Source organism: Nicotiana tabacum, chromosome 2 (assembly GCF_000715075.1).
Source record: "Nicotiana tabacum cultivar K326 chromosome 2, ASM71507v2, whole genome shotgun sequence".
NCBI classification, from domain to species: Eukaryota; Viridiplantae; Streptophyta; class Magnoliopsida; order Solanales; family Solanaceae; genus Nicotiana; species Nicotiana tabacum.
In genome coordinates, this window is record NC_134081.1 from 32,246,978 (window position 1) to 32,319,066 (window position 72,089).

At 38.2% G+C, this 72,089-nt stretch overlaps 1 protein-coding gene and 1 pseudogene across 3 annotated transcripts; one reads left to right on the forward strand and one right to left on the reverse strand.

Moving 5' to 3' along the window:
• The first annotated feature begins 11,981 nt into the window (after window positions 1–11,981).
• On the forward strand, window positions 11,982–14,188 carry LOC107781252 (protein RETICULATA-RELATED 3, chloroplastic-like; annotated as a pseudogene).
• Window positions 14,189–17,780: 3,592 nt separating this feature from the next.
• LOC107781253 (putative LRR receptor-like serine/threonine-protein kinase At1g06840) lies at window positions 17,781–35,403 on the reverse strand. 3 transcript variants are annotated; one of them, XM_016601932.2, is made up of 22 exons: window positions 35,139–35,377; window positions 34,305–34,394; window positions 33,646–33,748; window positions 31,858–32,008; window positions 31,509–31,580; window positions 31,336–31,407; window positions 30,742–30,885; window positions 30,581–30,652; window positions 30,350–30,421; window positions 29,687–29,761; window positions 23,883–23,951; window positions 23,743–23,811; window positions 23,510–23,581; window positions 23,335–23,421; window positions 23,129–23,197; window positions 20,974–21,482; window positions 20,026–20,184; window positions 19,642–19,925; window positions 19,352–19,403; window positions 18,689–18,939; window positions 18,454–18,588; window positions 17,781–18,363 (listed from the first exon to the last, which is right to left on the reverse strand). In XM_016601932.2, the coding sequence occupies exons 3-22, from the start codon at window positions 33,737–33,739 to the stop codon at window positions 18,019–18,021; spliced, it is 2,853 nt and encodes a 950-aa protein (XP_016457418.2). In that variant the 5' UTR covers window positions 33,740–33,748; window positions 34,305–34,394; window positions 35,139–35,377; the 3' UTR covers window positions 17,781–18,018. The 3 variants fall into 3 exon arrangements, with proteins under 3 accessions (XP_016457418.2, XP_016457417.2, XP_075088474.1); XM_016601931.2 differs by lacking the exon at window positions 34,305–34,394 and having other exon boundaries at window positions 35,139–35,403; XM_075232373.1 differs by lacking the exon at window positions 34,305–34,394 and having other exon boundaries at window positions 31,854–32,008; window positions 35,139–35,338.
• Window positions 35,404–72,089: the final 36,686 nt, after the last annotated feature.

Here is a 72,089-nt window from a genome sequence, read left to right on the forward strand (position 1 = left end):
TAATTCAAATAAGCATGTAGCAATTATTACAGGAATTTAAGAATCAATATTTGGCAAAGAATAGGAGAGAAAGAATTATTATAACAATTAATTCATGTATTAAACCAAATTTAGGATTTTCAAATAATTATGCAAACAATTAATTTGACGACGTATAGGCACTCGTCACCTCGCCTATATGTCGTTCACATGCAATTCACATAATAATTAATTTAAGGATTCTATTCCCTCAAGTCAAGGTTAACCACCACTTATCTCGCTTTGCAAATTCCAATCAATTACTCAACCACAACTTTTCCTTTTAAATTCGTCTCCAAAAGCTTCAAATCTATTCATAAACAATTCAATATACTCAATACGAATCATATGAATTAATTCCATATGATTTTATTAATTTTCCGGATAAAAATCCAAAATTTATTAAAATATTCGACAGTGGGACCCACATCTCAAATCCCCACAAAAACTCACGAAATTCGAACACCCGTTCCGATACGAGTTCAACCAAACAAAAATTGTCCAATTCCGATGACAAATGGACCTTCAAATCTAAATTTCTCGTTTTTGGAAGATTTTAGAAAAATCTGATTTTTCTTTCATAAATTCACGGATTCATGATATAAACGAGTATGGAATCATAAAATATAATCAATATAGGATAAGTAACACTTACCCCAATGTTTCCCGTGAAAATCGCACAAATATTCGCCTTAACCAAGCTCAAAATGACCAAAATGAGTAAAAATATCGGACTCTTCGATATATACACTGCAAAATGTCGGACTCTTCGATATATACACTACCCAGGCATTTCCACACCTGCAGTGCATGGGCTCGCACATGCGAGCTCGCATCTGTGAGAAAAATCTCGCATCTGCGAAATGGGGCTGCCAGGCGAGGCCTAGCACCTGCGGAGGAAAAATGCGCACCTGCGCTGCCTTTGCTTCTGCGATCGTTTGGTCCGCTTCTGCGGACGCGCGCGTGCGTGCAGGTTTCCTTACCTGCGGACTTTTGCCCAGCCAAGCCCGGGCACATCTGCAATCGAAGGATCGCTTTTGCGAGCTCGCACCTACGAGAAAAATCCGCAGGTGCGATTACAGCAGAAGGAAAAATACAGATTTTGCTTAAGTCCAATTCTTGATCCGATTTCAATCTGTATCACTCTCGGGGTACTCGAAACCCCGTACGAATATACCAACAAGTCCAATAACATAATACGGACTTACTCGGGGTCTCGTATCACGTCAAACAACGCTGGAATTATAATTCACACCCCGATTCGAACTTTGAGTTTTAAACTTTTTAATTTGTAAATCTCGTGTCAAAGCATAATAAATGAATCCGGAATGACTTCAAATTTGACACACAAGTCATAAATGACATAACGGAGCTGTTCAAATTTCCAGAATCGGATTCCGGCTCCGATATCAAAAAGTCAACCCCGTGGTCAAACTTGGAAATCTTTAGCCTTTAAATTACTAGTTTCCGTTAATTGGTCATAACTTGAGCTAGGGACCTCCAAATTAAATTCCGGGCATACGCCCAAGTCCCAAATCATGATACGGAGCTATCGGAACTGTCAAAATACTGATCCGGGTCCGTTTGCTCAAAATGTTGACCAAAGTCAACTCAGTTGAGTTTTAAAACTCTATTTCATATTTTAATCCTTTTTTCACATAAAAACTTTCCGGAAAATTTTACGGACTACGAACGCAAGTCGAAGAATGATAAATGGTGCTTTTTGAGGTCTTAAAACACAAAATTACTTATTAAATTTAAAGATGACATTTTGGGTCATCATATTCTCCACCTCTAAAATAAACGTTCGTCCTCGAACGAAGTTAGAAAAAGTACCTGAGCTGGAGAAAAGGTGTGGATATTTACTCCGCATGTCCAACTCAAACTCCCAGGTAGATGCCTCTACCGGCTGACCTTTCCATTGCTCCAGAATGAAGGATAACTCTTAGACCTCAACTGTCGGACCTGCCAGGCTAGAATAGCCACCGGCTCCTCCTCGTAAGTCAAATCTTTGTCCAATTGGATTAAGCTGAAATCTAACATATGGGACGGATCACCATGATATTTTCGGAGCATAGACATATGAAACACCGGATGAACCACTGATAAATTAGGTGGTAATGCAAGCTTGTAGGCTACTTCACCCACCCTTTCAAGAATTTCAAAGGGTCCGATATATCTAGGGCTCAACTTGCCCTTCTTTCCGAACCTCATTACACCTTTCATAGGTGAAACCCGGAGCAATATTCTTTCTCCAACCATGAATGTAATATCACGAACTTTACGGTCGGCATAACTCTTTTGCCTAGACTGAGCTATGCGAAGTCGATCTTGAATAATCTTGACCTTATCCAAGGCATCCTGTACCAAATCGGTACCCAACAATCGAGCCTCTCCCGGTTCAAACTAACCAACTGGCGATCGGCATCGCCTTCTGTATAATGCCTCATATGGAGCCATTTGTATACTCGACTGGTAGCTATTATTATAAGCAAACTCCGCAAGTGGCAAGAAATGATCCCAAGAACCTCTAAAGTCTATAACACAAGCGCAGAGCATATCTTCCAATATCTGAATAGTGCGCTCTGACTGTCCGTCTGTCTGTGGATGAAATGTTGTACTCAACTCCACCCGCGTGCCTAACTCACGCTGTACAACCCTCCATAAATGTGAGGTAAACTACGTACCTCAATCTAAAATAATAGATACGGGCACATCAGGAAGGCGGACAATCTCACGAATGTAAATTTCAGCTAACCTCTCTGAAGAATAGGTAACTGCCACTGGAATGAAATGTGCTGACTTGGTTAACCTGTCCACAATGACCCAAACTGCGTCAAATTTTCTCAGAGTCCGTGGGAGCCCAACAACAAAATCCATAGTGATACGCTCCCACTTCCACTCAGGAATTTCTAACTTCTGAAGCAAACCACTAGGTCTCTGATGCTCGTACTTAACTTGCTGACAATTCAGACACCGAGCTACATATGCAACTATATACTTTTTCATTCTCCTCCACCAATAATGTTGCCGCAAATCTTGATACATTTTGGCGGTACCTGGATGAATAGAATACCTGGAACTGTGTGCTTCTTCAAGAATTAATTCACGAAGCCCATCCACATTAGGCACACAAATACGACCATGCATTCGCAGAACCCCATCTTCCCCCACAACAACCTGTTTGGCATCACCGTGCCGCACTGTGTCCTTAAGGACAAGTAAATGAGGATCATCATACTGCCTCTCTCTGATGCGCTCATATAAAGAAGACCGAGCGGCTGTGCAAGCTAGAACCCGACTAGGTTCTGAAACATCTAACCTCACGAACTGATTAGCCAAAGTCTGAACATCTGCAGCTAATGGCCTCTCACCAACCGGAATATACGCAAGACTGCCCATACTCACAGCCTTTCTACTCAAAGCATCGGCCACCACATTGGCCTTTCCGGGGTGATACAAAATGGTGATATCATAGTCTTTCAACAACTCCAACCATCTTCTCTGTCTCAAATTAAGATCTTTTTATTTGAACAGATACTGAAGGCTGCGATGATCAGTAAATACCTCACACGAGACACCGTAGAGGTAATGCCTCCAAATCTTCAGCGCATGAACAATAGCTGCTAATTCTAAGTCATGAACAGGATAATTCTTCTTGTGAAGTTTCAATTGCCGCGACGCATATGCAATTACCTTTCCATCTTGCATTAATACTGTACCAAGCCCAAAGTGAGATACGTCACAATATACCGTATACGATCCTGAACCTGTGGGTAATACCAATAGTGGCGCCGTAGTCAAAGCGGTCTTGAGCTTCTGAAAGCTCATCTCACACTTGTCTGACCATCTGAATGGGACACCTTTCTGGGTCAATTTGGTCAATGGACTTGCTATAGATGAAAACCCTTCCACGAACCGACGATAATAACCTGCTAAACCCAGGAAACTCTGGATCTCTGTAACTAAAGTAGGTTTAGGCCAATTCTGAACAGCCTCAATCTTCTTAGGATCCACCTTTATGCCTTCTGCCAATACCACATGCCCCAAAAAGGCAGCTGAGTCTAACCAAAACTCATATTTTGAAAACTTGGCATATAACTGATTATTCTTCAAAGTGTGAAGCACACTTCGAAGATGCTGCTCATGCTCCTCTCGACTGCTAGAGTAAATTAAGATATCATCAATGAATACAACCACAAAAGAGTCCAAATAAGGCTTGAACACCCGATTCATCAAATCCATAAATGCCGCTGGGATATTTGTCAACCCAAATGACATCACTAGGAATTCGTAATGCCCATACCGAGTTCGAAAAGGTGTTTTAGGGACATCAGAGGCCCTAATCTTCAACTGATGGTAACCAGACCTCAAATTGATCTTCGAAAATATCTTGGCACCCTGAAGCTGATCAAATAAGTCATCAATTCTTGGCAGCAGATATTTGTTTTTGATAGTAGCCTTGTTCAACTGTCGATAGTCTATACACATCCGCATAGAGCCATCTTTCTTCTTTACAAATAATACTGGTGCACCCCAGGGCGAGACACTAGGTCTAATGAATCCCTGATCAAGCAAGTCTTGTAACTGCTCTTTCAATTCTTTTAACTCTGGCGGGGACATACGGTATGGTGGAATAGAAATGGGCTGAGTGCCCGGAGCCAAATCAATACAGAAGTCAATATCTCTGTCGGGTGGTATCCCCGGCAAATCTGCAGGAAATACTTCTGGAAATTCACGAACAACTGGTACTGAGTCCATAGAAGGGACATCCGCACTGGGATCGCGAATATAAGCCAAATAGGCTAGACACCCTTTCTCTACCATGCGCCGAGCTTTCATATAATAAATAACCCTACTGGCAGAATGGCCAGGAGTTCCTTTCCACTTTAACCGAGGTAACCCCGGCATAGCTAGGGTCACTATCTAGGGTCACTGTCTTGGCATGACAATCCAATATAGCATGATAAGGAGACAGCCAATCCATACCCAAGATGACATCAAAATCTACCATATCAAGAAGTAGAAGATCCACACTAGTCTCAAGATTACCAATAGTAACCATACACGAACGATAGACATGATCTACTACAACAGAGTCTCCCACCGGTGTAAATACACACAGAAGCACTTAGAGAATCACAAGGCACAACCAAATATGAAGCAAAATAGGAGGACACATAGGAATAAGTAGATCCTGGATCAAATAGAACTGAAGCATCTCTATGGCAAACTGGAATAATACCTGTGATCACAGCATCAGATGACTCGGCCTCAGGCCTAGCTGAAAAAGCATAAAATCGGGGCTGGGCCCCACCACTCTGAACTGCGTCTCTAGGATGGCCTCTAACTGGCTGGCCTCTACCTCTAACGGTCTGACCTCCACCTATAATGGCCTGACCTCCACCTCTAATGGCCTAACCTCCCCCTCTAGCTGCCTGACCCCTACCTCTAGCTGGCTGAGCAGGCGATGAAGCAACCGGTGCCGGTATGATGGCATGAGAATCTTGTCGAGATCTGTTACTCGCCAATCTAGGGCAATACCTCCTGATGTGACCAATGTTTCCACACTCATAACACCCATCCTGATGTCGTGGCTGCTGAAGCTGAGGCTGACCCAAATGGGCCGGATAACCGTTATAGTAACTCTGGAATGGTGATGCACTGATAGGAGCTGAATGTGTACTGAATACTGGCTGTCCAGAGTAAGGCATAATAGGACCGTGACTCCCTGAAGCACCGGGAGATACATGAAGTGCTGAATGAAACGGTTTGGGAGAATGACCCCTACCAAAATTACCCTTGCCTCCAGACGAGGCACCACTTAAACCACCGAACTGACGAGGCCTCTTATCGGACCTCTGCCCTCTCTCTTGTGCAAGAACTATCTCGATCCTCCTTGTGACATTAGCAGTCACCTGAAAAGAAATCTCACTTCCGATTTCCTTGGCCATCTGAAGTCTGATAGGGTGAGTGAGTCCCTCAATAAACCTCCTCACTCTCTCTCCCTCCGTAGGTAGTAAAAGGAGAGCATGATGGGCCAAATCCACAAAACGGGACTCATACTGAGTAACAGTCATACTACCCTGCTGTAGACGCTCAAATTGCTAGCGAAATTCCTCTCTCAGTGTGATAGGGAGGAACTTCTCCAGAAATAGCTGAGAGAATTGCTCCCAGGTAAGTGCAGGTGATCCGACTGGTCGGGTCAATGTATAATCTCTCCACCACCTCTTGGCGGAACCCATCATCTGAAATACAGCAAAATCGACCCCATTGGTCTCAACTATACCCATGTTCCGCAGCACCTCATGGCAGCGTTCAAGATAATCTTGTGGGTCCTCAGAAGGTGTACTACTGTAGTGAACTAGAAAGAGCTTGGTAAACTTATCCAATCTCAATAAGGCCTCAAAAGACATAGCGAGCCTATCACCGATCTGTGCCGCAACAACTGGCTGAACTACCCTAACTGGCGGGGCTGCTGGAGCCTGATTCTGGGGAGCCATCTGCTCCGGAGTGGGAGTAGTGGGAGTTTGTTCTCCTCCCCCAGCTTGTGAGACGGTTGGTGCCACTGGAAATGTACCATTCTGGGCCACGCCCTCCATAAGACTTACTAAACGGACTAGAGCGTCCTGAAATACTAGAGTGGCTATGAATCCTTCCGGGACCTAAACTGGTCCAACTGGTACATTCTGAACTGGAACCTCCTCCTGAAGGTCCACCTGAGGTTCTACAACAGGTGCAGCTGCTCGAGCTCTGGACTGAGCTCTACCTCGGCCTCTAGCACGACCTCGCCCTCGACCTCTTCCCCTGGCCATAGTTGCCACCGGGGGTTCTGGTCCCTGTCCATCGGTAGAGGTATTACGTGTTCTCACCATCTGCGAGAGAATAAGAGTAGAATAGTTCAATCATCGATGATAGAATAAAATCGCACGACAGAATAAGACAGAAGTGATAATGTTCCTAAACTTCATAGCCTCTGAGAGATAAGTACAAATGTCTCCGTACCGATCCTTCAGACTCTACTAAGCTTGCTCGTGACTCGTGAGACCTATGTAACCTAGTGCTCTAATACCAACTGTCACGACCCAAAATTTCCTCATTCGGATCGTGATGGCGCCTAACATTTCACTTGCTAGGCAAGCCAACGTTAGAATAATATTAACAAATTTTTAAACCATTTTTAAATTATTAATAATCAAGGAAACAAAAGCGGAAGCAAAGTTTGAAAAATAGTGAAATAACCCATAAAAACAACGGTGTCTAAATACCATCTCAGAATTGGTATCACAAGTGCACGAGCTTCTAGAATAATTACAAATAAAGGTCTGAATAAAATAAAGCTGTCTGGAAATAAACACACAGCTAAAGTAAAATAGACGGGGACTTCAGAACTGCGGACGCCATGCAGTTATACCTCAAGTCTCCTCTGGTAGCTGAAATCCGAGCAAGTCTATGGTACGCCGCTGGGACCAACTCCAAAATCTGCACAAGAAGTGCAGAGTGTAGTATCAGTACAACCGACCCCATGTACTGGTAAGTGCTGAGCCTAACCTCGACGAAGTAGTGACGAGGCTAAGGCGGTTCACTTACATTAACCTGTACGCAATATTAATAACAACAACAAATAATAGAAAATAAATCAGGTAACCCATTTATAATAATTGAATCCAACTCAGCAGTCATAATCCATTATTATTTCAACCAATTCTGTTGCAGCGTGCAACCCGCTCTCAAAATATATTCCTTTTAATCAAGTCTATCATATATTTATTTCAATCAAGTATATATATAGACTTTTAAATAAGTCTGTTGCGGCGTGCAATCCGATCCCCCAGTATTGACTTTTAAATAAGTCTATTGCGGCGTGCGATCCGATCTCCCAATATTGACTTTTAAATAAGTCTATTGCGGCGTGCAATCCGATCCCCCAATATTGACTTTTAAATAAGTCTATTGCGGCGTGCAATCCGATCCCCCAATATAGATATATTTACTTTCATTTCCATTGCGTCGTGCAACCCGTTCCCCCAATATATATATAACTTTAAACAGCTCATAATGTAAATAAAAATTACTCCAATAAATACCACGTCCAATGAAAAACTATTAAGCATCAAGGCACACAATAATTATAATTTATTTATGAACAAACAATGGCAATAACAATTTATTTTGGAAATCAGGGAGAAAATAGACAGTTTAATATTTAATATGCTAAATGTCAAGTAGCAATTAGTGCACATAATTCAAATAAGCATGTAGCAATTATTACAGGAATTTAAGAATCAATATTTGGCAAAAAATAGGAGAGAAACAATTATTATAATAATTAATTCATGTATTAAAATAAATTTAGGATTTTCAAATAATTATGCAAACAATTAATTTAATGATGTTTAGGCACTCGTCACCTCGCCTATACGCCGTTCACATGCAATTCACATAACAATTAATTTAAGGGTTCTATTCCCTCAAGTCAAGGTTAAGCACGATACTTACCTCGCTTTGCAAATTCCAATCAATTACTCAACCACAACTTTTCCTTTTAAATTCGTCTCCAAAAGCTTCAAATCTATTCATAAACAATTCAATATACTCAATACGAATTATATGAATTAATTCCATATGAATTTACTAATTTTCCGGATAAAAATCCGAAATTTATTAAAATATTCGACAGTGGGACCCACGTCTCAAATCCCGAAAAATTACGAAAATCGAACACCTATTCCAATACGAGTTCAACCAAACAAAAATTGTCCAATTCCGATATCAAATGGACCTTCAAATCTAAATTTCTCGTTTTTGGAAGATTTTAGAAAAATCTGATTTTTCTTTCATAAATTCACGGATTCATGATATAAACGAGTATAGAATCATGAAATATAATCAATATAGGATAAGGAACACTTACCACAATGTTTTCCGTGAAAATCGCCCAAATATTCGCCTTAACCGAGCTCAAAATGACCAAAATGAGTAAAAATAACAGACTCTTCGATATATACATTGCCCAGGCATTTCCGCACCTGCGGTGCCTGGGCTCGCACATGCGAGCTCGCATCTGCGAAATGGGGCTGCCAGGCGAGGCCTCGCACCTACGGAGGAAAAATGCGCACTTGAGCTGCCTTCGCTTCTGCGATCATTTGGTCCGTTTCTGCGGACGCGCGGGTGCGTGCAGGTTTCCATACCTGCAGACTTTTGCCCAACCAAGCCCGGGCACATCTACGATCGAAGGCTCGCTTTTGCGAGCTCGCACCGGCTAGAAACATCCGCAGTTGCGATTACAGCAGAAGGAAAAATACAGATTTTGCTCAAGTCCAATTCTTGATCTGATTTCAATCCGTATCACTCTCGGGGTACTCTGGACCCCGTACGAATATACCAACAAGTCCAATAACATAATACGGACTTACTCGGGGTCTCGTATCACGTCAAACAACGCTGGAATTACAATTCACACCCCGATTCGAACTTTGAGTTTTAAACTTTTCAATTTGCAAATCTCGTGCCAAAGCATATTAAATGAATCCGGAATGACTTCAAATTTGGCACACAGGTCATAAATGACATAACGGAGCTGTTCAAATTTTCAGAATCGGATTCCGGCTCCGATATCAAAAAGTCAACCCCGTGGTCAAACTTGAAAATCTTTAGCCTTTAAATTACTAGTTTCCGTTAAATGGTCATAACTTGAGCTAGGGACCTCCAAATTAAATTTCGGGCATACGTCCAAGTCCCAAATCACGATACGGAGCTACCGAAATTGTTAAAATACTGATCCAGGTCTGTTTGCTCAAAATATTGACCAAAGTCAACTCAGTTGAGTTTTAAAGCTCTATTTCATATTTTAATCCATTTTTCACATAAAAACTTTTCAAAAAATTATACGGACTACGTACGCAAGTCGAGGAATGATAAATAGTACTTTATATATATATATATATATATATATATACTGGGGTGAGGCGGCATAGCCGCTTTGTGTTGGTATTAATATTGTTGATGCATTTCCACCCGCATACATTGTGGTGAGGCGGCATAGCCGTTTTGTTTAGGTTCTTGGTACTGTGGTTATACATACACCCGCATACATTGGGGTGAGGCGACAGGGCCACTTGAGTAGAGTTGTGGTCTTGTACTTACACCTCCACCCGCATACATCGGGTGAGGCGGTGGGGTCGCTTTATGTGAAGATGGTTACAGAGGATCTCATCCTAAATCCTATAAATGTTATTGATAGCTCTTAATAATCTTGCTCTGGTTTAAATGGTTATCTATATTATTTTGTTGCCGCCCTGATTCATCATATTCATATTGTATTTCTAAATTCTTAAATTGGTGTTTGGTTTTCATACTAGTACTATTCGACGATACTAACGTCCCTTTTGTCGGGGGCGCTGCATCTTTAAATGGATGCAGGTGGTTCCACAGCAGGAGGTATTGATCAGTGATAGCAGTACACCTTCTTCCCAGCTGACTTGGTGAGCCCCACTTCATTTCGGGGTCATGTATCTTTTGTTCTGTGTGTATTCTGTTTGAGGTATAGCCGGGGCCTTGTTGCCGACATTATCATTGTACTCTTCTTTATCTATAAAGGCTCCGTAGACATAGTGTGGGTTGTGTACTGGTGCTGGAAAAGACAAACTATGTTGTGTTGTGGTTGTATTACTTGGCCCATTTGAGACTGTAAAAATGATGAAAACTATTGGTAATGAATTGGTATTATAGACATGATCACGTTTTTGTCTAATTAATGAAAATATGTATAATCTTCATTCGTGGATGAGTTTGGATAGAAGAAAATCTAACAGGCTTACTCGGTCGGGTTCACTCGGTTGAGCGCCGGTCGCGCTCCTCGATTTTGGGGCGTGACACCTGCGTTAATAGTGAGCCGTGTTAAAAGTAGGAGCCCATGCGTTAAAAGTAAGCATGAGTTAAAATTGGAGCCCATAAGCATGTGTTAAAAATAGTTTTTATTTTTGTATATGCAGCAGCAGGATTTTTGAAAATATTATTGAACATTCATCTCCACATGTAGTATTCCGGATATTTTTTTTTTGGGATAAAAAGTCTTCATTATCGTCAAATTGGCTGCAACTTGATCTGAATCCGCCTTGAATCTGTCTTCAACCTCGTTGAACCATTAGCTCTAATACCACTTGTTGTCGAAAATAACAAGGCGTTATACGGAAGCTAACAAAATAAATCTTAGCCACGACAAATCTAATGACAAAGAGAATTATACTAAAAAGACATAATATACTATAAAATGATTTTGGTCAATTGACCTGCATATAAGGATATAATAAAATGATTTTGGTCAATTGACCTGCATATAAGGATGGATATATATATATATATATATATTTCTCTTTGTCCCCCTAAACAAGACTCTTTTAATGGCTACATTGTGTTCTAGTTGTGGGAAGAATGTCTTTAATTTATAGATGTCCAAAACTTTTCAGAGAATTATATTCCTTTCCGGAAAAGTAAAAGTAATTATGGTTATATTTTAACTTTCCTTTAAGAGAAAAGTAAAACTCAAATATGATAAGAAAATCAGTATAAAATAACCACCAAGGCTATGGGCCATAATCAAAGATAAATAAGCCAGTAATACTGATTTAAGTTTTATGTACGAAAGATGTAAACATAATTCACATAAGTATATTATTAAAATAATAACTATAAAAAAATTAATAAAATCTATTGAAAAATTGCAATATATAATAAATGATTTACTATAATATATTAAATTACATTAATAGCTTATTAAATTTTATTATACTAAAACTAATGTCATAGTCAAAAAAGGAAACTATGGGCATTTTGTTGGTGGGTTTTGCAACGTGTAACTCCGGTAACTTTTGATGATTTCGCCACGACGTCGGACGCTCTACCTTTTTTACGGATTTCCTTTCCTTTTCCTCTCCAGATTCTCGTTTGAAATCAAGATACTTTGGATTCACTCTCTATTAAAGTGTGATTATTTTCTTTATTAGTGTCCGTAAGAGGGTATGAATAGAATATACCTATGATGCTTTGAAAATATGGTAAATATCTTCCTACTCAAACGGGCAAAAAAAATCCTCTTCATACTCAAGGAAATAACTCGGCCCGACCCGCCACGCAACGGTCTGACCCTAGTCACCCTACCTATATTTAGGGTTTTAGATTCCTTTCAATCTTTGCTTTGCACTACTCTGTTTTTACTGCTTTTTTCCAGTTGAATATAGTGGGCTTCTACGGTTCTCTTTCCCCTCTGCTGATCTTAGCCTATATGAGTAGCAGCGGCTGCGAAAATTCATCTTTATCTCCCCAAAGAAACATTAGAAAGGTAATTCTTTTGCTTTTATTATTCCCTTTTTTTCATTTTAGTGGTCCATTTTTTGCAAATTGCTGAAACAAAATCCAAAATTTTCATCTAAAAAACTCAGAAAGGTAACCCCTTTAGCTTTTTTTTTTGTTTTTTTTGTGTGTTTTTTCTAGGTACCCCTTTTGATTTCTCTATTTCGTTTAAGTTATACGTCATGTGTTCTTGATGAAACTAAACCCGTTTTTTGTATTATATCTCTCCAAAAAACTTAGAAAGGTAACCCCTTTTTCTTTCTCATTATCTCTTTCGTTTCAGCTGTCCATTTTGTGTTTTTGCTGAAAACAGAACTGCCTCGTTTGTTATTTTTTACTGATCTCTATTATCTCCTAGTAGGTTGGTTTCTGGTAAAATATGTCGGCAGTGGCTCAACTTCGGTACTCTCTACTTCCCGTCTACTATCAGAATCAAAGTCGTTACTTTTCTGGTGCCACACCCAGATTTTCTGACAATACGTTTGCGAAAAATCTTAACTTTAACCCTTTAAGAACCAGCCATGTGGGTTCTAAACAATGGGGCTCTGATTTGCTTCAGGTTCCTTGTGCTGGGGGTGGTGACATTGGGATGGGACGAGGTAGTGGGGGTGGGAATAGTGGTAATGGGGATTGGAGTGGTGGGGGTGAATCAGATGATTCTAAGTCGTTGTGGGATAGTTTTGGACCGATTGGTGCTTTTGTTAATGGCTGGAGATCAAGAGTTGCTGCCGATTCTAATTCCCTTTTAAGGTTCTTATGGAGGAATTGGTTAGTGTGACTGCCTGTGTCATTGGAGACATGGCATCTCGTCCTAACTTTGGACTTAATAAATTGGATTTTGTATTTTCCACGCTTGTTGTTGATTCCATTTTGAATTTTGTGTTGATGTATCTTTTGGCGCCGACATCAGCTGTTTCTAGTCAAGCTCTGCCTTTTATTTTTGCTAGTTGTCCAACAAGCCACATGTTTGAGCCTGGTGCTTATGGTTTGATGAGTCGGGTTGGGACATTACTTTATAAAGGAACTCTGTTTGCTGCTGTTGGGTTTGTTGCTGGACTTATTGGAACTGCAATTTCTAATGGTTTAATCATGATAAGGAAGAAGATGGATCCTAATTTTGAAACACCAAATAAGCCTCCTCCAACACTTTTAAATGTTGGAACTTGGGCACTTCATATGGGTGTTAGAAGTAATTTAAGATACCAAACGCTTAATGGTGTTGAGTTCTTGCTAGCCAAAGCTCTCCCTCCTATGGTTTTTAAGACGTCGGTTGTAGTTTTGAGATGCTTGAACAATGTTGCTGGTGGAATGTCGTTTGTCATTTTGGCAAAGGTGACGGGGTCTCAGAGTGTAGAGGAAAAGGCAGTTACTGTGGAAGATGGAGTAGCGGCAGAGAAAGAGAGGTTGCTGAATCAGAGCGATTCTGCTTCAAAGTGATATGGCGCTATGTGAATATGTGTCTCCACTCTCCAGCAAAAGCTTAACCCCAAAACTACAAATCCCTCCTATTCAGCTTAGTCCGCTTTTTTCTCCCCCCTTACTATGAAGTATGATCATAAATAAAATGAATCTAGGTGTGTTTTTAGATCAAGAAATAGCTTTTCTGACCTGATGTACTCTTGCTTGGTGAGTCTATCCTGTCTAGCTTTGGTTTTCAGATTAATAGAACAGTTTATTTACTGATATTGATCTGAGGATTATTTTATGTCCGTTTGTATGGTAGAACATGATATTTATGTTCGTCTTTCAACTGGCATTATGCTCAAATCATGTAAAGGAAGTTACACTGTTTTGAAATAGTGCTTCAATTTTTTTTATACTATAATATATTCTATGAAGTACATTTTTTCTATATAAATACAACCGTGTAAGGAAGCAGCCAGTTGACTGCCCCCTCCCACCCGACCTTTCTTCACTGTGTGAATAATGTCTTGTCTGTAGGGGTATTCTGGGCAGGCCACCACTCCTGAATTGAAAAGAAGCTGGTCGGCCAAGGCTAAAACTACCAGACAGATACGAACTAGCTGGTTACGTAATTGAGTTTAGAAAGAGAAATCGACTTATGTGGGGATAGAAGTGCATGATAGAGAACGATGCTTCTGTAAGTTTACTTTTTTTAGTCTGTTACTTGAACGAAACTAGATCTTATAGAATCATATTGAATATTTGGTTATATATTCTGTACCTTGCTAAAAAAATCAATCCTTGTTTACCAATCACACATTGTCTAATCAAATCCAATTCTCTCTCGATATATTCCTAAAAAACCCGATTCGGGCTGATTCTTCCCCAAACTAACAAAGAGATCTTGGTGGAATTTTCAGTATGAAATTGAGCACAATTTTACCCCAAAAAACAGCCCACTTCTTTCTTGAGAAGAGATGGGAAAGATTCTCAATATCATTTGACTGAATAGATGACCCAACCTCTTGTTGCTTGAAGAAACCCTCCACTTTCAATTGGTATTTTTTCGCGAAAAGCGGACGTGAAATATGAAATCTAATTTTTCAATAAGATTTCGAATAGCGATCTCAAATTTAAGTTGATGTTAATTCGACTCTTCCTCAGAGAAATTTATGTTCAACAACGGAAAGAGGTGGGGTTTTGCTTTCTTACATGAGAATATTTAAAAGGGAGAAACGGAAAGAGGTGGGGTTTTGCTTTCTTACATGAGAATATTTAAAAGGGAGAAGCCTCGAAAGGCATACAAGCGCGCCTCTCGTAGACGAATACCGACTCAGTCCGCTCCTACTGCGTGGGAGTCTCAGCCATTCGGTGTCGGGTCGGCCCCTATGGCACTTTCCGCCTTGGGAGTGGTTCATCTATTAGGAGACCAGACTGATGACCACTGCGGTTGTTGTCCATAGGGAATGTGACGCCCCACAAGTTGACTAGTGCTGAGCCAGGAGATTTTCTACTTGCTGCCAACACACTTTCTTCGGAATTATCTGAACGGTCGATCCTCCCACGTTTGTTTTAGCAACTTATCTGTAGTTTTTTAACTTTTGGTTATTTGTTTGCTAAATAGGAAATGCTGAAACCAAGGAATATTGGTTCCGCCATTATATTTAAATTTTGTTAATTAAAACTCAGAATAGCAGGACAGCATATTTGCTACCGAGCAACAAATACAAAAAGCTAATTAAGATAATAGCTCCATAATGGTATACGGAATATGTCGAATGAATTTTCTACTCCAGATTTGATGGCAGCTGCATGTAAAATACATGTAATAAAATTAGCAAAAACTATTCTCACAAACATATAGAAGAACTCTAAAAATAATTGACGAAACATAAAGAGTAAATATATATCTCTACAAAATCTGCAAATAGAGCACACTAGATACATCTATTTCGACCTAAGCGAAAAAAAGTAGGGGATGACTTTACAGCTACTTCCATTACTGAAATACTTAATTCACAATTGAAATGCATGGACTTCCAAAGAAGAGTACTGATAGATCTTTTTGTTTCAGCATCTCATCAACCTTTACAAAACTATCAGATAATACAACGGTGTATCTAAATAAATAAGAGATGCAATAATTAAATATAATACACAGCTAACTTCTACTACCAACTTGCTGAACTATATATAGCAGTGATTAGGGCCATCGGATTTCTTATTTTTCCCACCCCTTGATAATGAAGATGATAACAATTCATTCATTTCATGACCGCCATCACTGTTCATTATCTTAACCAGATAAGCAAGATCAGTTGCTATCAAAAGTAAGACAGTGTCATGGCATTGAAACAGTTCATAAACAGTGTCATCAACTGTTTCACATGGTACTTTAAAAGCACTTAATTTTCAAGAAGAACTATTAAGTTCACATCTGCGATTAGTGCCAAGAAAAAGGTGCATGCACGTTACTCGAGTCAATGGCTAATGTCTTGTACAATATATTTGTTGTACAATAAAAAGAATAATATATGATTGAAGGTTAAAAATGCATTTTAGTATTTTAAGGGGCTTCTCACTTATATATGAATGATAAAGTCATTTTTGGTATTTGGTTGTCTTGCAAAAAGGAAAAATAATTTCACTCACTTTGGACTGAAGTTATTCTTTGTTACGATTACCTCAACTTTTAACTTCAAATCATTGCTTTAATCAACACTTATCGATCTTTAATACTCCCTCCGTTTCAATTTAGCAGAGGTAGTTTGACTCGGCACGAAATTTAAGAAAAAAAAGAAGGCTTTTAAAACTTGTGATCTTAAAAGTTTAAGGGGCAAAAGCTTTGTGGGACCATGACATTTGTGTGGTTATAAAAGCTTCTCATTAAAGGTAAAATTGGTAAAATAAAGAGTTTAAAGTTGAATTGTTTCCAATTGTAGAAGTGTGTCATTCTTTTTGGAACAGACTAATAAGAAAAGTGTGTCATATAAACTGAAACGAGTACTTAAAAATTTATTATTATTAATACGGAAAAGGGCTAAAAATGCCCCTAATGTATTGAAAATGACTCATATATACCCTCCGTTAACCTTTTGGTCCACAAATACCCTCAACGTTTTAATTTGGCTCAAATCTATCTTTTTATTTAAGGGACCATCTATTACAAAATCTGAGACTTTACAACTTATAAACATGCCACATGTATTTTTCAATAATAAAATTAAACCCACCAGTTTGTTTAAAAGTACCCAACCCGCCGCGCCTGATGCCTGACCCGTTTCTTTTGATCTAAACCTTGTACCCTATTCTTTTATCCTCGTTCCAACAAATAGGGTTCTGCAAGTCCGTTTTCTCTTTTGCAATCTTTTTCCTCTTCGTTCTTTCAACTTCATTAGAGAACAAAGTGCAAAGAATGAAAATTTTCTCTTATTGTCATGATCTATTTTCGTTGAATTTGTAGCTGCTAAAGTGATGTAATGGAGATTAGTATATATGTAAAACTGCATATTTAAAGTTGTGTATTTGATGAAAAATGGACGAAACCAGTTGATTTTGAACCAATTGGTTGTACCAGCCTTTGGTTTGAAGCGTGATAGTTTGACCCTAAATCGCCTATTTCGTCACTTCAACGGAAATAAATATGTTTTTGGTAAAATGTTACAAGAGTGGGGGGTTAAATTTTTTCTCTGGGGAATGGGTCTGGGGATAATCTGCCTGGCAATTGAGGAGCGGGCTGGGTACTATTAAACAAACGGAGTTTAATTTTATTATTAAGAAATACACATGGCATGTTTATAACGCGCCAGGTGATTGTTGTAAAGTCTCAAATTTTACAATAAATGGTCCGTTAAATATAATGGCAGATTTGAGTCAAAATAAAACGTTAAGGGTATTTATAGACCAAAAGGTTAACGAAGGGTATTTATGAGCCATTTCCAATAAGTTAGGAGTATTTTTGACCATTTTTCGTTTTTAATATTCGATAGATTTTTTCCCAGATAATATTTTTCGCTTTTCAACCAAATACGAAAATAAGTCATTTTCCTTACAATTTTTTACAGTGTACTTGAAATAGCAGGACCACATCAAGCATTTCTTTGGACTGTGCAAGGCACGTCATGTATAACATGTACACTAGGTTAACACGACAGATTCCCGAGGAATATACATAAATAGCTCAAGGGGATGTTGTACACTCTGTGCATAAAAGCTAAAATTTATGTGGTCAAAGATAAGCTTGAGTTAACGAGGTGTAATAGTAAGAGTAACACCACTAATAAGATCACCACCCGATGCATTGGATGATTCAAACAGGTCTCTGCTTCTAGTATTAGAAAATGAAGATGAAGATGTAGTTTCACCAAAACTGGCTTTATTATCCAAAGGATCAGCATCAGTATATGGCATCATGCGGAGTATGGTTTCTAGCGTCCTAACCACCTCCAGCATTGAGGGTCTGTCTTCTGGTTTGTCCTGGCAACACTTTAGGGCCAATGCCACAAACTTCTCCACCCATTCGGCAGGGTAAGATCCCATTCTGTTGTCCATAATGGAGAACACTGTTCCCGATTTATGAGCCATATTTACCTGGCATTAACAGTTAAAGGTGTCAGTCCAATGCTCTTATTGACAAATAATCAAGTATTAGTCCAATAGGTATTCAACTGATAGAAGTACCTCTCGAACAATGTTTTTCCCGTGTGAGATAGGATGCATGCCGGTTAAGATCTCCAGAAATACAACCCCAAGGCTGTAGACATCACTTTTATCTGTCATTTTACGGGTCAAGAAATATTCGGGATCAAGGTAACCCTGCATATACAGCCAGAATCTTGCAAGATAATCAGCCAGATCATTGCACAAATATTTCCTTAAAAAACTACAGCTGAATGATAAGCATAGTCGGACTTACAGGTGTCCCCTTCACCATTGTTGATACATGATTCGGCAGAACACCTTCATCATCCTGGACAGGTGCAAGTCGAGACAATCCAAAATCAGCAACTTTGGCAGAAAGTTTAGAGTCTAAAAGAATATTACTGGCTTTGATATCCCTGTGGAATATGGGTGGATCAGCTTCAGTATGGAGGTAAAGGATGCCCTTAGCTGCCCCTAGTGCGATCCGCAACCTTGCTCCAAACTTCAAATTTTGCTTAGATTTAGCTGTCAGATGATGAAAAATCACCTACTCAGATAGCGATAGAGAATATTCTTGACTAAAGTCAGATTTAAATTTAACACCGCAGCAAAAAGAAACTAAGAGCATTTCTTGTCGTGACTAGGGAAGGAAGATGGATCTATGTTTCTCTGACTATTGGACATTCTGTAGCATCTTTTCTAATATGCAACTTTGAGATCATAGTCACCACCTTGACATTAGTTTCTCAGTTGCAAACAATAAAAATACTGAAGCCTGTCTATTATCAATTCGCCATAGTACTAGTGACATTTAATGTGTAGGAAAATCTATAAACATTCACCACCTCCCTGGCTCTTCAATGCTAAACTAAAGAAATTGAGGAGGATTAACAAGATTAAAGCTGGAAAACAACCAGAAAAAGAAAAGGCTATCTACCAGAAAGCCAGTCTCGCAAAGTTCCATTGGGCATGAACTCATAAACCAGCATCTGCAAATGTATCAACAGAAGACTCAGAATTGCTCGACTCTATCACTCTTTGAGCTTAATATAAGACTTCCGCAGCTAATTACCGCAGCTAATTAAAGCATTCAGTCTGCTCATTTAGCAACTGAAGTAAGAAAGAATGCAAGAAGGTTTATAATGCTACAGTAAAGAAATATGACATGATGAATGGTGTGAATTATTGGTGACTAAAACAGTTATAATTCAAAGGGTTTTATCAAACCTGCTCTCCTTCTTCGTCACAGTACCCAAGCAACACAACTAGATTACGGTGATGTAACCTTGACAAAAGTTCTATTTCGGTCAAGAATTCCTTTTGCCCCTGCAGAGATCCTTCTTTTGCTCGCTTGATAGCAACAACTTTTTTGTCAGCTAAAACTCCCCTAAAGACAGAACCATATCCTCCTTCACCAACTTGAGTTGAGCTATCAAAGTTGTTAGTGGCCAAGGCCATTTCTCTGAAGGTGAAACTTTTAACCCCATCTATTTTTATAGATAGCTTTGTGGCTGCATGGAAAAACACATGCTCACTAATTTTACAGAAAGAGTGAAAAATTTAGCAGACTAGAATAAATTAAAATAAAGCTAACCTAATGAGAGAACTTACACAAACGTTTTCTTGACATGATGCTTTGATATTTAGCACGTCGTCTTGAGATTAATGTAGTGACAATTGTGGAAACAATGGCAGCAAATACACCTGCTGCTACAATGCAAGCTATTAGAACACCTTTGCTCTTTCGTTTACTTTGGATTTCGGGATTCACTGCAGTGATGCAAAGATCATATGAGAAAAGAAAAGCTCTTATAAAGGAAATAAAACAATTGAGGCATTATCTGGATTTCCCTGAAAAGGCGTCAGCCATAACATTGTGGCAACTAGAAAAAGTACAAAGTACAAACAACGCATAAGCAAGAAAAGCTATAGATAACGGTGTTAATATGTATCTATTCAGAAGTCCATTTTGTAAATCTTTTGCAATCAGGAACTGACTTCCATCCCAACTAAAACTGTTAGGGTTGAGATCCTCCAGATTTGAAGCTCCCAGCGGAGAGAAAGGACCAATCTAGCTGGGTTTGAACCCCTTGAATTTACAGTGTTCTAATCAAGTAACTAAGATCCTTCAATGTTCCTAAACTTAAAATATTTGAAGTTTTAAAAACCTTTGGGTATCAAACACTTCATTGTCTTTTCCACCCAATATATAGGAAGCTCCTTGAAGCTTATGGATCATAGTCTGAGATTCTTTTTGTCGCTTATCCAAACCTTGTCTTGTTATGAATCAAGATCCTTTTACTTGGAGACTAGAAGTGGCAATGGTAGTCAAATCTTTCAATCTTATCCACATGTGTAAGTCAATAATTCAATGGTCATGCAATTATAATGACACAGCATAAATCGCCACAAGTTGGATTAGAATACATTTAAGCTATGAATACTTATAGTATGAATAAGGTCCGCGTAAGTCAATAATTCAATGGTCATGCAATTATAATGACACAGCATAAATCGCCACAAGTTGGATTAGAATACATTTAAGCTATGAATGCTTACAGTATGAATAAGGTCCGAGCAGTGTGAAGTTCAGGAGCTCATATGGTCCAAATAGGTCACTTCCTGGGAATTCCCAAGATGCGAAAATCTCGCTAATACGAAGGACCTCACTTTCATTAAATGTACTGAACCCAACTACTGGGAAAAGCTTCAAATGCATCCTCAGACGAGGTCCCTTCTCCCAAAAATATGAATCAATCCACAATTGGTAAAGGTCCAAATCAAGGGAACTTGTCACATACGACTGGAATAGTTGCATATATGGATCAAAATAAGAAATACTAGGACTTTTCAACCGGTATCCAATTCTAAGAGGGGAGGCACAAAAGCATGATTGAGGTGATGCAGGAACATATTCGTAATAGTTGTCAGTAGGACATGCTTGAATAGGACAAACAACACTTGGATTTGTTGAGTTACTGTACTCATCATCTGCTCCAGAGTCAGGGCCACAGTATTGGTCAATGTTTCTTATACTTCTATTGCTGCAGATCGGATTGCCTTGGAACCTGGAAATTGTCTGCTAAAGTTAGGGAAAGATGGGAAAAAAATTAATTAGAACCAAGTACATAATCTAAGAGCATTGTAATTGACATGTTTCTTTGGAGCAGCACTGATAAATTTTCATTACTAGTATTAAAAGACCTCCTGAAATTGCAAGCAAAGAGTTCAGAAAGCAATTTGAAAGGCGACGTGCTGAAAGATGATCATAATACCCTGTTCTAGTCAGATATTTTTGAATAATTGGAATACAAGAATTAGTGTACCATTGAAAACATAAATTTCAAAAACAGTAACAAATATGTATAAGTAATTTTAGCAAAATAACTCCTCTGAGAAAATATAGAGGGTAAACGGTAGCCCGGTGCACAAAGCATCCCGCGTTCACGCAGGGTCCAGGGAAGGGACGCACCCAAGGGGGTGTGATGTAGGCAGCATATCCTAATGTAAGCACCATGGCTGATTCCACGGCTCGAACCCGTAACCTATAGGTCACACGAGACAACTTGACCGTTGCTCCAAGGCTCCTCTGAGAAAATGTGATTAAGAAAACTTCTGGCCTTTTTATTTGATCTATGTTCTCTTTTTGTTTGGCCTAATTTCCATTATCCACTTTCCTGGATGGAAAAGCTTCTACTTTTTCTTTTAAATGGGATGTTTTCCCTCTCGAAGAAATTTAATGAATACCAATTTATATCGCTTTTGTCTTGAAGTGATATACTGGAAAAATACTCCCTCAGTTTGCAATATTTAAGAATTATTTTGGACACATGAAAAAAGCATCATAAGGCATGTAGTAGACTCAAAATTTACAGAAACTTCGTCCTCTCTATATTTGTTCAGGTCTCCGTTAGTCAACTGTTAATTTTGATCTCCGCTTCTCAAAACTGTTGGACTATGAACCTTTCACAGACAACGGATAATTATGGGCCAATCCTCAGTATATAAGATGAAAGACTCATAAAACAAAACTGATCAGCTAAGCTTTATGAAAACTCCTTTCATGCTCGTGTTTCCCTCTATTCATATCTCTATGCCCATTTTTCATTCGTATTCTTTGGTAAAATATTGTCCTTTTTTAAGACTTACGCTGATCAGGAAATTAAATCCATATTTTAGGGTCATTTAGATCTTCACTATTTCATCTTATTTCACTACAACTAAATGGAAGTATGTGACTGATTGAAATTCTCTCTCTCTCTCTCTCTCTCTCTCTCTCTCTCTCTCTCTCTCTCTCTCTCTCTCTCTCTCTCTCTCTCTGTGTGTGTGTGTGTGTGTGTATTTTAATATGCTTTAAATTTGCAAATAACGAGCAAAATGAAAACCTCAAAGGTGCTCCCAAATCCTTGTCCTTTGCATTTTGGTTTCATTATATAAAGCACCATATAGGAAGTTGCTAAGAGCATGTGTATCAGTGTGTGGATAAAACATAACAGAAGTGATTTCATGCATCTTGTGCTTGCTTCGTCAAGTAATCCAAGTAATTGTTGGCAGACACACGAGGAAAATCTACTTCTCTTTTTTCGTTTGGAATATGCTTCTGTTCTTCTAAATTCATTTTACCCTTTTGTTAGTCCTATTGGATGTGGTCCATGTGGACATAAACCAACAGTCAGAAAATGTTTCATCCTCGAATTTGAAAGAAGAATCATACCTTAGAGTGACATTTACAGGAGGATCAAAGGCACCCGAAATGTTTGAAACTGAATTATTCCGCAGATCACTAGGTTTGCAAAATCAATGAAAGATTGGTTAGAAAGAATTCCTTGATAGAAATCCTCATTCAATGGTTTCACTCTGGAAGTAAATACTACTGTTAAAAATCAGAAATTGGTGTCATCTTTCTGCTTCACATCTTACATCACAAGTCTGGAAGTTGTAGCAAAGGTCCTGTTTTGCCAAATGTCAGTGGAAATGGAACCATTCAGAAAGTTGTTCTCAAGCGACCTGTGACAAATCCATCCCACCAATTCGTTAATGGTACATTTCCTTCAGCGAAACAGTTGATATTGCAAGACAAAGTGGAGATTCTCACAGTTTCTGCAGGGAAGGAAGAAGAGAAAAACTCTTGGGAACAGATCCATTAAGATGGTTATGCGCTAGAATACTGCATCATTAGTTTCAAGTGTACATTAGATTATGCTAAGAAGTAAAGGCCAGAAGATAAAAGGAACACGGAAATAGGCAATCCTGTTGCAAATGATGCAGAACCGAAAGAAAATATAGATATATGAAGATACTACCAAGATCAATGACCAAGAAGCTTACATAGTTGTCATATTGTTGGAAAGCTTATTCTGTGGTATAGATCCAGAAAGTTGATTCCAGCTGAGATCACTGTATACAGAAGTATACAACTGAAGCTTATCAAAAGAAGCAGAACAAAACAATAGAAAACTCACACTTACAGATAGCTTAGGTTTCCTATTCTGCTGAAATCTGACACGGATCCTTGCAAAAAGCAATTTCTGAGACTTCTGCAATATCAGAAGCAGCATTTAATCTTTACTGAGTGTGTGAGTGAGGATATTAACTTCATGTCTAGTTCTACTAACATGTTCCATCATGATACAATAAATTTTTCTTTCACACGTAACGTGGGAGTCCAAATGCTTGTGTTTCGACTTGTTCTTTTTTTATCTATCATTTTTTTGGCAAGTTATTCTTTTTTCATGTATCATGAGTTAATGATTTCTGTTATACCTTAATATTCTTTTATTCCACCATCTTCCAGCATGTAAACAAAAGCATAATAGAATAAGAACTCTGCTTGGACCGATGCATTTTAAAAAGATTTAAGGTGGAATGTAAACTGGAAACAAGCTATTACAGCATCTTAGTCTCCAGATATTTAGTAAAATAATTGAACCCCATCTTTATTTTCCTGATAGACTAAATAAGAAAGAGAAACCAGAAGCCAAATAAAAGGCCAAATGTTAACAAAAGAGAGAAAGAAGCATACAACAGATGAAGAAATGCACAGGTGGAAAGTTTGTAGCAACATCTCCTGAGAGTATTTTTTCTCTGACAAAGTAACAGTCAATCAAAATGTGTTTAGTTTTCTCATGGAACAATGAATTTGATATAATATGGAGAGCAGCTTGATTATCACACACAAGTTCCATCTGCTAATGTCACCAAATTTCAACTCCTTCAGCAACTGTTTGATCCAAATTAGCTCACACGTTGCCATAGCCATTGCTCGATATTCTGCTTCTGCACTAGACCGAGCAACCACATTCTGTTTCTTGCTCTTCCAAAACACCAAATTACCTCCTACTAAGACACAATATCTAGACGTAGAACGTCTATCACAAGGTGATCCTGCTCAATCAGCATATGAGTATCCAACGATCTGCTCATGGGCTCGATCCTCAAATAATAATCCTTTGCCTGGAGCTGATTTTATATATCGAAGAATGCAGACAACTGCATCCCAATGACTATCACAGGGAGAATCCATAAACTGACTCCCAACACTCACAGGAAAGGAAATGTCAGGTCTAGTCACTGTGAGGTAATTTAATTATCAACCAGCCGCCTATATCTTGCGAGATCGCTGAGCGGCTCCCCCTGTCCTGGCAGAAGTTTAGAATTCGGATCCATAGGAGTGTCAACAGGCCTATAATCTATCATTCCTGTTTTCTCAAAAATGTCTAAGGCATACTTCCGTTGTGAGATCACAGTACGTGAGCTAGACTGAACGATCTCAATACCCGAAAAGTACTTTAATCTGCCCAGATCCTTAGTCTGAAAGTGCTGAAAGAGATGATGCTTCAACTTAGTAATACCATCTTGATCATTGCCGGTAATAACAATATCGTTAACATAAACGATCAGATAAATACAGAGATTTGAAAGAGAATGCCGATAAAGCACAGAGTGATCAGCTTCACTACGAGTCATGTCATACTCCTGGATAAATGTGTTGAACTTACCAAACCATGCTCGAGGAGTTTGCTTTAGGCCATAAAGTGACCGGCGCAAGCGACATACAAGCCACTAGACACTCCCTGAGCAACAAAATCAGGTGGTTACTCCATATAAACTTCATTTTCAAGGTCACCATGAAGAAAAGCATTTATTAATGTCCAATTGATAGAGAGGCCAATGGCGAAAAACAACCATGGATAGGAAAAGGCAGACGGATGCTATTTTAGCTATGGGAGAGAAAGTATCACTATATTCGAGCTCAAATATCTGAGTATATCCTTTGGCAACAAGACGGGCCTTAAGTCTATCAACCTGGCCATCCGGACCAACTTTGAATGCATAAACCCAACGACAACTAACAGTAGATTTACCTGAAGGAAAAGGAATAAGCTCCCAAGTACCACTCGTATGTAAGCAGACATCTCGCCAACCATAGTCTGTCGCCATCCTAGCAGTAGGAGCAAGGTCAGGTGCAGGATGTGAATCAGCTGGGCAACAATAAGTCAAGAGTGGTATTCCTGTGGCTGGGGATGTAGGATGAGCAACACTAGATTTCTCAACGGTTGGTATGGGTAAGACGTCTGTGGTTGAGGATGTAGGAGGAGCTATAGGTGGTGGTGGGGTTGGAGCTAGAGTTGGGGCTATAGGTGATGGAGCCGTAGAGGAAGGTGAAGGGGAAATAGTGACTGAATCTCCAAAAGATGGAACTGGTAGCACCTCAAAAATGTCTAAGTGACCACCTAGGCCTGTGAAGTATGGCTGAGTTTCAAAGAAGATAATATCAGCAGTCATAAGGCACCGCTGGAGGTCAGGTGAGTAGCATTGATAACCCTTTTGCGCTCTCGAGTAACCTAGAAGTACACACTTAAGAGCACGTGGAGTTAACTTATCTTTTCCTGGAGTAAGGTTATGAACAAAACATGTGCTCCCAAAGACACGAGGCGGAAGAGAGAACAAAGGTGTGTGAGGAAACAACACAGAGAATGGAACTTGATTCTGGATAGCTGAGGATGACATACGATTAATAAGATAACAAGATGTAAGAACTGCATCCCCCCTCCAAAAAAAACCGCAACAGAACATGAGATTACATGAGTAGGGTACGAGCAGTCTCAATGAGATGCCTATTCTTCCTTTCTGCTACCCAATTTTCTTGAGATGTGTATGGACAAGATGTTTGATAAATGATCTCATGAGAGTTCATAAACTGCAAATGATCTTGAGATGTGTATGGACAAGATATTTGATGAAATGTGCGGATAGAATTCCAAATTGATTTTGAATTTCAGCGTGGAAGGTCTGAAAAATAAAAAACAACTCAGATCGATTTTTCATCAATAATATCCAAGTGCACCTGAATAATCATCAATGAAACTAACAAAGGAGCGTAATCCCAAGGTAGAATTGACCCGACTAGGACCCCAAACATCTGAATGGACTAAAGTGAAAGGTGACTCTGTTCGATTATCAGGGCGTCGAGGGAAATAGGAGTGAGTATGCTTACCGAGCTGACATGACTCACACTCTAGAGTGGACAAGCGAGACAAACCAGGTACCATTTTTTAAAGTTTTGATAAACTGGGATGTCCCAACCGTTTTTGTAATAAATCTGGTAAATCAGTAAATGAACAAGTTGCTGATGTGGGTTCATGTGATTTCGCAAGGATAAGGTAATAACATTTGATTCATGCCCGGTACCAATGATCCGTCCCGTACTGTGTTCTTGTATAAAAACAAGGCCATCAAGAAATAAACAGAATATTTAAGTGATTTGGTTAAGCGACTAATGGCTATGAGATTAAAAGGACTACCGGGAACATAAAAAACCGAATTCAAAGGTAAAGAAGGAAGTGGACTTACTTGACTTATTCCAGTTGCCACGGTTTGAGACCCATTGGCCATTGTGACCATTCGAAGAGATTGCGAATAGGAAATAGTAGTGAAGGCAGATTTATTACCAGAAATATGATAAGACGCTCCTGAATCAATAATCCAATTGCTGGGAGAAGAAGATTGAGAGACACAAGTAACACTATTACGTGTTTGGACAACAGTAGCAATCTCAGAAGATGTATGTTTACATGCTTTGTACTGAAAGAACTCTATATATTCCAATAAAGAAACCAATTGGATTAGATTCAACGGATTGTGAGTCAAAGGCTTCTGATACGAATGACATTATAATGATTTAAGGCAGATCTTAGTGACCAACTCAAGAATTTGCTGCAAAAGTGTTGCTCGAGAAATTTGAAAATAGTAAGACTAGCTGAAAAAGCTTCAGCAGAGTTCCACACTACAAAATAGGTTCTAAAACACCCCTAGAAAATAGAAACTTTTCTGGGAATCACTGTGCATGCCGGAAAATCACTGTTCATGCCGGAAATATCATTGTTCACGCCGGAAAAATATAAAAGTGGTCGGAATTTGGTTTAAATTGGATGGATAGGCTCGAAATTAAGGGGAACAAACTGTCCTGAAGAGTCGTCGCCAAACAATAGCCGAAAACTGCCTCACGCGCCGGCGCGTGACGTCGGAACTTCGCCGGAAAATTTTCTTTTGGTGGCGCGTGAGGGCGCGTGGGGCTTTTCTGGCGGAGATCTTTTTATGGGTTGGTCGTCGGAGGCTGATCTATTCGTGGTGGTGTTGATTTTTGCACAACACTGACATATAGTGATCTTTCCTGCGGACAGATCAGTGTTTGCTGGAAAGAAGACTTCCAGTTGACTGATTTCTCTTCCCGGAGTTGCTGGAATTTATGCACAACGATAAATCTCTCATGATTGCTCTGATACCATGTGAGAAAGCACGGGGAGAAAAATATATTATTGATATATTAGTTATAATACAACGAGCCCTATTTATAACTATACATAATATATATCCTACTCATATTCAATGTGGGACTCGGACTAATTACATATTAGCTATAGAATTATCTAACAGATCCAAACCCAAAAATGTGGCCTAGTGGTCGATGATTCTAGAATAAAAACCGTGGGAAACTAGGGTTTGAATCCTAGCTGACAAAAAGACGTAGGTGTTTTCTTCCTATATGCCTAACGGTAGAGTTACCTAGAGCCTATACTGGTGGGAGAATGCACGTATCTGTTGGAATAGTCGAGGTCCTCACAAGCTAACACTGACACCACCATTATCACAAAAAAAATGGTTGGATGTCATATAATACACAGCTCCATGAGCAAAATGCACATGCACTAAAGAGTGCCTGCATCGGTTCATAGTTTCACACCTTTAAACGTACAAAGCGAGTTCCAAAATCTCACAAGTAAAGATCCATCTTAAAGAACTGTACAATGCAGCCCAGACACCCAAGAATACAGAAACATAATTGGAGAGAATTGCTGTCATTTGCTCTTTAAGTTTACTACTTGTGAGAATGCACGGGAGAAAAAATCTATATATTAACAATGATACAATGAGCCCTATATATAATACATATTCTACTCCTACTACATATAGGACTAGGACATATTCTACTCCTACTACATATGGGACTAGGACATATTCCACTCCTACTACATATGGGACTAGGACTATTTACACATAACTATTTAACACTACTTACAAACCAAAGTATTAGTTTTGGAAGCAATAAAGATGGCGTCAAAAACTGTTTGTTGTCGTGTAAGGAAGACCTGAATCACACGAGATGGAGCTGAGGATTTGCATGAAGAGGTAAATAAGGGTTGAAGATAATCATTCAATAGCTTCCTTACACGGGTACAATATTGAATAGTCGTCTTAACCAATAAACATATATGGCACAGAAGACATGGAAGGGATAAAAGAGAACAAACAAAAGGATATTAGGTATCAAAGCGCTAGAGCTAAGTATAAAAAGATGAGAAATTTTCTATAGAAAACTTGGAGACAAGTATGAGGCTCCATAAATATGAGACCACTATGAGCAAAGAAAGGTAAAAATGTCATGTGTGAAAATGCAATGTTTTAATGCTTACACTAAATACTGGGACAGACAATTTCAATACGTGTTGTGGATTAGTACTCAAATCTCTAAACCACATGATGAATGAGAGAGGACTAACAAGCATTTTAAATGTCAAGGTTCATTAAGCCTAAACATATGCATAGATTCATTTCCATCATCACTCTAGAATATAGTAGTTATAATAACTCTTCCGGAGTATGACCAACTATGCTATTCCGTAGAGATAACATCCTCATTCTCATCAACGGGATACAAAAAAGGGAAAAAATGAAAATAACAAACTAAAGGATTTGTTCAAGGAGCATTTACAATTTCAATAAGGATGAAAGGTTTCCATAAGTAGCTGGAATCTCAGATCCACTGAAATTGTTATTGTCAAGTTGGCTGCATAAATAAAAAAGAACGAAACTTTAGTGTATATGGCTCATAGTAAAGGACACGACATGCACAATGCATTTATAAAACCAAAGAAGCTATCAGATTACATGAAAGTTTTTTGACTGAAGCTGAAGGCAATTTACATCTCCACGAAAGATCAAGTTCTAGTATCAGGCATTGCAAGGGATGGATGGATTTTATGGTTTGTAGTAATAGAAAGATCTGAAGATGGTGATCAGGAATGTTCTTAAACTCTATATCTGTTAGAAAATAGCTCACAGAACATATGCTCTGTATTATGAGTTGTCTGGCTATTTGGCCAATAAAGCCAGTTCAACTAAGATAAATGAGACAGTCTCACTCGAAATTCATGACTAGTTTTCTATAATCTTTTGGTTCTAATGTGACCTTAGGTTCTGTTTATAAATAAGCGGCTCGTCAAAATTACTAAACCACTTGACAGGAACACATATACTGGAAGTTGTTTCTGCAATTATATAGGGAATGGTATAAATTTACAAAAGGATAACTTGTCAAGATTGTCGAACCACTTGACAGAAAAAACCCTGCAATAATATTTAACAAGGAACTTACAGTATTTCCAGATCTGGAAGTGCAGAAAACTCAGGAGGAAGGAAGCCTGACAGATTGTTATTATCCAGAAGCCTGTTGAAAAAAGGTATTATCACAAGACCATCATGTAGCAAGCAGGTATTTAACAGAAACAGACCATTTTCAAGAGTTATGCCCGTCTAACCTCTACTGAGATTATGCATGTCTGCATGTTAAAGAGACAGCTAAGAAGAATCTCTCTTGTTAACTTACAAGTGAAGAAGAGTGGACAAGTTGGAAAGCTCGTGAGGAATTTGACCACTCAGCGAATTGTTATTGAAGTGGCTGTAGATATATCATATGTAAAATCAAATAAGAAATAGAAAAGCTCAGAATTCATTGCATCTGAAAGTGGCAATCAAATGAGCACTCACATATGTCTGATCCTATTTAAATTAGAAAAGGTTTTTGGAATTTCTCCCGATATCTTGTTCTGGTCTATCTGGAATCTGTTGAGATCTGGTAGATATCCGAGTTCATCCGCTAAAGATCCTGACAATTGGTTTCCATTTAAAAGCCTGCAAGAACATTATTGCTCCAACATCAAACAAAATTTGAGATCAATAGTTTCACTAGCACAAGACTTCTTTTTCGTCAAAGAACCTTCCATTAAGAGAGTTTTCAAGTGCCAAAAATTCCTCAAAGCTGCAGAATTCCGGAAAATCTTGTTCCTCTACAATCAACAATAAAATATCTCCATCCCAAAGCAGAATATCTTAAATTGTTCCAGAAACAACAATTAAGGCCTCCATTATTGAATTACACAGGAATTATCAGCAATTAATATGCATTCATATGGAATCAGCCCAAGTTCAGCTTCTACTGTTGACGGCACAATAAAAAATAGATAAATAAACTATTTTGCTGTTATCTCATATCTAAGCATCAGTTGGGGTGGGTGGAGGGGGAAGTGTGTGAGAAAATGACATTGGAGAAAGGAGTTCCAAGTCCATTAAAGTCTTACTTACAGAAGTCTCAGAGGCTTGATGTTTCCAATCTCTTTTGGTATGCTCCCAGTCAAATCATTCCACATGAAATTTCTTGTTGTAAACAATAAGAAGAGTAAGTAGCATAGATAAGCAAACAATGAAGCCTATCATGCTATTGTTATATGAAAAATATGATATTCGTTACAACTTACAAAATTTGAAGATGGGATAGTTGTCCTAGCTCAGGTGCTAAACTTCCAGAGAGATTCTTATTCATGAAACGGCTGCAGAAAGAGTCAAAAGGGAAGAGGTTTGACGGCCTTTCATGCTTATTCAAGAGAAAAACAACAACAAAGGTTTGACGGCCTTTCACGTATTGCAGTCACACAAACAAAAGAACATGTATGTTGTTTGAGGAATTTAAGGCAATGATAAAGAAACTACAATGACGACGAGAAGTCAACTAACATACTCAAGAAATTTTATGCAGCTGATAGATCTGCATAGAGTACAAAAAGATTGCTGACACTGTAAACTACAGAATGCAGAAGAATAACCTACAGTTCTCTGACATGCAAGTACCCATCAGCTCCAAAAGTGTTATAGCAAAAAACTCCTGTCCAGTTTGAAGTACAGGGATCACCCTTCTTCCAATCCTTCAGGTGCTCAAGACTATCAACCAGACTACCTTTAACGGATATTAAAGCTGAAACTGCAAATAGGAATAGAACTTGATCAAATCTCGTAATGAACCACTATTAGAAGAAAGTACACTTCACTTAACGTTTCGCAGATCAATGCGTTAGCTCTATCAAGAAATATGGTCGACCAGCTTTATAACAGGGACTAATACGAGAAAGTGGATATCTAATTGTCAAGTCTGAATTCAGCTATTGAGATGAATTTAAACACGAAGGGTCACAAGCAAAACGAAACAACGTGATACCAATATCATGATTTTTTTCGTCCAAAAGAAAGTGCTTTGATTTGCAGTATTAGTTGTGAAGCTCAAAATAGAGAATTTGGATGCAAGCCACCAAAAGTCAGAGAGCAATGGCAAGTTTAAAGGCACAACAACAGCTGCAAAATACTTTTCCCAGACAGCCTCTGCCCTTTGAGGAACCAAAAGACTCTAATTTGATGCATGGTGGAGACATGGATCTCTTTAGTCAGAAAAGTGACTAGTCTCAGTCCTTCTTACGTCCCTTGTTCCTTTCTCTGCCTTTAGAAAGTCAGAGGGCCTTAATATAACATGGAGAAAACATGGACCAGACAACTTCACCAAGAGATGAAATGAGGATTAAACATTCCAATTGATCCCAGCAATACAAAGTTTGTTTTGGCTTGCTATATGCATACTTACTTGGAATGGAAAAATTAAATAGGTAGTAAAATTATATACATTAACAGGGGGCCCTAAGATATACATTTTTCTCCTGTCCCTTTAAGTGATCTAGTAGAGTTGCATCTATCCAATTCTCAGATACTGTTTTCACATGAATTTTGCAAAAGTAGAATTTATCTCATAAGACATTTCAATATTTTGATGCATTTATTCTCATTCGATATTTTGCTTAGTTAAACAATACTCATGGAGTAAGCCATGCTACAAGTTTAAAGGTTCCGACATTACGCAGCATAACAAACCAAGTCCCTAACACCATCTTCAATTAATTTATAATGTACTAAGACACTCAGAAGAAAGGCTAAAGAACTACAGCATATTCATCTGACAAAAGGTTGCTTGATACACAAAATTTTGATGTATCCATTGCATTATTGATGTAGAGATAATCACCAAAATCCTTCTGCGGAACGAAAAGAAGGCTTCATTCAACTATGGAAGTGAAAAGAACACACCATTATGAAACAAGGTTTTGCTCCATGACACTTCCCCATCAGCATAAACTGAGAACTTTATAGAACTTCAACCACCTATGAATCAGCCTGAGGACTTGCAAGATGTCTTCATCGTTATGTATTACAGTAAATGCGAACACGGAATTTTAAATTAGACGAAGTAAGTTAGTGAGAAAGAAATCCTTTAGGGCACGCAAGCACCGGACGTACTCATGCGTAGTACAAGAAAGATAATTTAAGCTTTAGAATGTCCATTAGCATACACAATTATAGAGCTCCTAACAACCTAGTATTAGCTTGAGGTCTCGCACAGACGTCTTTATCAGTCTACATCACAATTTTTCAATAATTAGAATACATAAGAACTTCTAATGAATGAAAATAAGCCAGTTAGACAAAAATGCTTTAGGGCACCCAAGCAAGGAATGTACTCAATAATACTGCAAGCAGGACAGTTTAAGCATTAGGAGTGGGCGGAAGATAGTAAACCTTCAGAGGGATCGGTTATTTGAGCAACCGCAAGAAGCATATAGCAATGAATTGCTATAGCAATAACATATGTACAGTGTCTGAGTCCTTCCATCTTGAAGACCTAGAAATATTTAAGGCAAAGATGAGTCAGGTGGCTACTTTCCACTCTTATAAAGCTAGAATTAGCAAAGCTTACTTCTTTAAGATCAAGTCACACACTCACCACTGATGGACACGACAGGACAAAAGGATGTAGAAAGACAATCACATCCTAAAGATACCATTTGACCGCCAGATGGCGCTCCAATTATTTTAACCCTAATTCTAGATCCAGATTCATTATTAGATTCTTCTAGTGGTTACCTACGATTTAACTAAAACAAAAACCAAATCTATATTTTATACACAACCTTGTGGCATAAAGCCAGTAAGACATTACTCATAAATCCAGTGGAAGGTTAGATGATATACTATGGTTGATGGAAACGTCTTACTCACTTCCGGTTTTAAGTAGGACGGAACCTACTTAAATAAATAGGTTGATGTACATGGAAATCAACATAAATAAATAAATAAATAAAACTAGTGTTCATGGTGTCCTTTCTAAAGGCTATCTGGGGAGCGTCAATAAACACTTCAATGACAGAAAGGGGTGAGAGGAAAGCAGTCACTCTTACAAGTCAAGCTCTCTTAGAGATCTTCAGATCAGGAGTGTAAAATTTGACTTTGGTACAACCATTGTCTACCACAACTGTTGGGATTATACACTTCAAACGAACAAACTAGATCAATTCATGGTGTGGAACAATAAAAAACAACAACAAAGAAGAAACTTGAGTCTCAAGCAGGAGATTTGAAATCTAAGAGAGATTCTCTGCTTACAGCATATAGATAGATGCTCATGAATCACACAAAAGAGAAGTTCAATACTTGGAAGTAGACAACATTTTACTAGTCCAAACAGTTATTTTATATATCCTTTGGTTAGTGCTCAACATGTGAACTTAACAGAGAATTTAATTTGACAATGTTGGGTTTCAATTCAGGCAACTTAAAACAAGGATTTATGAACTGTTCAGCACTGCTTTCCGTACAAGTAATTAGGCTACCATAAACAAAACGCGACTTGCTTAGAATTATTCAGATAAAACTTAATACTTTGACCAGGTACTGAGTGGACCTCAAAAGATTTCACATTAGCACAGCAAGACTGATCCATAAACTTTAAAAATTCTAAATCTTTACATTTAACAGAGTCTTTCTTAATATTGTCTAATAAATTTGGATGATATGTAGAACAAGTGGACCAGTGCTTTCTTATTATCTTTTACTTTTTATGTTTTTTCTGTCAAGGAATCAAAACACATAAACCCATAATTATAGCTTAAATAACTCAAAAGGGAAGGCAAGTATTTGGGTGATGGTTGTTGAAATAAAGTAATTAAAGGTTACAACTTTAACACAAAACAGGAGGAAAAAAAAAAGCTAAAGAAACCCAAAAGCAAGGATACCTGGAGGAGGAGGAATCTAGCTGTTGAAGGAAAATCAAGAATTGTGCAATGATTTCAAAGTAGCAAAAGGGTGAAAGTGAAAAGGGGTTGAGTGGGATTGCCTGGAGATAAAAGAATTAGATTGTGATGACCCAGTTGGTAAAATGATGATGGAATGATGAATGCCCAATAATATTGAAAAGTCTAATATCATTGTCGTTGACATGGTTAGTTGATCCAAATGTATATAAAAACACACTGTTGGATAGATACTGATGCAAGAGATATTTAACAAAGGGAAAATAGATGACTATTTGGATATGGTTTATAAGTAGGAAAAGTAAACTCTTCACAAGAATTTGTCGTGGAGAGTTGTTGGATGTTTGCTGGGCTGACAGTAGTTCTTTTTGTTGTTAGAAGTAGTATGAAAAAGAGAAGTTACCGTGAGATTGATGGGTTATTCTTGAATATATTATTAGGGGTCGTTTGGTACATGAATATCCCACCATGCAAGCATAGCTTCCTACTTACTAATTTCTTGTTTGGTACTATATTTTTTTCAACCTATTTTTGTATTAGTTATACATTCTATTTGGTATTATCGTATGTATAACTAATACATACCAAACTATAGTATTAGCAATGCAAGTATTTTTAACATTTGCATAAACATGATTAAAGACGTAATTGCCCCTCAAATCCCTCAAAACCTATTTCAAATACTTTCCGCCATATTTGTAGCCAGTCCAAAATAAGTAATTCAGAGTATGCCAACTATTTTTGAATGCTATCAAAGTGTTCTGCTACTATTTTGATTACCGAGGTGTTTGATTCCATGGTTAATGTACTTAATTCCTTTCTTCTATTGAATCCTACAATGATATATTTATAATTACTGAAATATGATCATGTGGGAACGTGTATATTTTGTATAGGATAAAAATATGTTATGCTAAGTAATTGCATAAGACAATGACACGGGAGTCGAAGACAGAGGATAGTTAAATCCGAAGACAATTGTTCCATTTGTTACCGGAAAGAATGACGCTCATAAAGATGCAATAAATACTTGTCACCCAATAACATTTAATGAGAAATATTTTATAGCATTTAGTACAATGCTCGTTACAAAGAATTTGTCATCTATGCTCACCGTTACATATTCTTCAATGACCCTCATAATTGACATTAAAGAAGGGCATGATTTTAGCACATTGTTCCCTAGGTGCACCTATAAATAGTGAACCCTGTTATTATTGTAAAGGACACGATTTTTCTGACAAACTGACGCTATAATTTATTCAAAGCTTTATACAATTTTACCTTCTTACTTTTTAATTTCATTATTGTTGTGCCCGTAAGCCTTGCCCCGGAATTACTGTTTCTGATATTTCATTTTCATCTCAAGGCTAAATATTGCATATTTCTTCAATTCTTGTATTATTTCAGAATCGAATTAATTCATTTGTCTAGAAATCACGTATAAATTCAACTGTACCATTTTACGGGTAAACATATTTGTTGCTTATTTATTTACTTTGTTTTGATTAATGCAAATATGATCTGCAAGTTGCAATTTTAAAGTGGAACATGAAATTAGTTATGTAACTGAACGAGTAATTGTTGCAATACAAATAGTATACAAAGTTAAAGAATTTGAATAGTAATTTTGTAAACAATTAATCTTTATAGAAACTATGCAATGCTTTAATACACCAAATCAAACAATGAATAAGAAATAATTTCATCATAATCAATGCTAACATAACTAATCCCGACATTATTAATAGTAATATTACTACTACATCCTATCTAGTACTATTCTTATAATTCCTACCAAACGACCCCTCGGTGGTTTAAGCAACGAGGGAGATATGGACTGCTGCTTTTGTCTTTGTCGCAGTGTCCGGTCTCCGCTGCTACTTACGCAGCCTTCTGACCTACTTTTTAATGCTCGTCCGCGTGGGGTATTTCTTTGACCAAGCCTTAACCAAATTTTAGATTTTGGTAAATTCATTAAGAAAATCATTTTTCTCATTATAATTTTTTATAGTTTTTTTAAATATTTAAATTATTATTTATTGCGTCTTATAGTATCTTTTATGTAATTTTTAAATCTGTAAATTTTATTTTAAAAAACTTAAAAATTCTATGTCCAAATTCACAATCAAAATTAAAAAATTTGAATCTATGAGTCCATAGAGAGTGACAATTATAAGTTATTTTTCAAATAATCGTTCATCTCTATTCAATCTTTTTAGGTCATTTATTTAAACACAAATAAATTTAATAAATAAATAAATAATAACTTTTTGATTTTCTAAAGCGATACTTATTTTGGATTAATTCGATTTTAGTTAAAAATAACACTTTTTTTTAAAAGGCGGGGAGCGTGAGGCTAGGCATTTACTTGATACAAGGTGAGACGCAAGTCTCGAGACATGGGGTGTAAGCCCTATGAATATTTAAATTTTTAATTTATAAATATATAACATAGCATTATAACACAAAAAATGTAAAAAAAAATACATTAAAAGTTCAAGAAAATCAAAAAGAATTAAGAAACTCATATAAAACTAAACATCTAGCATGTTTTACAAGAATATACAATATAATTCTGTTAAAGTTACTATGAAGTTTAAATTAACTATGACGTCTTAACTTTCAAATAGTTAAAAATCATAATTTCTTAAAAAAATTATCAAACTGCATATCTTACCTTCCTAAAAGTAAATACTTAATAAATTTTATCAATACTGTAATTTAAAATTCTGCTCCCTCATGAGTAAATGCAAAATTACTTTTAAATAGTAAAACAATAAATGTTTGATAATTTTGAGAGACATACAGCTAAGACATGAAGATCTAACAAGTATAGATATAAATTTTGGTTATCTATTTTCAGAAGAAATATTCAAATGATATTCACCCCTACGATGTTCTCAATTAATAAATATAAAATATTATAGTTCGTTATTTGAGTTACTTACAATTTTCATATTCCTATAGATGAAAAAAATTTAATCATTCATTTATCAAAATATTTTGGGAGTAAAAAAAGTACTGATCAGTGAATTCGACACATGATTTGTATAGAATCGTTGGACGAGTCACATGCGTTGAGTGTTAGACGTGTTTAGGGCGCACATCAGACACTTAGGGGCGTAAATCTCATAGAACTAAGTTTCATAAGTGTCAGGGCATTTTGATAGTGTCCCGCCCTGTGGCGAGTTCCCGAAAAGAGTCCTGCAAACGTCTTTTAAAACACTTAATAAGAGGGGTATTTATGCGCCCACTACATCTAGCAAATACTCTATGATATCTCAAATATTAGTCGTTTACAAACTAAATATGTTTCAAAATCTTTAGCGCCTCAGAATAATAATAAGGATTTATCTTTACCATTCCAATTAGTGAAGTGTTAGTTAAGTAAAATTTTAAGGAAGAAATAAAGAGTACTTGTTAAAAAAATAAAAAAAAATAAAGAGTAGTTTAGATAAAATATTTTTATGATAGGCTACTTGTTGGGCTCAACCAACTGTCACGACCCAAAGAACCCACCAAAGAGACTGTGATGACATCTAATCTCTAAGACTAGGTAAGTTTATCACTTAACAACATTAAATCAATAAAACATAATATAATAAGACAGAGTTTAATATAAAAGTGGAAATAGCGAAATGGCTATACTCCATACATCTCCCCAGAACTAAGTAGTACAGAGTTATGAGCTATAACTGAATACGTACGAAATATTCAAAATACAATACTATTCAAATGTAAAATTAATAGTATCAATATAAAGGATGAGACTCCAAGGGATTGCGACTCATGCAGCTCTACCTTGAATCCTAACGTCTGCATGCAAGTTCTCACTCTCAAGATCCGCTACCTCCAACACATGGATCTGCACCAAAATACGCAAGAGTATAATATGAGTATACTACATTCGATATCCAGTAAGTATAAAGACTAAACTCGGTGAAGTAGTGACAATGTTCAAGTCATATGATACTCACTAGTCAATAACATGTGTAATATATTAATAACTGGAAACAAAATATGTAAGGGAAAATAATATCAACCATCTCATAGAACATGTGATAATAACTCAATGTAGAAAACCCCATCTTTCTCAACAAATTATCAAATAGAAGTGGGGGCACGTGATAGCATGTCAAATTCAACTAACAACTCATTAAAAATACAATACGGAGTTTTAAGAAAACATGCGTATGATTAGACTATCAACCCTGTTGCATCACATAAACAACATCAAGAAAGACACCCCCAAATCATCACATAATATCATTAATAATGACACCTTTATTTCGTCGCATGTGCACATAAGAATAGAATGCCCTCCTTATTTCGTCACATGCGCATTTTAACGTGGGCAACCCGAGAAAATGCCACTCTTATGTTGCCTCGCGCGCACAACAATAATCATAATCGCACGTCAAAGACCTCGTGCTAACACCCCAATCAATCCGCTCAACAAGTCCACATGTACCATAATTATCACAAAACAACAATACCAAAGTTTCATCAAAGATATAAGCTCAATCTTATCAACAAAGTGCACAAGGACATGATAATAACATAAAATGGGGATGGGTGTTTAACATATAAAGCATTACTACGACTAAAAGAATTTTAATGATCACGTTCATGTAGCCACAAAGTGATTAAGCATGTTTCATATAACATACATCCTCAAATTAAGGTATATTAGTAGCCTAAGGTCTAATCCGGTCATAAGTCACATATAGCACCCGTATACACGCTCGTCATCTCGTGTACATGTTATTTTTCACATAACCTGAATAAATAATTAAGGCCAAATCCTAAGGGGTAGTCCCCCACACAAGGTTAGGCAAGATAATTATCTCAAACAAACCAGTTCAATACTCCAAAAGTGCCTTTCTTTTAAAAATCATTTCCGTCCGACTCAAATCTAGCCAAAAATGACTCAATAACATCAAATAATAGTAGAGGAATCAATTCCAAACAATAAAGTCTCAATCATTATCCAATTCTCGAAAAGTCAACAAAAGTCAACCCTCGGGCCCGCACGATCAAAATGAGTCGAGCGCTAGATCTCGACTACCCATAACCCCACGAGTCCAAATATATGATTAGCTTTTAAAATAGAGTTTAAATTGACTCTCAAATCCTAAAATTTTATTTTTCAAAATATAGTCAAAAATCTCCAAAAATTCCTTTCAAATTCCATGATTTTGGTTTTAAAATCAATAAGAAATCAAGATAAAATATCAAAATCGAGTGAAAATTGCTTACCCAATAGTTTTGTGTAAATCTCCTCTTCCAAAATTGTCCCTCAACAAGTCTAGGTTCAAAATATGATAAAACGATTCTAAATCGCGAAATGCTCAGCTATTGCCAGCTGCAAATATCGCATTTGCGAACATCAATGTTTGCAAATGCGACCTCCGCAAATGCGAACCAGGGCTGCCCTAGAAACTGTCGCAAATGCGACCACAAACATCGCAAATGCAATATTCCTGCTGCTTTCTAATGTCGCAAATGCGACAAACACTTCGTAATTGCGAAGTCTCAGTTGCCAGACCAATGTCGCAAATGCGATCAAAATCCCCACAAATGCGAGGTCCCCCCAGACAGCCTACCATCGCAAATGCGAGAAGGCCTCCGCAAATGCGAGGAGACCTTCGCAAATGCGAGTTCTGTAGCACTAGCAAAAATCTGAAGCTATCCAAAACTCATCCGAATCAATCCGAAACTCACCTGAGCCCCTCGAGCCCCATACCAAAAATACATACAAGTACATAAACCTCGTACTAACTCGCTCGCAACCTTGGAACATTAAAATAACATACAAAACCATAAATCGAACACAAAAATGCATCATGCAAACTTTGGAACTCAAGAACTTCAATATTCACAACCAAGCGTCTTTCCTACCAAACCAACTCGGAATGAGACCAAACTTTGCACACAAGTTCTAAATGACAAAATGGACTTATTCCAAGTTCTGGAATAACAATCCAACCTTGATAGCCACAAAGTCAACCCATGGTAAAACTTATGAAATTTCTAAACCTTCAAATTATGAATTTTGGCAAAAAAAAAAGAAGCCAAATCATCCTAGGAACCTCTGAAACCAATTTTGGACCTACGCCTAAGTCCAAAATCACCATATGAACCTATTGGAATAATCAAAACACCACTCCGAAGTTGTTTACATAAAATTCAAACCTCAGTTAACTCTTATAACTTAAGTTCCAACCTTGGAACTAAGTGTTCCAATTCAATCCAAAACCTTTCCGAAACTAAATCAACTATCCCTGCAAGTCACATAATAATAATTACACATATAGGGAGCATCAAATGGGGACACGGGGCTCAAATACACAAAATGACCGACTGGTTTGATATATTCTCCCCCTCTTAAACCAACGTTCATCCTCGAACGAATTTGGAAACATACATGGAATGCCAAAACGATGAGGAAATTTTCTGTGCATATCATACTCGATCTCCCAAGTCGCCTCATCGACTGGTTGATCTCTCCACTGAACCTTCACCGATGTAATATCCTTCGACCACAGCTTGGCCTATTCAAAATAGCCACCGGCTCCTCAACATAAATCAAATCCTTGTGCAACTACACCGAACTGAAATCCAAGACATATGACGGGTCCTCATAGTACTTCCGAAACATGGAACTCCGGATGAAATCCCGATAAGCTGGGTGGCAAGGAAAGTCTGTAGGACACCTCTCCAACTCTCTCCAACACCTTGAAAGGACCAATATACCGAGGGCTCAACTTACTTTTCTTGTCGAACCTCATCACACCCTTCATGGGCGAAACTCTGAATAAAGCCACCTCACCCACCATGAATGCCACATCACGAGCCTTCCTATCAGCATTGTAACACCCCGAAAAATTTCGAAGTACTTAAGTGTAAAGCCCCGTAAAAATTTGCAAAAGAAAGTAATGTTTCGTGGTGCCCAATTGGTTTTACGTGTTGAGTATTATAGAAATTCTTCGCGGCGAGCTTGCGAGCCGTGGCTCGGACTTTTTGGGTTGAACAATGCACCGAAAAGTAAAGAAAAAATTTTGGCAAAAAAGTGCATTTCTGCGGTCCATTATGCGACCGCAGAGTCACTCTGCGGACCGCATAATGGCCGCAGAGTGAGGCAGTTAATGGGGTCAGTTGGAAGTAATTATGCGGTCGACTATGCGACCGCATAACTGTTATGTGGTGTACTATGTGACCGCAGAACAATTATGCGGACCGCAGACTCAAGCAAATTTTTGGTCATTTTGGGCACCAATTATGCGACCGATATGTGGTCCGCATATCAGTTATGCGATCACATACCTTGTTCCGGAGCTCCATTTTTGGGGTTTTAAAACCCGACCCTACTTCGTTAAATACATATTTTGGGCCATTTTTTGAGATACAATCTGATATTTTAGAGTGAGAGAGAGTGCCCTAGAGTGAGAAGGTGTTCTTCAATAATTGTTCTTCAATTCTTGCTCAAGTTTTGGAAGATTAAGAAGGCAAGATGACTAGGTCTTCATCCTAGAGGTAAGATTCTACACCCTAAACCCTAATTTCGAAATCATCTGAAAATGGGTAATTAGCTAGATAATTTTTGGGCATGAGAGTTGATTATTTTACATGCATGTGATATCAAGGGGTGTAGGAAGATTGTTGAACTAAGTATGGTAAAGATTGGGTTGTGGGATGATGGAATCCTCCCTAAAAAGACCTTAAAACCTTGTGCACACCTAGTGGTTGATAAAATGCTCAAATGAGCTAGAACCATGATCATCTTCCTAATTTTGATTCAATTTCTTATATTTCTAAAATAGATTGAAGTTGCTAAGAATTTCGGAATATTTTAGAGTTTAAGGAAGCTCAATTGAGGTATGTTGGCTAAACTCTTCTCTTAGAATTGAATCCCGCGATATTCATGTAAATTATGTAAGTCCCGAGTGATTCATTATGAAACTGGCTCTTCCGAGTAAGATTGGGTTGAAAGATATATGTTCAACAAGCATCCCAAATGCTTTATTCATGTTATGTTACCAATTGAGGATGTGTTAAAATATGGGATGTGCATTAATAATATTTCGACTTTAAGTCAAGTTTAAATGAAAGCTATTATGCCAAATTTTGTGAAATATCTCTATGTGCCTTAGACTCTAAATTGCTCACATGTGTACTACACACCTTGATTTGAATTGTATTTGTTGTTGATGATGATAATGATGTTTAAAATTGATAAGGTGAGCATGAAATACTGAACATGGCCAACGTGCCAAGAATGATTTATAATTATGGGCACTAGTGCCAATGAAATGAAAAGATGTAAAAGTATTATGAAATGTGATGATTGATATAAAAAGGTTGATGTCTCAAATAAGACAGCCTAGCCGATCGGGTCGTGATCGGACACCATACCGCACACATGGTGGTGATTGTGCTGGAAATTGGTAATGATGTCTCTAATGAGATGGCCTAGCCGATCGGGTCATGATCGGACTCCGTACTAAACTTACGGTGGTATTGATATTGACAGTAATTGTGGTTGATTCTCTAATGAGATAGCCTAGCCGATCGGGTCGTGGTCGGACTCCGTACTAAATTTATGGTGGTATTGGTATTGATAGTAATTGTGGTTGATTCTCTTATGAGATAGCCTAGCCGATCGGGTCGTGATCGGACTCCATGCTAAAAGTACGGTGGCATTGGTATTGTGAACAATGGTATATCGATACTAAAATTCTCCCAATGTGAGATATGAAAATTAATTTGAACACTGTCTTGATTATAAATTGAGGTTTGATGTTGATTAAGGCTTTCATTTATATTATGATAATCTTGTTTGTATTAATTGTCATTCTATTGAGAGGGTGTTTAGTTATACATACTAGTACTATTCAACGGTACTAATGTCCCTTTTGCCGGGGGCGCTGCATCTTTCAATGGATGCAGGTGGTTCCACAACAGGAGATATTGATCAGTGATAGCAGTGCACCTTCTTCCCAACTGACTTGGTGAGCCCCACTTCATTTCGGGGTCATGAATCTTTTGTACTTGTGTATTCTGTTTGAGGTATAGCCGGGGCCTTGTTGCCGGTAATATCATTGTACTCTTCTTTATCTATAGAGGCTCCGTAGACATAGTGTGAGTTGTGTATTGGTGCTGGGGAAAGACAAACTATGCTATGTTGTGGTTGTATTACTTGTCCATTTGAGACTTTAAAAATGATGAAACTATTGGAAATGAATTGTTATTGTAGACATGAACACATTTTCGTCTAATTAATGAAAATATGTATTATCTCTATTCGTGGAGGAGTTTGGGTAGAATAAAATCTAACAGGCTTGCTCGGTCGGGTTCACTCGATTGAGCGCCAGTCGCGCTCCTCGGTTTTAGAGCGTGACAAGCATAACTCTTTTTCCTGGACTGCACTGTACGAAGCCGCTCCAGAATCAATTTCACCTTCTCCAAAGCATCACGAACTAAATCAGTGTCAAACAACATAGCCTCCCTAGGCTCAAACCAACCAACCGGAGAATAACATCACCTCCCATATAAGGCCTCATGCGGAGCCATCTGGATACTCGACTGATAGCTGTTTTTGTAGGAGAACTCTGCTAACAGAAAAAACTGATCCACTGGCCCCCAAAATCAATGACACAGGCTCTCAACATGTCCTCCAAGATCTGAATAGTACACTCGGACTGCCCGTATGTTTGGGGATGAATGTCGTACTCGACTCAACCTGTGTGCCTAACTCATGCTGCACTGCTCTCCAAAAATATGTTATAAACTGAGTGCCTTGATCCAAGATAATAGACACAGTCACACCATGCAGACGAACAATCTCTCTAAGATAAATCTAAGCCAACTGCTCTAAAGTGTAGGAAGTCGTGACTAGAATGAAGTGTGCAGACTTGGTCAGTCTGTCCATAATGACCCACACAACATCAAATCTCCTCAAGGTCTGTGGTAGCCCAACCATAAATCTATAGTTATACGCTTCCACTTCTATTCCGATATATCTAGCCTCTGAAGCAAACCACTAGGTCTCTGATGCTCGTACATGACTTGCTGACAATTCAAACACCGAGCAACATAGTCAACAATGTCTTTATTTATCCTCTACCACCAATAATGCTTCTTCAAATCATGGTACATCTTCACGACACCTAGATGAATGAAATACCGCAAACTATGGGCCTTCTCAAGAATTAACTCTCGCAACCCATCCATATTAGGCACACAAATCCGGCCCTAAAGCCGCAACACACCATCATTACCAATAGTCACCTCCTTGGCACCACCTCGCTGCAACGTGTCCCTAAGGACAAGAAAGTGTAGATCATCATACCAGCGAGCCTTGATGCGCTCAAACAAGGATGACTATGATATAACACAAGAAAGGACTCTACTGGGCTCCAAAATAACCAATCTCACGAACTTGTTGGCCAAAGCCTGAACATTTACGTACAAAGTCCTCTCCCAGCTGGAATAAGCGCAAGACTACCCATATGCTCCGCCTTCCTACTCAAGGTGTCGGCCACCACATTAGCCTTCCTCGGATGATAATGAATGGTGATCTTCAATAGCTCCAACCACCTCTGTTTCCTCAAGTTCAATCCTTTTTCTTGAATAGATACTGGAGACTTCGGTGATATGTATACACCTCACAAGATACGCCATATAAATAGTGCCTCCAAAACTTGAGTGTTGTACAATAACTGCTAACTCCAAATCATGCACTGGGTAGTTCTTCTCATGCGGCTTCAACTGACGTAAAGCATAGGCAATCACCCTACTATCGTGCATCGACACACACCCAATGCCAACCCGCAAAGCATCACAATAGACTGTATATGAACCCGACCCCGAAGGAAAAACTAGAACTAGAGCTATAGTCAAGGCAGTCTTGAGCTTCTGAAAGCACTCCCCACACTCATCATACCACATGAATGGGGTACCCTTCTAAGTCAACTTAGTCAATGGGGTTGCAATAACGAAAATCCCTCCTCAAAGCGGTGATAATACCCAACCAATCCTAGGAAACTCTGGATCTCTATAGCAGTAGAAGGTCTGGGCCAACTCTGAACTACTTCAATCTTCTTCGAATCTACCCTAATCCCCTCACTGGACACCACGTGACCCAAGAATTCCATCGAGTCTAACCAGAACTCACACTTGAAGAACTTAACATATAACTTCTTCTCCCTCAATGTTTGGAGCACGATCCTCAAATGTTGTTCATGCTCCTCCCGGCTATTCATCAAGTGTATGAAAGCCGTTGTGGCATTGGTCAGCCCAAAAAACATCACCAAAAACTCATATTGCCCATAACGAGTCTGGAAGGCCGTCTTAGGAATGTCTGAATCCCTAATCTTCAATTGATGGTACCGCTATCTCAAGTCAATCTTCGAGAATACCCTAGCACACTGAAGCTAATCAAACAAATCATCAATAAGCGATAATGGATACTTGTTCTTGATAGTAACCTTGTTAAATTGCTCGCATCAACACACATTCTCATAGAACCTTCTTTCTTCTTCACAAATAGAACCGGAGCACCCCAAGGCGACACACTAGGCCTGATGAAACCTTTATCTAGCAATTCCTATAGCAGCTCCTTCAATTCCATCAACTATGTGGAGCCATGCGATATGATGGAATAGATATGGGCTGAGTTCCCGATGCCAAATCAATACCAAAATCAATGACCCTATGTCACGCCCCAAACCTGGGGGCGTGGATGGCATCCAGTGTCATACTGGCATGAGCGAACCACTCTGTAACTCATGACCGTTCGACGAAAACTAGAACATACATAGGTTGAGTTGGCCGAACTCATTCTTTTTATAACTATCATGGGCTAACATGCCGACAACTCATAATGTATAACTGTAAGTGGGCAAACATTGTATCAACGAACCATTGTACTTAAAACATGAATACACACAGGCCGTCAAGGCCTCTGACATACTGTATATAATGAACCTGTGTCTACAAAGCCTCTAAGAGTATTCGACATCAAATGGGATAGGGCCATGGCCTACCCATAAGTCTGTAGCAACTCTAACATGATGATTTATCGACTCGGCTGCACTCCGAATGAAGTGGAGTCTAACTGATCCTTTACTGAATGTGAACCTTGTCCATTATAAGGGCTTGTCAAAGTGATTACCTACACCTGCATGCGTGAAGGCAGCATCCCTAACAATAGGACGTCAGTATGAATAATGTACCGAGTATGTAAGGCAGAACTGAAACATAACAATAAGTCAACATCAATGAGAGAGATATAACAACCAACTTGAACCTCCGAAGTGCCATCGTATATGTATACTAATTATACTTATATATTTAATGCCTCTTTTTAAAACTATTATCAATATCGTAACATGACTGCCCAACTGATCAGTGGTATCTGCCCGACCAGCCGTAGTACGGTGATAAATGTATGACTGCCCGACCGGCTGTAGCTCGGTGGTAAATGCATGACTGCCCGACTAGCCGTAGCGCGGTGGTAAATGCATGACCGACCATAGCTCGGTGGTAAATGAAGATCCATGACTGCCCGACCGGCCGTAGCTCGGTGATAAATAAAGATGCATGACTGTCCAACCGGCCGTAGCTCGGTGGTAAATGAAGATGCATGACTGCCCAACTGACCGTAGCTCGATGGTTAATGAAGATTCATATAACACTATATTATGAAAATTAACATCTTTATCGTATACCTCAATAGAGACTTAGGAACATACTTAGATATTCTTTGAACATTATTTTACAGGAATGAATAACATATACATTCTTAACTACTAAGAGTAGAACTATTTATGGAATAACATTACGTTTACGTTTCATTGCTTGAATCATGCCCAAAAAAGAAAGGATTGGCCTTAACATACCTTTAATATTAAGTTCCTACTTGTATTTGTGAACAATATCCTCTACACCTCAATCTCGAACTACTTCTGGCTTAACGATAGCACCATGAGTTCGAAACAACTAACGAATGTATACTTGTCATGACTAACCCCTCTGTTCGTTTTTGTTTGTCAAAGTTCCATAGAGAGCAACCCCATTTTATTCAATTTAATATCATTAAAAATATGGTCTTAAGTGAAGAATTTCTCTATTTATGGCTATGGACCCACACAATTAAAGCCATGACTTTATCACTAAGAAATTGGCTATAAAGATGCCGCCAACATGATAATTTATACTAGTCACTTGATGCTCCTTGCTATGGAGCCACGTGGTGACATCCTTGTCACCTTGTAATTGTCCACAAATCCTCATCGTAAAGTACTACTATTAGAATATTAAAATATTAATAAATTATAGTACCATATAAAATTAATACATATACTAATATTTTACTAAAACATCTATGTAAAAATACATATATTTCATCAACTTCTAATTTTCCTAATCTCATATATAAAGTATAAATTTTCGTTCGCTTAATTCTCAAAACGGTAAAAAGATAACCTTCTTTCCTTATGAGAAAATAATTTCTATCTTTACAATAAAGAAAATCTCATTTATAAACTTTCTCATATTATGTATATAATTTAAAATATATTCGGAAGTAGTAATATTAATAACTATATAAAATCATATTTTTCAAACTTTTTACAAAAATGTTCCAGTCAAAAGAAATACCATATCAAAATGTATCTAACAGTATCAAGGTTAGTTAAAGTTACGGGATCTTACAATAACACTGTCACAAATCCTCTATAACCTCATGAATGACCTTAATCCCTTCAAGCTCATATGGATTATGACGACTCATCCTAACACTAAAGTACGAGATGTTACATTACTAGCATTAGAGACCCCTTTTCATTCTACATGTGCAATCCTCTAGGTGCACACATAATGACTCATCACCAAAATTTACACCTCATATATATAAGTGTCACTTTCTTCTCATTCATATATATGTTCCATGTGGAATAATAGTCATCCAACAATTCCGAACAATTTACGTACATCCACTACACTTTCCCACTTAATTAATTACAAACATAATTAATTTATGGATCTCATTTCACTTAAATACTAATCACTTTTAACATACTTCATATACCTTAATATCGCGGTCATGTGGTATAGCACTAGTCCATAAATATGGGGTATTATAGCTTGGACTGTATTTTATCCCAAAATATCAAACTTCGACGAAACTCATTTTTTTTGATTTCTTTACCCTCTGACCTTCACGACACTTACTCATCACTTGTTGTAAATATCATAAATACTTATAACCTCAAAAAACAATCTTGTCCTTGAACCTATGTCAATTAACTTACGAAAAATCCAATGTACAAAAGTATCAGATGTAATACCCTATCGAGTGGCATGCGCGGTAGGTATGTAGGGAACACATCTGAAAACTCCCTCATCATTAGGACTAAATAAAACGTGGGAGTATCATCACTCACATCTCTAACAAAGGCTAAGTACTCCAAACACCCCTTCTCAATCATCCATTGGGCCTTCAGAAAAGACACCACTCTACTAGGAACATGACCTAAGGAACCTCTCTACTCCAACCTTGGCAACTCCGTCATAACCAATGTCACGGTCTTAGTGTGAAAATCAATAATATCATGATATAGGGATAGCCAATCCACGCCTAAAATCACATCAAAATCCACCATATTTAGCAATAGAAGATCAACCCTAGTCTCATAGCCCCCAATAGTGTAATGACCCGACCGGTCGTTTCAAGCATTTACACTTCGCTCGGTAGTTTGAGGACATGAGTAGCTCCGTATGATGTATTATTACTTGTGTGAATCATCAGTTTTGGTTTTCAGGTTATTCGGAATCGATTTGGAAGAATGAATTTCATGATTGAAGCTTTAAGTTGGAAGAGGTGATTAAGTTTGACTTTTGTGAATTTGACCTCGGAATGAAGTTTTGATGGTTCCGTTAGGTTCAGATGGTAATTTGTGACTCGGGCGTATGCCCAGATTTGCATTTGGATATTTTTAGAAGGATTCGGCACTAATTGGCAAAAATTAGAAATCTGAAGGATTGGAAAGTTCATAATTTTGACCGAGAGTTGATTTTTTGGATATAAGATTCGTATTGTGGTTCCGAGAATTAGAATAGCTTTGTTATGTCATTTGGTACTTGTGCACAAAATATGAGTTCGTTCCGAGTTGATTGGATATGTTTCAACGCGAGTTTTGGAAGTTGAAAGTTCTAAGTTCATTACTTTTGATTTGAGGTGAGATTCATTGTTTTGATGTTGTTATACGTGATTTGAGGCCTCGAGTAGGTCCGTGTTATGTCATGGAACTTGTTGGTATATTCAGACGGGGTCCCGAGGGGCTCGGGTAACTTTCAGACCATTTCATCGCATGTTGCATTTGGCTAAGGCTGCTGGTTCTAGTGTTTCCGCATCTGCGGAAGAATGGGACGCAAATGCGAGTCTGTAGATGCAGACAATTGGTCACAGGAGCGAAGGAAGATTTGGCTAGGGATCATCGCAGATGCGGAGGAAGAGGCGCACTTGCGTGTGCGCAGAAGTAGAAGCTGTGATCGCAGAAGCGGGTATGGGCGCATAAGCGTGTTTTGTCTTGCACCTACGCTTGCGCAGAAGCGGTGCCTATTGAGCATTTGCGGAAGAGCAGACCTCCAGTGTTTTCTGCAGTAGAGGGAATTTTGTCACAAAAGCGAAAATCGCTGGGCAGAAGCTATATTTTCGAGGGTTGGTCATTTTATTCTCATTTTCAGACTTGGAGCTCGGTTTTGGGCGACTTTGGAGAGGAATTTCATCACAATGATTGGGGTATGTGTTTTATACTCGGTTTTGATTATATTTCGTGATTCTATCTTCGTTTTTTGTAATTGGACTATGAATTTTAAAGAGAAATTGGGGGTTTTAGCCTAAAGTTTCATGGGGCGAGTTTCTTGATTTTGAATTTTGACCATGTGGGATGGGTTGACTTTTTGTTGAATTTTGAGATTTCATTAAATGTTGAACGTTTATTGATTGGATATGTTTCATTTACCATTATTTGACTTCCTTAAATGATATTTGACTAGGTTTTGATCATTTTGAGGAGTATTTCTAAGGAAAGCGGTATTGGATTGTTGAACTTATTCCGGTATATGGTACGTGTCTTGCCTTGCTTGGATTAAGAAAATATTTTCTAATGATATTGTTTGCTACATGTGGGGTGATGAATATGCGAGGTATCGAGTGTATATGCCTGTGTCAGAGTTATCCATACTCGAGATACATTATAGGCTTCTTTTGCCTTGTTGAACTTTGTAATCTTTTTATGCTTCATTGCTTCTATGACTAAATGAGTATAATTGTCCTTGCTAGAAATCATATTTAAATATACGACATCTTAAAATAATATGATGGGATATTCTTGAAGTTGTGATATATTTGATTTGATCATAGTCGTTCTTTATATACGAACACATGTATATACCTGTCATATTTGTGCTACTTAGCCTTCATTATTCATGTTGAGATTAAGTTCAGACTCTGTTGGGATATTTGGACAAGGCGGCTCTTGAATTGTTAGCTTGCCTAGTTGTACAATGGTTACGCTTATTTCTCAAGTATTGTAATATGTTTACCCATCCCTCTTGATCGTATTTATGCATTCTACCTTTCTTATACTAATATACATATGCTTGATAAGGATGAGTGATATTGCACGACGGGTGCTTCTCAGTAGGTAAGGATGAGTGATATTGTTCGATGGGTGTTTTCGTGCACGTGAGGATGAGAGATATTTGCATGGCGGGTACTTTCGTGCAATTTGATATTATATTAGCACGACGGGTATTTTCGTGCAAGTAAGGACGATGGACATGCATTCTGTTATGTTTATCTTGAGGTCATGGGACGACGGGTGTTTTTGTGCAAGTGAGGATGAGGGACATGCATTGTATTAGATTTATCCTGAGTTCATAGAACAACGGTTGTTTCCGTGCAAGTGAGGACAAGGGACATGCATTGTATTCTGATTATCGTTCCTCATATACACGTATATGTATTCTACCTTGATTGCTAATGTTACTCGTTTATATTTTGCCTTGTTGTTGTTGTTACTTATGTGCCACTGAACTTGTCTATTTTTGTTACTTAGGTACATTTTATCTAGTTTGTTACTATTACTTACATGCATCATATCTTGTTGTTACTGTTACCTATATGTATCCTACCTTATTTGTTATTTTCACATATATACCTTTACCTTATTTGTTATTGTTATAGCCTTTTACTTCGTTTGTTATTGTTACATCTTTGTCTTCTACCTCATGGTCATTGTTAAATCTATGCCTCCTACCTTGTTGCTTATTATTACTACATCTATGCATTCTACTATGTTGTTATTGCTATCTACATGCTATCTACCTTGTCTGTTGATGTTAGCTACATGCTTTCTACCTTGCTTGGTATTGTTATATATATGCTTGGTGAGGAAGAGGGTATTGCACTACGGATGTTTCCGTATTTGTTGAGGATGAGATAAATGCATGAGGGTGTTTCTCTGCTATTTAATTTGATATCTTGAATGGATTCCTCTTGTTATGTGGATTTGTAGATTTGACTATGTTGTTTTTGTGGATATCATTTCATCATCTTGGTTTGAGTTGTTTAGAAAGGCTTGGCTGTGATATTTGAGAAACGTGATCGTTATTTCTTTTAGTTAATCGTTTTACTATTTCTCATATTATTCTTGTACCTATTGTCACGCCCCAAACTCGGGGAGCGCGACCGGCACTCAACCGAGTAAACTCGACCGAGCAAGCATGTTAGATTTTCTTCTACCCAACTCATCCATGAATAAAGAGGAGATGTACTCCATTAATCAAACACTAAAAATATTTTATTAACAACTTCATTTTCATTCCCATTAGCAGCTTCATTCATAATTTCCAAAATATTACGAGTTTGTAGAATTAATGAAAAACATGATTTCCAAATACCAACATTTCTAGTTTAATTCCCAACATCAACCACAACCCACAACCTGTCTACGGAACCTGTAGGTACAATAGAAGAGTAATATGGAAATGTCGGCAACAAGGCCCCGGCTATACCTCAAAATACAGTACATGAGAAATAAAAGATACATGACCCTGAAATGAAGTAGGGACTATTTCCAATGACCTAACCCCACGAATCCAATATCACAACCCAACATTGCAACCAACGGGGTCATGATGGCATCTAATACCGCTTTCTAACAAGCAAAAACTCAATAATAAATAAGAAAACAAGACTAACAGATAACATCATGATAAAATAGAATAAGAGTAAAACTATGAAATATATGTAAATAAGTCTAAAAATAAATGATGCCTACACAACTTCCCAAGATTTGGTATCACGAAGTACATGAGCTATTAAGAATACTCCATACAAAGTCTGAATAAAATGTAATATTGTCTGATACAAGGAAACAACAATAATGAGAGCGAAGGTGACTCCAGATTTTGCAAACGGAAAAGAAGCACTACCTCGAGTCTCCCTGGTCACCAAGCTATGCTCTCCGCTGGATACTGCTAGGACTTGCACGAGAATCTACACAAGAATTGTAGAAGTATAGTGTCGCGCCCCAAACTGAGGAACGCGATCGGCGCTCAACTGAGTTAACCTGCCGAGCAAGTCTATTAGATTTCATTCTACCCAAACTCATCCACGAATGGAGAAAATACATATTTTCATTAATTAGACAAAATGGTATTTACGTCTACAATACAAATTCATTTCCAATAGCTTTATCATTTTTAATGTCTCAAATGGACAAGTAATACAACCACAACATAACATATTTTGTCTTTCCCAGCACCAATACACAACCCACACTATGTCTACAGAGCCTCTATAGATAAAGAAGAGTACAATGATACTGCCGGCAACAAGGCCCCGGCTATACCTCAAACAAGATACACAAATTACAAAAGATACATGACCCTAGGATGAAATAGGGCTCACCGAGTCTGCTGAGAAGATGATGATGTACCACTAACTGCGATCAACACTGTCTGCTATGTAACCACCTGCATCCATTTAAAGATGCAGTGCCCCTGGCAAAAGGGACGTTAGTACCGTCGAATAATACTAGTATGTAAAGCTAAAACACCATCTCAATAAAATGGACAATAATACAAGGGGGAAACAGTCATGAGTTAAATAAGAGCTTCAAAACAATACTAAAACATCAAGTAAGGATCACATAAGTTCTCAAGTCAATTTCCATCTTATTAGGTTGGGTAATCTTTAGTGCCATATGTCACAATCCACAATACCACCGTGTTCTTACACGGAGTCCGATCTCGACCCGATCGGCTAGGTAATCTCATTTGAGACATCAACCATATCCACAATTGCAATTATCATTTCCAGCATAGTGCCACAACCCACAATACCACTGTGTTCTTACATGGAGTCCGATCTCGGCCCGATCGGCTAGGCCATCTCACTTGATACATCAACCATTTTCTGTCAATCATTTCACATCATACTTTTTTACATATACTTTCAATTCATTGGCACTAGTGATTTCAATTACAAAGTCATTCTTGGCACTTGGCCATATTTCATAGTTCCAGTCGCCTTTTTCTACATTCAAATATCATTATCATTATCCTCAAGAACAAGGCTTCCCATTCAAGACAGTAAGTTCACATAACACAACAATTTGGGAATCTTAGGCACATAGAGCCTTTTCATACAATTTGGCACAACAACCTTTATTTCGATCTTGACATGAAGTCTTAACATTCCTAACACATATTCCACATTTTGAACAATTTCTCAAATGTCAAGATAACATGATGAAGCATTTAGAATGAACATTGAACAAACATCCTTCAACACAATCACATTAGGAATAGCCAATTCAATAATGATCAAGGACCTACTCCAATTACATGAACACTGTGGAATTCGATTCTATGAAGAAAGGGGTTTAGCCATACATATGTCAATTCGTCCCTTAATGATACTACAACGATGTACTACACTAAGCAACTTCAATCTACAATAACAACATCCAATGAGACCGAAATTAGTAACAAATTCCATGGGTTCATTGTATTCATAAATTTCATCGCCAAGATTACCATTCATCTTCTCTCTTATTTTCTCAAAAGTACTACTCATGCCATGAACTAGAGTTTTATAATCTAATATTTCAACCATTAAAACTTGTAACAAATGCTTCAGATACTTCTAACTACTCATAATTAATGAGTTTGAAGCATTGGAATTACCTCAAATAGATCAATCTTAAAAAATCACAACTTTGGTGATTTTTATGTTCTTGAGGATTTGATGATGAAATCTTGTATTTGGATGTATGAATGATGTTAGAACTCATGTATATTGAGTAATAATCAATCCAAAACATCATTAACAACTTACCTTGGTTGATTGGACTTGATTTGAGCTCAAAATCGTTCCTTCACCTCAAGAACCCTAACCCCCAAATACTCAAAATATCCCCCTTCCCCGACCTTGTATTTATAGGCCCAGATTTCTGGGTTTCGGATGCGTCCCTGGATGCTTCGCATCCCCACTTCACTCCTCTTTGAAGCTCGGATGCGGACCTGGACGCTATGGCAGCACTTCACTGCCAGCTTCTCTTTCGGACGCGGCCTCGGATGCTTCGCATCCGCAGGCTCCTCCGCCAGCCTTTGGTAATTTGGTCATAACTTCTTGTAGCAATGTCCAAATGACAAACATTTTGAAGCGTTGGAAACTAGACTCAAAGAACTTTAATTTTATAGTTCAATACATCACCTAAATCCTTATATATATATATATATATATATATATATATATATATATATAAAACTAGACTCAAAGAACTTTAATTTTATAGTTCAATACATCACCTAAATCCTTATATATATATATAACTAGACTCAAAGAACTTTAATTTTATAGTTCAATACATCACCTAAATCCTTATATATATATATATATATATATATATATATATATATATATATATATATATGATCGTCCAAAGTTTAGTTTTGTGCGTACTCATTTGGAACTTCAGTCTATCATGAAATTTCCAACTTAACTTGGACTTAGGGCTCTCCCTGGACCCCACATCACTTATAATATTACTCATACACTTATTATCGTATCCAATTGATATCCATCCCATTAATAGTTCTCGTCTGCACATAAAATAATATAATTAGCGCACATCAACTTTCTTAATAGCGCTTAAGTACTTCAAAATTTTCCAGGGTGTTACATATAGTATGAGTACAACCGACCTCATGTACTTAATAAGTATCGATCTTAACCTCAACGTGGTAGTGACGAGGCTATGACAAGACACTTACTATAAACATGTACAAGTAATAAGTAGAAAAGCAACAACAATATAGAGATACGGGTATAGATAATATGCCAGAAATAACATCGCGTCATAGCCTTATAATACAACCCTATAATGGAGAAGAACAACTAAGAATAACTACAAAACTCTCTATCTGTTGCGGTGTGCAATCTGATCCCAATATTAATAACAACAATAAACACTACCGTTGCGGCGCGCAACCCGATCCCAATATCAATAACAAGTATCGTTTGCAGCGTGCAACCTGATCCCAGTATCAATAATAAATATCGTTGCGATGTGCAAAATGATCCAACATACCAATTTATATGAAAATGCCCAATAAACAACAAAGCAACGTAATTAACAGCAAAACATAAAGAAGAACTAAAATACATAATTTACCAAGAAAATACGAGCATGAACAAAGAGTGTTAGTGTAACGATCTGTATGGTTGTTTTGAGTATTTTAATTCCGTTTCCCCTATTTGATGCTTTACATATGTGTATATTTGGTTACGTGATCTACGGGGTTGATTGGTGTGGTTTCGGAAGAGTTTTAGATTGATTTGGGACACTTAGTCCCTTGGTTGGAGGCTTAAGTTGTAAGAGTTAATCGGAGTTTGACTTTTATGTAGACGACTTCGAAATGGTGTTTTTATGGTTCCAATAGCTTCGTATGGTGATTTTAGACTTAGACGTATGTCCGAATTTGGATTTGGAGGTTCCTAGGTTGTTTTTTCTTGAATTAGCGAAAGTTGAAAAATTAAAGGTTTGGAAAGTTGATAGGTTTGACCAAGGGTTGACTTTGCTTATATCAGGTTTGTATTGTTGTTTTGGGAGTTGGTGTAGGTCCGTTATGTCATTTGAGACTTGCATGCGAAACCTAAGGTCATTTCGTGTTGATTGCATATGGTTTGACATGAGTTTTGAAAGTTGAAAGTTCATTAGTTCATTAGGCTTGAATTGAGGTGCGATTCATAGTTTTGATGTTGTTTGGTATGATTTGAGGTATCGAGTAGGTTCGTGTTATAATTTGGGATTGGTTTGTGTGATTGGACGGGGTCCCAAGGGACCCGGGTGTGTTTCAGACCATTTCCTCATATTTTGGACTGCCGCTGACTGGTGTCTGGTTTCCTTCTTCGTGATCGCGAAGAGTAAGTCGCGTTCGCAGAGCGCTATTTGGTGTCAGGCAAGTTTGTTCTTCGTGTTTGCAAAATGGGGGCCACATTCGCGAGCTTGGGGAAAGCTGTGTCTTTGTGATTTGTTCTTCGCGATCGCATGAATAAGGTCGTGTTCGCATAGGCCCCAGCATCTTGCCCTTCACTTTCGTGATGGTTGTCCCGCGTTCATGTAGGAGGGCCAGCAGCTGGGAAGAATATTTTTCTTCGCAATCGCGACGTAGGTCCCGCGATAGCGATGTGTACACCTGGGCAGAGCAATTAAGTACTCTATTTTGAGGGTTTTTGTTATTTTATCATATTTCGAGTTATAAAGCTCATATTTGAGTTGGGGTAAGTATTTTTGACTCTGATTTCTTTATATTTCATGATTCCAACCTTGAATTTAGGATTTGTTTGATGAATCAAATTGAAGAAATTGGGAATTTTAGTAAAAACTTTTCTAAAACATAATTTGATGATTTGAGGGTCGATTTGAGGTCGGATTTGGATGGAACACATATATTTGGACTCGTATTGGAATGGGTGTTCGAAATTATTGAGTTTTGTCGGGTTTCGGGGTGCGTGCTTGGGGTTGACCTTTTGGGTTGACTTTGCATATTTGAACCAAGATTATAACTTTATAGTTTGGGCTTGTTTCCTATGGGTTTTTTTATATTATAAATTTATTTTGGCTAGATTTGAGCGGTCCGGAGGTTGATTCACGCGGAAGGGCTTCTTAGAGTATTGATGTCATGCCCCAAACTTGGGAAGCGCGACGGGCGCTCAACCGAGAGAACCCGGCCGAGCAAACCTGTTAGATTTCCTTCTACCCAAACTCATCCATAAATAAAGAGGAGATGTACTCCATTAATCAAACACTGAAAAGATTTTATTAACAACCTCCTTTTCATTCTCATTAGCAGCTTCATTCATAATTTCCAAAATATTACGAGTTAATAGAATTAATGAAAAAATATGATTTCCAAATACCAATATTTCTAGTTCAATTCCCAACATCAACCACAACCCACAACCTGTCTACAGAGCCTCTAAGTACAATAGAAGAGTAATATAAAAATGTCGGGAACAAGGCCCCGGCTATACCTCAAAATACAGTACATAAGAAACAAAAGATACATGACCCCGAAATGAAGTGGAGCTCACCAAATTAGCTAAAAAGAAGTGTACTGCTATCACTGATCAATGACGCCTGCTGTAGAACCACCTGCATCCATTAAAGATGCAGCGCCCCCGGCAAAAGGGACGTTAATACAGTCGAATAACACTAGTATGTATAGCTAAAAGTCCTCTTTCAAAATAGAATGCCCATATAATAAAAGAACACATATAAAAACAGCAAGTCACAATCCACAATATCCAAATGTCCAGTTAAAAACATGATAATTGTCAAAATACGAACTTCATATACAATTTTTGGTTGGCCAAATCACATACTAACACGATTCCAAACCATTCTACACTTTCTCAAGGCGCACGACTACCCTGCCAGTGAATTCATATGCTAATCTGCCACTCTTACTTCGGTTAAATCATCTCCTTTAAGAAATTTCTCAACCTCTACTTCTCCTACTTGATCTGCTAGTACTTCAACCATCGCGAAACGCTTCCCGTCATATCTTCCCTCATACTTTGTTGCCCAATCTCTATCGTACCAGAACCAATAGAATGTTACCGACTCTAAGTCTCTTCGAAGATTATCTTTCTCGAGCCATCAACATCAAAATACCCATTCGCAACCACCATTACTACACAACCACTTACTCTTCTTGAGTTCAAACTCATTGACAGACATGAGAATTTAATTTGCCCCAAAATTTAACAACGTGAAAGATCCTTCAAAACATTCACACTCGAGACCGTACGTCACATCAAAACAAAAATCAAGCACCCAATGGCCTTCCTTTACATTTCAAGAAAACACTTCTCGTCACATTTACATCGTCTTAACATCGTCCGCTGTTACGTCATACTCACCACAAAGCCATTCCACTGCTCATCGACCCACAAATTCCACTCGTAGGGACATTATCGGACATATGAGTTCAAATGTATAGGTTACAACTGAAGCTACCGAGCCTATGCTGCGGTCTAACCATGGCCTCAAGTCCTCCAGACTGGCCCACCACCACAAACATAGAATACACATCTCAACCTTGTTCATAGAATGACAAGCCGGCGATGCACAACCGATACCGAGCGCTTATGTGCGCATACGAATGCGTGGAAGGAATTCAAGGAGTTATGTTCCAAGCTGAATCAATTCCGCACGATAGAATACAAGAAAGTGAAATTTTCCTAAGGGTTCTGCAGCCTCTTGAAGATAAGTACAGATGTCTCTGTACCGATCCGCAAGACTCTACTAAACTTGCTCACGACTCATGAGACCTATGTAACCTAGGTTCTGATACCAATCTGTCATGACCCAAAAACCTAACCTGTCGTGATGGCGCCTATCGTTGAACTAGGCAAGCTGACTCATTCCAAAACAAACCGATATTTTCATTTCAAGGATAATTTCAAGGCTATTTAGCGTAAAAACCTTCGTAAAGGAGTTCAAATCAAAACAAAAATGCGGAAAAGAAAAGCCCGACATCGGGGTGTCACTAGTCATGAGCATCTACTATAATCTGTTTAACAATATCAAGACTAACTCAGCCTGAAAAATAGCTAAATACAACTACAGGAAGATAAGAGGGAGAAGAGCAGGGCTGCTATCGCCAGGCAACTACCTTGCTATCCCCAGAAAAAATCTGCAACCGGAATAGTCAACAACCGCTACCGTGTCCAGCTACACCTGGATCTGCACACAAGGTGCAGGGAGTAACGTGAGTATGCCAACTCAGTAAGTAACAACAATAAATAAAGACTGAGCAGTAGTGATGAGAAATAAAGTATATAAAGTTCATATCATGAAATCTCAGTAAAATACAACATGCAAAATCAGTGTTTGAATCAAATCTTCTCGTAAAACCCAGTTCCAGTAAAATCATTTAAAGATATTTTTCAACAGTTTTCAAACAGAGGCTCAATGCAAAGGTGAGCAAAAGTGATGAAATCATAAACAGCCCCTCGGGCAAAACATCACTCATATACAGCCCCTCGGGAAAATCTCACAGTCACTCATGCCTCTCGGGCATACCTCACAGTCACTCATGCCACTCGGGCATACCTCACAATCACTCGTGCCACTCGGGCATACCTCACAATCACTCATGCCACTCGGGCATACCTCATGAGACAACCAATCCTAAAACACCATACGAACTTAGTCGAACCTTTGAATCACTCAAAACAACATCAAAACACCAAATTATCCTCAGATTCAAGCTTAAGAACTTCTAAACTTACAAATTCGACAACCGATGCCGAAACCAACCAAACCACGTCCGAATGACCTCAAATTTTGCACACACATCACAAATGACACTACAAACCTACTCCAACTTCCAAAATTCCATTCCGACCCCGATATCAAGTTTTCCACTGCCGATCGAAATCGCCAAATTCCCAACTTTTGCCAATTCAAGCCTAATTTCACTACGGACCTCCAAATCACATTCTGGACGCGCTCCTAAGTCCCAAATCACCTAACGAAGATAATGGAACCATCACAATTCCAATTCAAGGTCAAATGTTAAAAAGTCAAACTTGGTCAACTCTCCTAATTTAAAGCTTCAATAATGAAATTCTTTCTTCCAATTCGATTTCGAAATACCTGCAAATTAAAACCAACAATTCACACAAGTCAAAGTACATCATACGAAGCTACTCATGCTCTCAAACAACCGAGCAAAGTGCAAATGTTCAAAATGACTGGTCGGGTCGTTACATTATAGAATGAAGGAAATCTTGTAAAAGAACCTTGTAGCCAAATTTGCACACCTAGTGTTTGATAAAATGCTCAAATAAGCTGAAACCATGAATATCTTCCTAATTTATGTTCAATTTTGTTATATCTCAAAATAGATTGGGATTGCTAGAATTTTTGAAACGTTGTAATAATTTAAGGAAAGCTCAAAGCGAGGTATGTTGGCCAAACTTTCTCTCTTGGAATTGAATTCCATAATGTTCCTGTAAGTTTCAAAGTATGTGTTGCGTATTAAAATGTTGTGGCTTTGAGTCGTGTTATAAATGAGAACTAGTATACCAATTGGGTGAGAAAAACTCGATATGCTTAAGACTCAAAATTGCTCATATGTGTACCTAAAGTCTTGATTGGAAATGTCTTATTGTTGATAACCTATAAAGGTGGTTGGAAATGAAATAATTGAATTGGGGATATAGAGTGTGGCCAACGTGCCAAGAATTTAAGTTATGACTATGGCTAGTAGTGCAAATAATTTGACAGAATGCGATAAAGAATATGAAATGAGCCTCGATTCAACTGTGTTAAAAGTGATTTGGAAAATTAGAATTTGCCTAAGAGCTTTTGTACTCAATTCATGCCCATTAGTGGCTGCTTTTACTAATGCTTTGCTTTATAAATATATCCAGTGTGATTCGAGTTCTATATACTCATGTGTTGAAATTGTACATTGTCATTTCTGGGGAAGAGTATTGCAAGAGTAAATGGTGTATTGATTGTTTATGATTTTTCATGTGTGTTTCTATTGTTGGTTGGTATGACTCATTCTTTGGGAAGAAACCATTTGTGTTTGAAGTTCCCATTTCAAATGGATTGGAAGTATATAATTTCTGAAATTTTCTATATGTTGATATTTGATGGTGATCTTTGAAATTGAAAAAGGTGAAAGTGTGGATTATGAAATACGGCCATCGGGCCAGAAATAAAGAATTTTGTGAATGGACAAATGAGCCAAGAAAATATTGTCGTTATGAATGACTAGAAATACTAATGAGAATTTAGACGATGTGAAAGATGTTGAGGTATGTACAATTGTATTTATTGATATTTCTGTTTGCAAATCAAATCAAAAAATATTTTTGGGAGCATCATTAGCAATACCGAGGAAGGGTGGGTCATAAGGCCCACACCTGAAACTACACGTGCCGGTGTAGGGGTGAATTGGGATTATTCCCCTTATTTGGGATGAAATTGGAACCTTTGGGAAATTGTGATATTATTCCCCTTAATTGGGATGAAACTGGAACCTTTGTGGATTGGAAAAGTCAACCCATATGGCATATGTGGGAAAGCATCCTAGCTGATCGGGTGGAGATCAGATGCCATATTACGCATATGGTGGTACTACTCTTGGTAACAACTTTCTTTCGCATCACATATCAAACCACATTGTTCGTGGGGAGATGGCCTAGCCGATCGGGCGTGATCGGACTTCATGTTAACAAAGACGGTGGTATATCGGTGCTAATGATCTCCCAACCAAAAATTATATATGAAGTTCGTATTTTGAAAATTATCATGTTTTTAACTGGACATTTAGATATTGTGGATTGTGACTTGCTGTTTTTATGTGTTGTCTTTTCTTATATGGGCATTCTATTTTGAAAGAGGACTTTTAGCTATACATACTAGTGTTATTTGACAGTATTAACGTCCCTTTTGCCGGGGGCACTACATCTTTAATGGATGCAGGTGGTACGAACTTCATATACGAACTTAATAAAAGATTTCGAGAAGTCTAGCGGGTTAACGGTGCGAGATCTTGGTAATTGAGAAGGAGAAATCCTTGCGGGTTCTAATTTTATATAATTGCAGCTTAAGGCTAAGTGGGGGAGTCTGCCATCGACGAGTTGATTGCACGGTTATGTGTCGTATTAGTTTCGGTTCGGGGTATACTGGTGAATCAGTTATGACATGCAGAGGTCGAGATCGAGGATGACTCGGGTAAAAGAATTTCTGGACACAAATTGTATTACACTCTATGGTTATAGGAGGACCATAAAATAATTGAGTGGTTATTCACGAAGAATGTAGTGTACATGGAGCGGGAATTTTCTCAGTTGCGTAGGAGTGTGGGTTACTCTTTATTTCCCTTGGGTGTTGGTGTGCTAATGGGGCACAGGTCATTTTGGTCCGTTTCATCGGTTAATTCGAGATTTGAGTAGAGTGGATGACTCTCAAGAATGGTTCCAATGGATTCAAGATTTATATATATGGCTAGAAAACTGGGAGTTGCATTGAACGCTGTCGAGACTCGTGGCATTTTATATCATTGTGAATTATGCATTTTAGTATTAAGAAGGTGAAGGAAACAGTTTTAGGTTCACATAAGGTCTCATCGGAGTAAGCATTTTGGTTGTGGAAACTTTGGGATATATAAAAAGGGAATTCAGCGGCTTATAAGCCTTAGGGCGGTGTGATTCTATGCTAGAGTTCGTGGGCCAAGTTTTAGTTAAGGATAGTAGTGTTCTAACAAGGACAAAGTAGCAATTTGAAGGCAATTTGGAAAGGATTTGGAGAAATAGGACAGGTTGGTAGTAGGTTGGGTTAGCACAGTAATGGGTATGATCGGTTCTTTGGGTACTTATGACGTGGCTAGTATCTACAGGTGTTTTGTGGCAATGCTCTCGGATTTGGAAACCTGTGTGGCTTGGTGGAGTTAGAGGAATTCAGTTCAGATAGCTTGGTTATGTGCAAATGGATTTCAAAGTGTTCATGATGGTTCCTACCATGGTTTGAACCGGATATTTTCTACTGGTGTACGGAACGTGTTGTGTTATGATTTCCTCCTAGAAAGAAGCAAGAAAGAGGTTTCTGACTAATAAGGTATGTAATTTTCTAGTGACTCAGAGTTGATAATGGAATTCTTATGCCTGTCACATGATGTCATAATAGATGTGGTGTGTTGTGCGGGAATATGATTTACATGTAAAAGGTCACAGTTCAGTTTTGAAGGGAAGGACATAACTTCTTAGTCAGCATGGACGGTTTCAGATGACTAGGTAAATGATATTACTATTTGGTATGGCTTGATGAGAGTGTACATTTCAGAAGGGGCAGCGTGTTTTGATTTATGGGTACTTCGCTGGTATTGTGGCACTCTCCCGGTTGATCGATTGCTGATATTCAAATTTTTGCCAGGTGGCACAGAAGAATTTTTTTAAAGTATTTCTCATGGGATGATTGTGTATGAGAGAGGTATTAGGCATTCAGGTGGTGGAGGTGGAATCAAATATGGTGATACGTGTGTTCTATGGAGTTGGAGATTGGGAGTTCTCAGGAGCAGATTGTTTCATGGTTGTGGACTTTGAAGTTGTGGCCGGAGCTAGCCAGATGATAGAATATGTTATGATTCAGTCATTGTGGACTTTCGGAGGTTATTTATCTATTGGTGTTGGACCAGAGTTGATTTGGGGCCCATTGGTAGGTCGAATTAGGATGTGTATTCTACACCAAACCAGATTGGTTGGCTACGTACTGCTATTGTTGAAGGATGTGCCATTCGGTTGATGTGAAGCTTATTCGTGTTCTGAAATGATCTGTGAGTTACTCTTCTATGCTACGAGGAGTTGTGATTCGTTGGTTACATGCACATATGGTGCGTTTCTATTATGGCCTTATAGCGGAATTTGAGAGAGAATAGTATTGGATATTGCTTGGTTGATGGCGTATTGGTCACGTTCTTTTGAGTTTTGTGTGGCATGGTGCCGTTTGCTTCTCCGTGGTTATGGTAATGCACTTTGGGTACTTGATGTCGAATTGCGCATGGTTATTGATTTTTGCAAGGTGGCTTGAGGTATTTCATATGGACCAGTATTTTGGATAGGGTCGCATATTGCAGCAGAATTATGTGGAAATATGATCCTTTGTCTAAGATTCGTGTGTTATGGTTCTGCGGTGTGTGATGGGTTCTTAGCATTGTGTCGGGGTGGTACCCGTCGAGCTTGCGGAACGGTTCTCCTATTTGGGTCATTGTTACGATTGGGTACATTTGGAATGTTGCTATCTGGTGCACGGATTGCATGAGTTGTGGCTTTAGATTGTATTGATATGTCATGTTACTAGAGTGGTCGTGTTGGATGAGACGAGGTCATTGGGCCTAGAATGGATGCTGTCAAATTTGATTGTGGTATAATTGGGAGGATAATATCGGAAGTCGGCTTTGAAATTGGCTATAGTTCTTGTAGAAGGAACGAGAGCTCCATGACCTGTTGGTCTAATGAATGGTTATGAATTCGGTATGTTTCTTTCATCATCGGCAGTGTACGAAGGCTTTAGAACGAGGTTTTGTCTGATATGAGGTTTATTACCAGCACTGGGTTGATTTGAGCCGATACTGTGATTAGAAATCATTGCTTCGAGCATTCTAGCTATGCGGTATTTGCATTTGAGTATTTGAGTTATGGTTACGGCTTTTGGTACAACTTGTTCAGACTTATACGGTATGTAGATGCGAACTTCAGATCTTATAGGAAATTTTGGATGTTGGAAATTTGATTCGAAGGCTTGTGGGCTAGGTTGAATTGAGAAATTTCAGTTATGCTGTGCTATCGGACCTGTATGGGATAGGGTGATGTGGGGTCACCCCCGGGTATGTGCATGGGAAAGTTACACAATGATTTGATGGCTTTTGGAACAACTCTAGGCACGTTCGAGGACGAACGTATGTTTAAGTGGGGGGGGGTGTAACAACCCGACCGGTCGTTTTGAACATTTGCACTTCGATCGGTTGTTTTAGGGCATGAGTAGCTCCGTATGATGTACTTTGACTTGTGTGAATCGTCGGTTTTGATTTGTAGGTATTTCGAAATCGAATTGGAAGAAAGAATTTAATTGTTAAAGCTTTAAATTGGGAGAGTTGACCAAGTTTGACTTTTTAGCATTTGACCTCGGATTGGAATTTTGATGGTTCCATTAGCTTCGTTAGGTGATTTTGGACTCAAGAGCGCGTCCGAAATGTGATTTGGAGGTCCGTAGTGGAATTAGGCTTGAATTGGCGAAAGTTGGAAATTTGGCGATTTCGGTCGGCAATGGAAAACTTGATATCAGGGTCAGAATGGATTTCCGGAAGTTGGAGTAGGTTCGTAGTGTCATTTGTGATGTGTGTGCAAAATTTGAGGTCATTCGGACGTGGTTTGGTTAATTTCGGTATCGGTTGTCGAATTTGTAAGTTTAGAAGTTCTTAGGCTTGAATTCGAGGGTAATTTGGTGTTTTGATGTTGTTTTGAGTGATTCGAAGGTTTGACTAAGTTCGTATGGTGTTTTAGGATTGGTTGGTATGTTTGGTTGAGGTCCCGAGGGCCTCTGGTGTGTTTCGGGATAAGTTTTGAGCGAGTCCGAGCATTTCCGGAACTCATATATGGTTCTGATGCTTGGAATTTTGCGGACCGTGGCATAATTTCGCGAACCGCGGTAGAATTTCACGGAACGCGGCAAAATTTCGCAGACCGCGCTTGGAAGTTCTGCAGATCCGCTGGTCCGACTTCGGAAGCCTATATCTTTTGATCTACAAGGAATTTTGAGATGATTCGAAAACGAAAGTTGTAGCCCTTCGTGTTTAGTTTCCAAGAACTCATTATTTGAACATCTGTAGATAAAGTTATGGCCAAAATACTAAAGCCTGACAGTGCAGCCACCAAAAGCGCGATTGAGCTCAAAATTTCGCGGACCGTGAAGTGGGAGGCCAGAGTTGCACTTTATAAACGGGGTTTAGGGCATAATTTCACAATTGTTTGTGGGTTTTTCAAGAAATTCATCGGGGTAAGTGATTCTAACTCGAATTTAGTTAATATACATGAATATATCAATGACTTCATCATCTGATTAGTACTTTGAGGTGAAAATTTGGGAAAAATTATAGAAACTTCATAAAATGAATTTTTGGGATTTGAATGTCGATTCGAAGTCGGATTTGAGTGAAACTAGTATGGTTGGACTCGTGAGTGAATGGGTGTTCGTAATTTATGACTTTTACCCAATTCCGAGACATGGGCCCGGGGGCCGGGTTTGAGCCAATTTTGGGTTTTGGGCTAATTTGATTGTTTTTCTTGTGGAATTCATTCTATTAGCATATATTGATGGTATTGTACTGATTGTGAATAGATTCAGAGCATTTGGAGGCCGAATAGAGGGGCAAGAGCATCGTGGAGTAGAGAATTGATCGGTTTGAGGTAAGTAACGATTGTAAATTTAGTCCCGAGGGTATGAAACCCCGGATTTCGTATCATTTTACTATTTTGAGGTGACGCACATGCTAGGTGATGGGCGTGCATCGTTGGGGAGTGTAACTTGGTCCGTCCCGTAGCAACTGTAAAGTTGTATATTTTGTTGAAACTATATGATACTTATGTGCTTTAGAAAGAGTTTCTGTAAATTGGGTTGAATGCCATGTTTGGGCCTTGTGCCAGTGTTGTTTGGACCCTTAGGGGCCTTTTCTTACTATCCTCTCACTGTTTTTGATTGAAAATCTATATTCAGTCATGGTTATACTTGTTTACTGCATAACTCAGTTTTATTACCCTATTTTGATGCATATAAATGTTGTTTTGGGATAAATGCCCTATTTTTACTGAAATGCCCGACTGGCCTGAGAGGTTTATGACTGAGTGAGGCCGAGGGCCTAATTTGTAAGGATATTTATGGGATCGGGCTGCACACCGCAACATGTTTGATATAGGTTGAGGGCCTGAGTGTTTTATGCCATGATTTGGCTTGATATAGCGCTTGGGATGAAGGAGCCCCTCCGGAGTCTGTACACACCCACAGTGAGCGCAGGTACCTACTGAGTGCGAGTGCCGAGTGCTGAGTGACTGGGAGGCATGAGTGATTGTGAGGTATACTCGAGTGGCATGAGTGATTGTGAGGTATGCCCGAGTGGCATGAGTGATTGTGAGGTATGCCCGAGTGGCACAAGTGACTGTGAGGTATGCCCGAGTGGCATGAGTGACTGTGAGGTTTGCCCGAGGGGCTGTATATGAGTGATGTTTTGCCCGAGGGGCTGTTTATGATTTCATCACTTTTTCTCACCTTTGCATTGAGCCTCTGTTTGAAAACTATTGAAAAATATCTTTAAATGATTTTACTGGAACTGGGTTTAAACGAGATGATTTGATTCAAACACGGATTTTGCATGTTGTATTTTACTGAGATTTCATGTTACGAACTTTATATGCTTTATTGCTTGTTGCGACCAAACACACTCACGCAAGTATACGCGGTCGTCAAGTAATAAAGTGACTAAATGTCGGATGTCGAACCCACGAGGACTTATGATTAACTATTAACTAAATTAGACTATCCCAATTATCTAAACAAGAATTAAATCTAAAAATATTTTATTCTAAACTAATTAAATAAAAAAATATAAATAATAAACTTTGAACAGAGAAAGAGCAGATTTTTATGATATCAATGTAATGAAAACGATCTAGGGTTATGGGCTATCTAATAATCCTATTGTATTCTTCAATTGAATTGACCGACTAATTTATCTAGCTTATTGGTTGACAGGGTTAATATTGCTCATAAGAATCTGTCGAGTTCTTACTCGCCTATTCAAGCTAACCTAACGCCTATATGTCTATGGAGTTAGAATCAACAAGAACGCATTTATAATTCCTGTAAATCAACCAAGCAAGGCAATTAGGTATATGTCTATCCTAACCACGAATCCGTTCCCCGATGCCCGAGTTCAAGAACTTGCCCTACTCAATCCTATATGCAATATAGAATTCCCACTTTCGAGTTCAATTCTAGATTCGTAGATAATATTCAATTGGTGATCAAGCAATTAAATAATTAAGTGCAAGATTGAATAAATAAACTAATATGATAAATCAAGAAGTCAAAATCAATATCCGAATAATAATATTCATGAAAGAACCACAACCCTAGAACGTGAAGTTTAGCTCCACATAGACATGGTAGCCAAACAACAAATCATATAAAGAAACATAAAAATTACTAAGTTTGGTGGGAGAAAGATGAAACTCGATGAATTCCGGCCTCCACAGCTTTTTCGTGGCTTTTTTCCCCCTTCCCAATATGTTAGATGACCTAAAAGAGGCGTTTTTGGCTTATATATTGCGTACCAAAGTCGTGGGCCAAAGTTCTCCTATTTCTAATCCAAATCAGCTTCAGGGATTGATGCTAGGGTGGATGCGTCGCATCCACCTCGTCCTCCACTTCTCAGCTTCGGATGCTACGGTGGATGCTTCGCATCCACCTCGTCCTCCACTTCTCAGCTTCGGATGCTACGGTGGATGCTTCGCATCCACCTCGTCCTCCACTTCTCAGCTTCGGATGCTACGGTGGACGCTATGGGCCGACTTCACTGCTAAGGGTGCACGAAAGATGTAGTTTTTCTAGGTTGGATGCGACGCATCCAACCCTTCTTCCTCTGGCTAGACCACCTTTTCTTCATATTTTGCACTCCAAACACCTTAAATCGTCACACATAACTTAATTAGTCATAAAACCAATAATTAAACCATGTTGGGCATTTTAAAGATCAAATAACATCAAGAAGCGGTTAAAACATGGGTAAAGTAACATCAACACATATCGAAATATGCCAAACATCACTACCCCACACTTAAACCTTTGTTCGTCCTCGAACAAACCATCATATAGTAGACGAAACAAAATTAAGCTCTTATCATTCAAAGCACACTACATCTATGACCATGGTTATTTGCTACAATTAGGCTCTAGACTATGCATCACATACACTTCCCTTTACTTATGCCCTTCTTTAAAAATATTCGAACAAAGACAACATGCTCACAACAATCCTAGCCTCAAAAACCGACTCAATGTCACAATGCACTCATGGCTTGAACAACCAACATCATAGAGAAGTCCAATAACGTTACCTATCCCTCGTGAAACCATGTGCCCTCACAACAAAAACAAGAGAGCGAGTTCAATCCACACATTCGAATCTCATGATCAAATATATTTTAATGACTCACATATATCAAAGAAAATCGCTCACTCTCACAAAGAAGTCACATGCATGAAATTAGTACCATAGGCTTGCCCTTAATGTAAATCTCTACTAATGTAAGCTCGCTCGATCTAAAATCAATTAGGACTTTTTCATGGTTGTAATGTGGGCTAAGGGACGGGTAGGATATATTTAAGGAATAGTGACTCACCCTCCTAAGCACTTTAATACATCACAAAATTACTTTAAGCATTTTTTTTTCAACCCCACTTCAATTTCACAAACAATATCACCCCCAAAACAGTCCCTTTTTCTTTAAGCACTACTTTAGTTCATACCCACTAGCAAGAACAAGATAACAATTTATTCATTTATATTTTTCTTTCTTTTTTTTTTTTTTTCTCTTTCAATTTCCGCTAGTGGTGTATTATTTTACAAAATAAGTGCACCCTTCTTTCTTTCATTGGTTCCACTCAAAAGTCACCCCACACTTAGTCCCTTCTTACTTCTTTTAGCGCTCATCTAACAATTAAAGTGCTTTAAGAGGTAAAAGGATCAAAACAATGTCAATTAAGAATAAAAAGGGTATAGGCTTGTAATGTGGGTACCAAATAAAAGGTCTATAGGCTCAAAAGGGTTAACTAGGGATAGATTCTATTTGTGATAAGCAATAAGCTCAAAAAGATCAAAGAAAGCCTAAAATCATTTTTCAAACCGAGCATCACCTAAAATTTCGCTTCAACTCACATACCGGGCAAGTTCTAGACACAAGTACAATACATGGACTACACAAAAAATCTCACCACACATGGCACATGACTCACTAAGGACGATCACATTCCGAATCTCAAACAATGCAAGTATTCACGGAGCCACGAGATATTAAGTATTAAACACAAGGTGAACATAAGTCATGTAAACGAGACATAGGCGCCACAAAACATGCTATCCAATTTAACAAGGCATCATCAATAAATTCAAATCATACAGAAGATACTACACATGCCAAAGCATAAATATGTTACTATCAAACAAGTCAAGGGCGCCTAGGTTCATCATTCTTGCTCCTTTTATTCCCTAAATTCCTAATCTACTCGGAAAGAAAAAAACTACCCGGTTCAAACTACATCCCATGGAAAAGAACCGAGGCACAAAGAAAAACCACAGGGGATTATTACTACCTAAAGAAAGCTAAAAGACATATTTTGAATTTTTGTTTAGACTTTAATCCCTCAAGAAAACTGTCTAGGAGATCAATCGTCGGGAAAAGTCCAATTTTTCTACTTTTTCGTTTTTTTTTAATTTCTTTTTTTCTTTTTTTTTCTTTCACAAAAGCTACTACACTTAAGAATGAGTACTACAACTAAGCTAAAATAGCACAGAAACTTATCCAAACGATCTCCTCACCCCACACTTAAAATTTTGCAATGTCCTCAATGCACATTATAAATAATAAGAGGGTAAACGAGACTCCCTGGTAGGCCAAAGGCCGAAGCAATAGCGGCTCACGAGGTACTCAGACTTCCCCCAGGCATCGTCCTTTGTGTGGGCACCCCACACTTAGTCCTCACCATCTAGCTCGCTTTT

Bases quoted from the DNA above. Each gene is read 5' to 3' on its own strand.
- LOC107781253 (XM_016601931.2), bottom strand. From the start codon at position 33,739: ATGGAAGGACTCAGACACTGTACATATGTTATTGCTATAGCAATTCAT. The intron at 30,653-30,741 runs GTGAGTGCTCAT...ATATATCTACAG, and splicing joins TTAAATAGGATCAGACATAT to CCACTTCAATAACAATTCGC. The intron at 19,926-20,025 runs GTAAGTTCTCTC...TTTTCCATGCAG, and splicing joins CATGTCAAGAAAACGTTTGT to CCACAAAGCTATCTATAAAA.